General features: G+C 36.3%; 4 protein-coding genes and 1 long non-coding RNA gene across 8 annotated transcripts; all 5 read left to right on the top strand.

The window, feature by feature from the left end:
* Positions 1 to 5643: 5643 nt before the first annotated feature.
* LOC130625030 (serine/threonine-protein phosphatase 4 regulatory subunit 2-like) lies at positions 5644 to 11771 on the top strand. Its single transcript, XM_057440116.1, has 8 exons — positions 5644 to 5765; positions 6205 to 6286; positions 7566 to 7614; positions 8191 to 8315; positions 8671 to 8764; positions 8984 to 9042; positions 9305 to 9666; positions 11601 to 11771. The coding sequence occupies exons 1-8, from the start codon at positions 5717 to 5719 to the stop codon at positions 11657 to 11659; spliced, it is 879 nt and encodes a 292-aa protein (XP_057296099.1). The 5' UTR covers positions 5644 to 5716; the 3' UTR covers positions 11660 to 11771.
* Positions 11772 to 11917: 146 nt separating this feature from the next.
* On the top strand, positions 11918 to 19840 carry LOC130625032 (heme transporter hrg1-A-like). The gene is made up of 2 exons (XM_057440119.1): positions 11918 to 12847; positions 18390 to 19840. Exons 1-2 carry the CDS (start codon positions 12529 to 12531, stop codon positions 18536 to 18538), a joined length of 468 nt encoding a protein of 155 aa, XP_057296102.1. The 5' UTR covers positions 11918 to 12528; the 3' UTR covers positions 18539 to 19840.
* Positions 12854 to 17136, top strand: LOC130625034 (uncharacterized). Its single transcript, XR_008981690.1, has 2 exons — positions 12854 to 14161; positions 15500 to 17136. It is a non-coding gene; the product is annotated as an uncharacterized LOC130625034 (long non-coding RNA).
* Positions 19841 to 19991: 151 nt separating the features above from the next.
* LOC130625027 (uncharacterized) lies at positions 19992 to 34521 on the top strand. 4 transcript variants are annotated; one of them, XM_057440112.1, is made up of 12 exons: positions 19992 to 21260; positions 21575 to 21691; positions 22021 to 22186; positions 22307 to 22699; positions 22886 to 23069; positions 23641 to 23724; positions 25183 to 25275; positions 27542 to 27597; positions 27877 to 27997; positions 28113 to 28147; positions 28523 to 28673; positions 33832 to 34521. In XM_057440112.1, exons 1-12 carry the CDS (start codon positions 21250 to 21252, stop codon positions 34116 to 34118), a joined length of 1698 nt encoding a protein of 565 aa, XP_057296095.1. In that variant the 5' UTR covers positions 19992 to 21249; the 3' UTR covers positions 34119 to 34521. The 4 variants fall into 4 exon arrangements, with proteins under 4 accessions (XP_057296095.1, XP_057296094.1, XP_057296096.1 ...); XM_057440111.1 differs by having other exon boundaries at positions 19992 to 21691; XM_057440113.1 differs by having other exon boundaries at positions 19992 to 21691; positions 29412 to 33886.
* A 21627-nt stretch (positions 34522 to 56148) lies between these two features.
* On the top strand, positions 56149 to 57990 carry LOC130625158 (uncharacterized). The gene is made up of 2 exons (XM_057440227.1): positions 56149 to 56175; positions 56398 to 57990. The coding sequence occupies exons 1-2, from the start codon at positions 56149 to 56151 to the stop codon at positions 57988 to 57990; spliced, it is 1620 nt and encodes a 539-aa protein (XP_057296210.1).
* The last annotated feature ends 4549 nt before the right edge of the window (positions 57991 to 62539 follow it).

Raw genomic sequence — 62539 nt, 5'->3', positions numbered from 1 at the left:
CATGTGGATCTAAACTTGTAATCGGTTGAAAGCAACGCATAATTTTTTTATTGGCGTTTAAAAAGGTTCCTTGCGCCCAGGAGTCGAGTTAAAATTTATCTAAACTACTCAGGAGTGTTTCACGAGGCTCAACTCTCTGGTTTCACGGTAGTTTAACTACATTTTGCCGCTTTTTGCCGATTGTTGCGCGATTCTTTGTTTTCTGCCGTAAAATAGTCGACTTCGGCGGCAGCCGAAGTGTGGACTTTTGACCCTCCTAAACAAACAAATAATTTTGACGCCAAGAAGAATCGCGCCGAAGTGTGGACTTTTGGACTCTTGTAAAACAAAGAATATGTGACGTCAAGAAGAATCCCGCCAAAGTCGTCGAAATTTACAGTAAAGAAAGATTGAAATTAATTTACTCTACCTATTGTTATTGCCTCCCGGTAGCCAGTCGGTTGGATAGGGTAGGATTCAACATGTCTAAAGGCTAAGAAAGTTTTGTATTGACTTGCAGCAAGTAAATGGAAGGCTTGAATATATGATTGCGGAATGAAATTGAGCAATGTTGCTAAAAAGAAGCATGACTGGAAAACATTTATTCTCTGTGTTGCCTGGGATTGCAGAAGAAAGCAGTTTGGCAAAATAAACAGACTTTTTTGAGTTAACAAAATTATAGCATTAACTTTATAATGACAACGTTTTCAGGTACATCTGTTTACTTTTAATTCCATTGATTCTTGAGCTTTCTATTGCTGTGCTAGCAAGTTTGAGAATGAAACTGTTTATAGTTTCACTTTCAACAACTCTAAAAAGGCCTGTCTCAAACTTAAAGTTCTTGTGTTGTCTTGGGGTACCCACAAGTAACAAGACATTTGATAACAATACAATAAATCGAATAGCTGCATAACAACTTGTATGTTTGCTTTGTAGATTCAAAGCTTCTGGCAATAAACACTTTTTAAACGATTTCTAAAAATGCCACAAGGCCACAGACGAGAACACTAGTCGAGACTAGTTTTGGGAGAATGACTTTGACAAGACTTGATGATGATTGGTTTAAAAGCTCTAATCTTATATCAAGATAATTCCTGGGAACAATGTTAATTATAAAAATTAGGAAAAAAGCATGGTTTTAATTAATGGGTGAAATGACGAAAGTTTTTCACATTTCACTAAAGAAGTTATGCTGACAGGCATGGAAAATGTTTGTGGTTCTACCAACATAACGAAATGACTTAGCATATATACATATACAGCGCTATCCTGATTGACACAAAATGTGTAAATGTAGTTAATGATATCTGTTTTTAAATGATTTGTTTTGTTAAAAATTTCAAGTAGTTAGTGTTTATCGCATAACAGCTAGGTATTTCCAAGTTTGATTCAACATTTTAGAGTCTTAGCCAATAAGGGCTACATATTTTTGACTGAATGTTGTGCTAAATCAGTGATCATTCACTTGTTGTGGTAGGTTGTGTTGTTTTTAATTAGCTATTGCTGCGTAAAAACCAAATTTTATATAGCGGCCTTTACTTGTGCAAAATCATGATATAATTTTGCTATTTTTATTTATCTGTTGTTGTTTATGGTGTACTATGATTTAATAATACAAATAAAGCCTATTTACAATGCAGTTTGTGTTGTTGTTGTTGCTTATTTCTCTATCTTTCTCCTTTTCCATGTGATTAAATGTTTCAAATAGATTAAATATCAAAAGTTTTATTAGTAATAGATACCGTTTTGCATGTCTTTTACAGAATATAGTTTCTCCAAATTTATAGCCTTATATTGCCCCCAAAGCAATTATATTCACCAATAACTTACGAAAACAAGCCTGCAAATATTATTCTGGATGTGGAAAAAAGAAGTTTTTCTGGCTAGCTAATTATAGTCTATTATAAGATTAAAAAGGGAAAACACAAGGCCAAATTTTCACGCAGATACAATTTACTATATAGAGGTTGGAGCAGGATCGTATCATGATCGTCTATCGCGGTGAATGAACATGAACAACACTATACATAACATAACGAGTTATCATAATGGCAACCTGGCTACAAGGTTGGCATTACTTGTATAAAAGCCATAATGGCTCTAGGGTGGTTAAAAAGTGACAGTTTCTGGGCTCCTAACATGATATAATATATAAAATGAAACAAACCGACCTGGCTACATGCAATATCTGTCCTGAAGAAATATCTGAAGGTTTCTCCTGATACCAGAGGTACATGATCCAAAATTTGCTAGAGTCATTGGTTGTCATTGGATGCGCTGCCATTATAGTAATTGAAGCCAAAAGATGGAGTTGATGATATTAGTAGGTTGCAGTGATAGATGCTTCCTGAAAACGTGGAGCTAGCTTAAAATTATTTCAGTTAAGCAAGTTATTGCTACTACTGGTGAGAAGCTAAAGCAGAGTAACTCCCTCCTATTTATAGGACCCCTGGATTGTTGATTGGCTAACTTAGAACCTCCTAATATGGACATACTATATCCAAACCTTTAGTCCCCAACTCTAAAGTATCAACAACATGAAAGTTGCTTCAAGTTATGACACATGTAGCTTTGACTTGCTTAATTGGGATAAAGATGCCTTGGGTGAGCAAGACAACCTTGTCTACCCTTAATGATGCATCTGCATAGCAACTATCAAGTATTGGGAACTGCAATTAACATGAGCTAAACTGTGTTTAGCTCCATTTACAAGTTAACTCGCAAAAATTAATATCATCGTTAGGCCAGATTTTACTTAATCAGAAAACTCTATGGCTAATTGATTAGTCATAGAGTTAATTTAAAGATTTTCCTGACTTTAAAAAGTATTCCACGCTAAAATTTGGTTGCTGTTATTATTGATGATGACTTTGTTGTTTATTTATTTACAAAAATAGCATCAGCAAGGCAGTGCTCATCAAGAATGTTGCACCAAACAGATAAAGATATTGCAAATTACATGCTAGAATCTGACGATGACCTGTCAGATTTGGGTGAATCTGATTTTAAAAATGTTATGGGTGCTACAGACGTCTCTTCAGCTGTAAATTCATTGGTTTCCAATGAAACCAATGAATTCACAGCACCTACATCTCAGTTGGATCTCAAAAACGACCACTGGGTAACAAACCAGTCTCAAACAAAAGAAAAAGAACTAAAAGAGTTGATGAAGAGTACCACTGGACTCCAGAGAAACTTCCTCAAGCTTTAAGGAGACATAATTTGACGGTCAACTTGGTACTAACCCTGTTGTTACAAGCATCAAACTAATAGACATTTGTGAACTTTAGTCCCTTATGAAATTGTAAATCATATAGTCCATTACACTAATTTGTATGCTAGACAATCAATTGGAAACAAGGAGATAAAAAACATGAATATATAAGTAGGAAAAAAATACTGCTTTTGAAGTACAGTTATATTTAGCTGTTTTGATTTACTGTGGTTTGTTGTATAAACAGAAAGAACTTGTACAGTACAGTCTGAATGTAATCTACCGCGTACACGCTAATATCACACCTTTGCGTGGAGGATGGCAGTCGTTTGTCTTTTGTTATAATTAAATTCCTTGAGCGTTTTGCGAGTTTATATTTACGTGTTAAAAAACAATGCGCTCGCGAAGAAATATCGGAGCAATTATATTTCTTCTAATAGCGAGATGCATTGTGTAAATGTATTGATAAGCTATTCCCTTAAGTATTAGCGTGAAGTAATTAAATAATAAAAATCTTTCGCGAAGTTTTATAATACATTGCGAGAGAATGTATTGTTGATTTACTTAAAAACATTCCAGCGCGTTTAATCTAAGAAACATACGAGAAGCATTGTTCACAACTGTTAAATGCTGCTTTTCGTTTTTAAACTTTTAAAATGCAATTAAAAAAAACTTTCTATCGCCACTTTTCGATTATAAACTTTTAAAATGCTATCTAAAAAAACATTTTCGTTGCTATTCGTTTTTAAACTTTTAAAATGCGATTAAAAAAACATTTCTATCGCCGCTTTTCGTTTATAAACTTTTAAAATGCGATTTAAAAAAACATTTCTATCGCCGCTTTTCGTTTTTAAACTTCTAAAATGCGATCTAAAAAAACATTTCTATCGCCGCTTTTCGTTTTTAAACTTTTAAAATGCGATTTAGAAAAACATTTCTATCGCCGCTTTTCGTTTTCAAACTTCTAAAATGCGATCTAAAAAAACATTTCTATCACCGCTTTTCGTTTATAAAGTTTTAAAATGCGATCTAAAAAAAACGCCTAATTACTGCAATTAAAATTTTCAAAAGAGTTCGTGCAAAAGAGATTGCTAAAATTGATCTTGCAACCTATTGTGATTAAACAATCGATCGCGTGGGGTCATTGTTTATCAGCGAGGCAATTATTTTCTTAAAAAAAAAGCTATCGCAATGTTATTGTTCTATGTAACCATTCATGCGGTAGATTACATTCACACTGTACTGTACTACAGCAAAAATAAACTTTTCGAGACTCCTGCGTTTAGAGGTATTATATCTTAAAACAAACTCGTTTTTTAGAAAAGTATTTACATTTTTTAGATAATGAACAATTGTGATGTACAACAAATGATAAGTACAACAAGTTAGCTAAAATTCAACCAATTCTAAGTATGCTTGCAGATCAGTTTAAGTTTCTACTTGAGTTAGAACTTGAGTATAAAAGCCTATCAATAAAAAAATAACACTTGAGCAATAAATCGCTCCCCCAAAGTTCAATAATTTGGACTGGCAACAATCTTTATAAATAGAATATATAAGTTTATAAACCATATTTTATTAAAAAATCTTTTTTATCTATTTTATCTTGTCTTTTTCATATATTTTAGTTTTTTTTAATACAAATAATAACATAGCAAGATAACATTGATTTTCATGTCGGATGACTTGATATTGCTCAGCCAGACAAAATATTGTGGAATTGGGGAAGCAAATAATGGCTTAGCTAGTTTCTCATTTCTTAGAATTGGGTGAGTCTTTGCGTGAGCAAGAGCAATCACTCTCCCCTTATTGATAGGCCTGATTATAGCTCTTGCAGTAAGCAACAAACAGAGCAAGCAGTGCAAAAAAAGTTTAAAAGAAAGTATATTTTTGATGCTATATTGCACATTTCCCTATCAAGCTTTACAGTAAATTAATGTTTACTTATATACCACACTAAATATTTATGTACCTTACCCATGTGTAGTTTACACTGTGAAACGGTTTATTTAGCTCAGTTGGTATTGTTTAACTCATGTAATAGATGTAAAGAGTCCAATCCTCATAAAAGGCCATTGTTTGGTTTTGCGGAAATTTCAATTTTTAAACATTCTAGGAATCCTTTGTGGTCCCTCCCAGAAATAAAATAGTCTTGTTAAAATGCTAACCAATACATAAAGCAATACTATAAATAACTATAAATAAGTATTTAAGTTTGAGAGTAGGCAAAAGCTAACATGAACCTTTATGAATACAATTTCCTGATTATTTTACTTAGCTACACAGGTGACGAATATATTGCTCCATAATTGTTGACAAAATGTTCCTGTAGCATGCTAAAAGTTTGTTTACATTCAGTAAAAATCATGAGAAATGAAGAGAAATCTGTGTTTATAAAAAATTGAAATGTATATAGACAACTTAAGGTTAATGTTTTTGGTTAATGTTTACTAAATCCCAGGATTATCGAGTTATTAAGTTTATTATAGTCAATCTTTTACTAGGAAAATAAATAAATGGGAAATGACTAATCTAACTGAGGTAACAGACGAACAACTTAAAGTATTAAAAGGTAAGTTCGTTGAATAATTTTAAACAAAACTCTGACAGATTGTACACCTTGTTTGATGTATTCCTTAATCTCATACAAATATGACAAGCCATGATTGCAATAAGTCATGCAAAAATTACTGGATGTACTTGAGGAGAACCTTATTCTGGCTAACAGATACCTACCTCAGAAACTGGACAATATATTAAAATTTAAAAAGTGTTGGCATAGTGTCAACAGAACAGTGTAGTGCCAGAACAGAGAGGTGATACAAAGCTTCATATTCAACAGTTACATAAAACACAGTGATGTATTCCATCAGTGTATAAAAATCTGTTTACCTATGTGCATTGTCTGGTGACGGATTCCCACTGCCAGCTTAAGCAAAAAAAATTGAACTCTAAATCCTCTTCATTATTTTTGAGGATTGAGAAATTTATTTTGCATTGTTTCTTTTTAGATTTTGCTACTTCCGAAAACAAAGAATTAGTCTCTCAGTTGGAAGATATTTTGGAAGATGTAGCAAAAACAGGTCAATATATGTAAGTATTATGCACGCATATCAATGAGGAATTGCGCGCCTTAAGCTTTAATAATTTGTGTGCATGAGCGATCCTAAAACATAAATTAAAAAAAAAGTAAAAAATTAAAATAACAAAATTTCTCTGCTCTGTACGTTGCACAGAAGTTGCTGTGCTGGGTTGCTGTGCAGAAGAAAAGTAGTACAAGTTTCTTCCAGCTATGCTCTTCATAATTTTTTATTAAAATTAGTTTGATCCAACTATCTTACTTGGGTGTTTCTTAAGGTCTATTATCTTGCAATTTTTTTTATGTGTTTAGTTCGGTTGTGATCTATGTTTTTTTTCATTTTCATGTTTTGCTGCCAAAGTTTGAAAAACCATTTTTGTTCTCAATGGAATTCTTTTGTATTCTGTTATGTATATTATTTGTAAGATGGGGGTTTATAAAATACACATTTTTAGCAAAATGTAAAATAAGCCTCTAAGCTGTTTAAAAAGTAGATAAATTGGTTTCAGGTTCAAAAACCATCTGCAAATCTTTTCTAATGCGATGCACAAGATTCCCATAAATACATTTATGTAAAAAATTTTTTTATAAACATTTCATGCACATACCATGAACAGATCAATATCAATACATAATGAGGCTAGTCTTCCCCGAATATATATTTGCGAAAAAAAGAGTTTTTTTCATCATCACAAGTGAAGTTATTATTATTTATGTTACATATAATTGACCATTTTTTCAGATGTAAAAAAGATGTGAATTAAACCCATTCACTTGTTGAAATATACCTAAACAACCATATCTTTCACTGGCATTCAGATCGTTTTCCTGGAATTTTTTTAGTGGCTCTACAACACAGACTTTCAGTGTATTCAGTTATCAGTTCAAAATATCCTAGAGGGTCATTAATAGTAATTGGTTGTAAGAGGGTCATTAATATACCCCGTCGAACCCATGCTAGCATGGAAACCAGATGTTAAGCCGAGAATGATGGTCTTGTTGTTTTTTGTTGTTTTATCTTTTGATCACTGCAGAGTGTCTGTGAGCTTGTGTTTACACTTTTTAAGTATTTTCGATTCTTTTGTTATATACCACAGTTTTACCTTTTTTCTGTGTCTTCCAAATTTCGAAAATTAAAAAAAAGGAAAAAAACATCTCTGTTAATGAAATTTGCAGACTTTTATTGGGTATAATTGCTATTAAAATGCTAGTTCTTATATCAGTTGAATGAATGTTTGTTACTCATTGAAAGCATTATTTTGTTTACACGTTTTTTGTACTTTGCACATTTAGATTTCCATGGCATTTCATGAAGCCATTGTATGTGTACAAACTTGACAAGGTAAAGTAGTTGATTACACTATACTCTTTTTGTAGAAAATGTTGATGTTGAGAATTGACCTTATTTTTCTGTTGAATTTTATCCTCTAGTTTTCTTCTGTTTTTATCAGAATAGTCTGCTTGTATGTATAACCTTTTCAAATTTGTTGCATTAACATGATCATTATAGAATACTAAAATACTTGATGATTATAAAGATAAGTTGTGATTGTAAAAAGTTCCGTATATGTGTGTGCATCCTGACAGGCAAGAAAAGAAGGACCACATAAACCAGTCATCACTTAAATTTTAATGATGTCAGCAAAGATTAATCAATACACAAATTTATTAACCTGTTCTTTCCATTATATAGATCTTAAAATGACGTGGTAAAAAATTATTGTTTGTTGCAGTCTTGTCATCATTGTTTTAGTTTTGTCTAGGTCACAGCAGCATTTTTAAAGTCTACTCCACCTGTGAAAAGTGATGGAACTGAAGACAAGACAAATTTATTAACCTGTTCTTTCCATTATATAGATCTTGAAATGACGTGGTAAAAAACTGTTTGTTGCAGTCTTGTCATCATTGTTTTGTCTAGGTCACAGCAGCATTTTTAAAGTCCACTCCACCTCTGAAAAGTGATGGAACTGAAGACGAGGCTGAGATAAAAAATTTAGATAACTTTCGCAATGAGCTATTGGAAATCTTTGACAAATTTATATGGTATGTTTGAAGGTGTTATTAATTATAGAAAATTTTCTGTTCTTTATATTATGACTTTCCAAGCTAAATTTCTTTACCACCTGCCCATATAAACCATGTGTGTGTGCCTGGGTGTGTTATGTGTTGCATGTGCAACGTATAACACACCTAGATCTTGAACGAATGATTGTGTTCCTTTTGTATCTTGCTTTTTAGCATGCTGCTTATGTTTAAATAAATAATGTAAGATTCTTTGTTGCTGCAAAAACTTTTTCCATTTTTTTGTATTTATACCAAACTTTTTTATGGTGTAGGGATACAAGTTCTCTTGGAAAGCTTTAAATTTTTATTTCATTTTTTCGTGTTATTTTTCTAGTGCTCCTTTCACCATTCAGAGAGTTTCTGAATTGTTAACAAATCCAAAGAAGCATTATAAATCAACTGCAAAATTCTTCCGTGGACTAGAAAAGGTAAATTGTTTGTTCATCTTCATTTACAGTGTCACTAAACATATACTTGTCTTTGAAATGTCAACTCTTAATTTCAACATGATGGTATTAAATAGTGACTTCAATTCTTAATCTTCAGTCACATTGACACCTTTTTTGTTGTTTTTTTTTTAATTAAACATTAACCACATCTTGAATATTTATTCTCGATTATAAAAAATTGTGTTTTCTTTTGCACAGAACATACTGGTTGTAAGCACAGTAAATCATATTCCACTGGAACAAAGACCAATTTTAAAGTAGGTGTTTTATTTCATATATTCTGGGTCATTCAAAGAGGCATAAAGAAACAAAGTAAATCAATATTGTAGACCTCTAGACTAGCTCCTAGATAATTATGTTATTGTCATGATATTCAAACTTTTAAACTTTAGAGGAATATCAGAAGAATATAAATTACATTTTTATCAGATATAAGATATCATTTTATGGAGGTAAAAGATGAATAAATTTTTGTTGAAATTGGTAAAACAAATTACAACTTTTTCTTACATATCCTAGGCGCTCACATGTTGAAGACATTCCAGAGACTAATCAAAATGGTTATATTGAGACTGAAATAAAACCACCAGTTAAGAAGCCTGTTCCTGATGAAGAAGCAAAGGCCTCTAATACTAGTGTGGAACGAGTTGTAGAAAGCGATACAACAAACAATGAAGCAGCTGTTAAAAATGAAACCAACAAAAATCCTCAGGAATCTTTAGAGAGTATGTTACTATGTAAGGAGAAAGTTAACGATGATGATGCAAAAAGTAATACACAAGTTGGTGAGCTAGCTACACCTTCTAAGGAGAAGAACACAACCGTGAAAGAAGATGAAGTCAATGATAATGATAATGAATTATCAAATAATCTATCAACAGGTATCTCTAAACAGTTTTTTCATGCTTAACACTAATTGGTTAAACCTAGGGCTAAGAAGTTCATAATACTAATTGGTCTAACTTTTTATCTTAATTGTAATACTTGCTGTCTGTGAGCCAATTTTAAAAACAGGTTTGTAATCAAAAAAGCCCTTTCTAACCGCACTTACAGTCATAGTAATAATCCCTTTCCAGGTAAATTTCATTACTTCATGTTAACAGGTAGGCAAGGCTGCACAAAATAGCAATGCTGGAAATATGTATGGCAGTTGATATTCTGTGGAAATTATCATAGGCTAACAACTAGTTAAAAAATAATAATAACCAATATTAAGACCATAGATGCGAACAAAAATAGAAAAAAAAATTTATTTCAAAAACTTAAAAATAATATTTGCAAATACATTTTTTCCATTTGCTTATTAAAGACTAATTGAAAATATTTTGCCAATCATTGAGGTGTTGTTCCTTTGAAACTGGGTAGAGTTTTCCTTGTTATTCAGGGTTCATGAGTCTTTCAAAATCTAATAAAATTCTTTAAAAAAAAGATAATACAGTAATTTAAAAAAATTGTTGAATTTCTGCGCCCGAAGGCGTAGGAAATTCTTTAAAACCGTCGTTTTTTTCTTTCGGAGCATTTTTTGAGAAAAAATCGACCCTGGGATTTCACGTTGTTCCGTCACAGATGTAAACTTCGTACCCAAGCTCCTTAACTACTGGGAAGTCTCGTATTGACGTTTCAGGCCAAAATTGGTATTTTTTTCAACAAAATTCGGCACAGTTAACAAAAAAAGTATGCTGAACATAATGGTGACATAATAATTTTGATTTTTGTCACCTAAATGTCATTTTAGGCCAAAATTGGTCCAAAAATTAGAACTACTTTATTTTCAACAAAATTTGGCACAGTTAACAAATAAAGTATGCTGAACATAATGGTGACATCAAAATTGTGATTTCTTGTTACCTAAATGTCATTTTAGGCCAAAAATGGTCCAAAAATTAAAACTACTTTATTTTTGACAAGTTTTGGCACAATTAACAAAAAAAGTATGCTGAACATAATGGTGACATCAAAATTTTGATTTTTGTCACCTAAATGCCATTTTTGGCCAAAATTGGTCCAAAAATTAAAACCACTTCATTTTCGGCTAAATCTGGCACAGTTAACAAATAAAGTATGCTGAAAATGATGATGGTACAAAAGTTTGATTTTTTGTCACCTAAATGTCATTTCAGGCCAAAATTTATCCAAAAATTAAAACTGCTTTATTTGCGACAAAAATTGACACAGTTAATAAAAAAAGTATGCTGAAAATGATGGCGACATCAAAATTTTGATTTTTTGTCAACTATTGCCATTTAAGACCATAAACAGTTGTATTAACAATTTCTTTTAAAATGTGAGTTTAATGACACGTTTCGTTTTGTTTGCGTTTGTTGTAAGATATAATGTCACTGGTGTGCTTTATCTTCAGAGGTTCATGCACCAAACCCCTTCGAATGTTTGGAACAATAACACAACGAATTAGCAGGTTTTCATCAAATATTTTGGTAGCGCACGGAAATTCTTAGAGCCCCCAGGGCTTCTTGTTAAAGATTCAGATCTTAGTTCTAAACAAAATGTAATAATTGTTTAATGAATAATTTTCAGCTGCAATTGTCTTGGTAGAAACAGATAATGTGGAACAAATTATACGTCAAATTTTACCTAAGGCAGGATAAAATTCCGTTTTTAGACAGACCCATCAAAACGTATATTCTATACCAGTCAACCATAAATATAAACATTATTTTTAATTATAAATAACATTTTTTTCTACTACTTAACCGGTGATTTATTTTCCTGACAAACCATTTTGATTCATATTTTTTACCTTGTGAGATTAATAGCTTCAGTTTGTTGGGAACTAATAATTATTTATGTATTTTAGAGAGCACACCGCCAGATGGAATGGTCGATAAAGAGCAAGTTTCTATGGAGGAGGGATAGACCATACATCTGTTTTATACTAATTAGAAATTTTTAGTGTCTGTGGAATGAATGAAGTGCTTTTTTAGACTACTGTATATTTCTGGTATAATTAAATAAATGTATTGTTGTATATCTTTTGTTGTTTAAATTAGGTAACCAAAGTATCCAGAAGCGTTTGTACTGAAGTTTATTATTAGTATCTTTAGTGTTCTCTATATTAGCATGTAATGTGTTTCACCTTTTTTTTCTTATATTTTGGAAAAAAGCGTAAATTGAAGTGCTGGTTACACATTACAGTGCAATATGACACATTTTAGAGTGCCTTACCTGTAACAAGAAATTATATTGTGACTAAAAATACAGAAAAAAATATTTGACCAAGTCCCAGTTTCATGGAAAGGTTTTTAATATTTTGTACTATAAAAAAGAGAATTTGCACTTAGGATATTAAAAATCACACTTTAAATGGGAAATATGCATTATATTCCTTTTTGTTGTAATGGTATGCAATAAACATTGCTCCAGTCACTTTGTTGCTAATTAGTTGGATAAAAAAGTTAATTTGAAGGTGCTAGCTGTTTACAATCACTTACATCTTAATTAAAAGTTGAGTGGTTAAATGATCCTTATGCAAAGTATGGTACATTTTTTAATTTAAAAGAAATTGCAGATGACATTATAAAGCAAACTTAGCTAATTAAGTGGAGTGTGCTGAGTAATACTTCCAGATAACGTTTTGTTGTGTGTTTTTATGGTCACGTTGTTTTAAGTAAGCATATGTAAACAATAAGATAAAAAGTTTTCAAAGTATAAATAATACTTTTATAATCCTGTAAGGTATAGTATGTTATATTTTCAGTTTGTATGTTTTTAGGAAGAAAAAAAAGATGAGAATGTATCACCACAAAGGCTGGTCATTGTGTCTTCGTTTTGCATTTGCTATAATTGGTATTTTACTTGGATTCTCTGGGAGTTTATGTTTTGCAGTTATATACCAGAATTACCATTGTTCAGCATGGGCATTTGTGTCTGGTGTATTGGCGTTGACAACACTGGTTTTACATTTATCTGTGTGGAAAGACATAACATATTCAATGGATCCAATGACATTTAGACGTCTGATGTATACAGGAATGATTTTCTCTGTATTGGGAACAGGGGCATTCATTGGGTATCTGTGTAAAGGAATTCTCACACATGAGTCAGGTAGGATTTTTCCCCAGTAAAATATTATTTAAATTTTGTGGTTTGTCTTTGTATACATAATTAGAAAAAGGAAACCTGCATACGGAACAATGCCCTTTTAATAGGGATTTTTAAAATTAATTTGAACTTAAAGATTTGGTTCTTTTTTTAATTAAGTGTGCAAAGTTAAAGGTGAAGTTCGGTCAAAAATTATATTTTCATAATCAATAGTCATAAAAGAAAAAAAAAGAATACCATAATTCTTTTTAAATAAAACCCTTATTTTTTATAAATAATTTGTGTTAACCACGTGTAAAAACACCTCTGTATACTGACCCCTTTACGTTTTTACGAAGGCTGGGTCGAGTTTGAATTATGACGTTTTATAGTTCAAAAAGCGAAGTTCGGTGTTAGGGATTAGGTGTAATCACATGAAGAAGCATTTTGTTTACACATATTTATTATTTCAATATGCCAAACTGTGCTGCCATCGGCTGTACAAATCGAAGTAGCAATAATAAAAAGACAGAAAAGGGTAAGGGAAGCGAGGAAAATAAGAACCTAAATAACGAAAAGCTTACGACAAAAGACGAAGATAACAATGAAAGAAAAATCCGGGTAGTATTTTATCAGATTCCTTGTGCGAAAAAAGATAAAGAGCTTTGGAATAAATGGCTACACGATATAAAAAGAAGTGGTAACTTGCCGAAAGACTCTGGGTTTTATATTTGTTCTCAACATTTTGAACCAGAGTGCTTCGAATGAGATTTACAAGTAAGTCTTTTTGTTACCTATGTTTCACCAAACAGCCAAACATTTGTCTTTCTCATATTTAGAAAAATTCAACACAGTTTCATTTATTACAGCCATTTCAAAAACAAAACCATGTCAAAAAAAATCATTATATTTTCTTCATTTTCTTTACCCCAGTGCTGAATATTTTTTTCACATCGAAAAATCCTTCAAGAACAAAAAAAAGAAAGGACAAATGCTGTAATACCGATTTTTCTTTCTCGCCCGATGGATGTCTGTCATAGAAGAATTTTCAGAATACAGCGAAGAAGCAATTAGTAATAAAGAGAAAAATCAAGACGAATCGTTCAATTTGAAAAATCTGCCAGATAGTTAGAATGATAACGAATCCGATGCGGATATCCCCAACCTAAACGGCACGCGTTTTATTGTTTTTGGTCTTGCCTTCTACCTCTGCTACGATTTTGTTTCACCTGTTTTAAACCAGCTGAAGTGAATAAAATTGCAGTTAAAGGGACTCAACTAATCGTACATTTGTTGTGCAGTGATCATCATGCTCACCAATGGTCATCCCAACCACTGGTGAGTAAGCGACCGTGGGGAAATTTATTGCTTTCCTCAGCCATTTTAATTTCCGGTAACACATACCAATGCGTTAAAGGCGCGTAATCACCCTGTAGGCAACTTTTTTTGAGGTGCCTATTTTATTGTAAAAATTGAAAGATATACATGAGAAAACATTACCCAGAAAATTTTATTGAAAACTGACAACCAGAACATGTTCAAATGTTTCATGGAAATAACAAACTCACCCCAATTTCTCTTCGCCTACAGAACCGCCATTGCATTTCATTGCACGAATCATGCGATAATAAACGCACAGCAAAATTGATCACATGGTTACTGGATTCCTGCCATTACAGAAAAAATAATGAAGGAGGGAGATTATCTGTAGCTGTGTTCCCATCGTAATGCTTTTACAAATGTATCAACAAAGTTCCGAACATGATAAATCAATCAAAGTTTCTGTGTTATTCTTTATTATTTAAACGTTTTAACTTACTGAAATCAGACTTCTTTGCAACACTGACCACTTCTTGTTGTTGGTTCTGAAGACAGCTTCGCCTCGCTAGCTGTCTTACTTTTTGATTATTTTCCTTTGTTCAAACAGTTAGTCGTTTCCTTATGGAGAAAGTATCAAATCTACATAATTAGGATACCTAAATTTTTAGAATTTCCCCTTTCATGCTCTAAATTTAATTATCTCCATAGTGCTTCAACTATCTTCAACTATCACAATGAGCATTCTCCCCCACTTTTCGATGCCATGTTTTACAAAGAAAAACAAGCCAAAAAAGAACAGCGTGAACGGAGCCAACCATAATGACGATTTTATCGAACTCCATCTCAGTGCTAATTTAAAGATAAGGTCGTTTGTTTACCTACGGTTTCACACGAACATTTTGCGACGGCCCGCTTATTAGACGAGAATAAGAGATCAACAAGACCGTTAAATATGGGGCTGGAAAAAACCCCAATAAATTCAAGATATTGAAGTACCATTATTTCCATTTCTAGTAGGTTTTATATCCTCAAATTTTCAGGAAAGTCATAACTCCGTCTGAACTTTGAAATAAATATAAAAAATGGATATGTTAATTTTTTTTCGATAAGGGTGATTACGCGCCTTTAAAGAAATAATGCAGATTGCAAAAATACATTTTTTGTCTAAAATCACCTTTTACGAAATACAAAAACGTACATATTCCAAGTGATTCACAAAATATATTCCACTCATCGGGAATTGCGATTTCAGTCTTACCTAGAAAGCAATGAGGCACTAGACTTAGCAGACGATTGGAGATGTGATTCACCAGGTTACAGTGCAAGGATTGATTGTTGTTCTTTATCGTTTTTTAGAAAATCAACTGTCAATTGAAGGCATTGCAACTGACAGGCACGTTCAAATCCGCAAGTACATGGGAGAAGAACGAAAGGATATTAAACATCATTTTGACGACTTATGGCATATGGGGAAAACATTAAAAGAAAGTTGGTCAAATGTGCCAAGAAAACAAATGCTAAAGATTTGTTTCCTTGGGTAAAAGCTGTTGTAAACCATTTCTGCTGGTGTTGCGCCTCTTGTAACTGTAACGTGGTAGAGTTACGAGAGAAATGGCTGAGTTTGTTGTGTCATGTAAAGAACAAACACAAATAGGAAAGCAACAAAATATATTACAAATGTGAACACTCTAAACTCTCTAAATTAGAACAGCGACAACGCCTGCCTACAAAGCCCTTAAATCTGTAGTTCGGGCTAAGTCTTTGTTGCATGATTTAAAGTACTTCGTGGAGTTCAAACACACAGAAAATTTGGAAGTTTACCACTCACTCTACAACAAATATTTCCCAAAGAGGTTACACTTACAGAAATGATTGCTAGGTCACAACTCGCCGTTCTTGACTTTAATCCTGGAGCTGGCTCCTCCCACGCACAAACATCGTCTGGAGAGCATTGCTATAAGCAACAATACTCAAGGATTACAGACTCCTGGGTTGTCAAGAAAGTTTACACGGAAAAGGAATGGTTGTACGTAGAGGATATTGTAAGTGAAGTTAAGTATTTGGTTACAACTAAAGAAGGGTATGCAGCTCCCAAAGTCGACGATGTTCCAAATTATATAGCGCCAAGAGAGAAACCAGATAAAAAAAAGCCATTGAAAATATGAAAACAAGGTTTACATTGTAATAATTTTTTTTTATCATTAGCATTCAATCCCCTCTTTAGCTCTAAGGTTAAAGTAGGTTCTTTTATTCAGAATCGGAATCCGTGTTTTCATACAGTTGTTTGTCGTCGGATTTGCTCTCCGTGAATGGAATATAAATACCATTTTCAGATGGATATTTATTACGAATTGCCCATAAAGCACACAACGGTATAACTTTTCAAGCGCCTTTTCCCAATCTGTTATGTATCCACCACGTGTACTGTTTATAACCGGCAAAACGTAGTGAACTAAAAAGAAATTGTGATATAACACAAGTTTGTTTCCAAGTCCTTTCTTTCCCCTAAAAAAAGATGCAATAAAAACGTACCAATTATCTGTGTGCATTGCATCGCCCCTTAAGTTATATAGGGCAGGCAGTGCAGTGGTTAGTACTGGTTTACACAGACAAATCATCCCAAAAGTTTCGCCTTCAGTTATACATTGTTTTCCTAAAAGGAAAATCTTAAGAAATGACCCCCGTCTCAAGTTTTGATTTTTGAGCGCACATTCTCATTCAATTTGTAAAGCTGAATAAAATAAAACAACCACCGTTTTTTGTGAGATTATTTTGGCAGTAGCGAATGATAACGAATAAAATATATGCGAAGGAGAGTTAAATGTTTTTCAGAAAAAACTCATGTTAGGCAAAATATTTTGAAAGAAGTTTTGCGTCAGTTGTCGTGTTCGTAGGCATATTTTTTTTATCAACGCGATGACCAATATTTAAAATGAATATGTAGAGTTTTGTTATGGTTTTAAACACGAAAAAGAAAATTATGCTTGGCTAAATTTTTTGTTTATTTTATCTTCAAAATGATTGTCAGGAACTTCATTTGTATCCCTGCAACACAAGCTTTCACTGTACGACTCCATCGCTCTACAGTGACCAACGCATTGGCACCAGTTTAATTGCAGATCCTTGAAACTTCATCTCCTTCCTCATCACTCTCGGAACTACATGTTCCTAATTTATTCAGTTCTTCCAAAGAAAGTTCTGGTTCAAAATTAAAAGGTCTGAGAGTGGATAAATCGGGTATGTCATCAATTTCATCTTCGTTAGAACTTGAATCGCTTCGAATTTGATTCATTGCTTACAAAACTAACACTGTATTTTCAAAGAAGTAATTTGTTACAGATTTGAAAAGAAATATAGCTAGAAAAAAGTAGATTCTTCTAGCAAACTGTGTAGCCTGTGTTGTGACTCTTTCAAGCGATGCAATGTTTTGAACTATGAAACGTCATACTTGAGTTAGAACCCAACTTATTTTTTTCTGACGCGCTTTTTAAAAAACGGAGCGTTTTCAAGAAGTTTGTGTCAACATTAGAGACATTTCCAAAACTCCAAGTTTAATGAAGTAAAGTTTTTTTTGTTTTTACAAGTACATGGAATTATAAAGTAAAATAAAATTTTTTTTTTGGCCGAACTTCCCCTTTAACAATTCTTCTTATTTACAAATGTTTTGTGTGCTCGTTTACACCAAATCATCTCTTTATCCTATTGGTACATCATGAAGTGTTCCAATGCCCTAAATTCCAGGGCTTAGGTACAAAATTACGTACACGTTGGTAAATGTTCACCTTCTGTGCAGCTATACTTTGCTCAACGTGCACGAAAAACCGTGTACATAAAAAATGGATGTGGCCATTTTAAGGCCATTTACAAAAAAGAATGGCATCTTACCAAGTTTAATGGTGAAAGCAGATTTCTAAAGATCATGTGTTTTCTTTTATATTTATTAAAATAAATAAAAGTTGACACAGCTGATATTAAGGCCCAATGGGGTACAGGAATAGCGAACATGTCACAAGGTCTTGCTGTGCACAGAAATATGAGGTACATGCTTGTGTACCTAAGCGACATACGAGATACACAAAAAGACATGTGACAAGATTTTGTCAAAGTTTGAGGCATCTATATCTTGTTGTTGCAATAGTGTAGAGTTAACAGCAGGGATTGAAGCCACCACCCTTCATACTGTAAGTGGTGAACTCTCCACATCACTGCAGTACCACTGCGTCTCTTATGTTATGCTTCATTTTAGGTGTACAAATACATGGATGGTTTATTGTGACTGTTTGGGGTTGGATGACATGGAAGTGGGGATTCCTTTTGTTTTGGTATTCGAAAAATTATTATAATGCATTGATTGAAGTAATATCAGATATTCTTGCTATCAATCAAGATGATTAGCTAAATTTAATGTATAATGTAATAAACTAAAATAATTACCGATTGCTTATTTGTACAGTTTATTAAGAGTCTTTTTTTCTTTCTTAAATTAACTTAAGTCATTCTTTAGCACAGCTTGATAATTTGAACATTTACTGTCTCAAACAAACTCAAGGCAACTGGCATTGTTAACATGTTTTTCTTGCCTAACTGAAACATTGGGAAATTTAAATAAAATATTCTGTTCAATGTTAAAAATACAGGGCACAGTTAGCTTCACAGAAATTTTTAACACAAGGTTTAATAGCTGTGTGCGTTTGAAAAATCGCAAGACTTATTTCGAAGTCATTGTAGTTGTGAATTTGTAGAATTTCATACTTGTTTATTTTTGTATATTGGAAGTAATTATTATTTACTTGTTAGATTTAACATTTAAAAAACAATACCTTACATTTTACAACTGAATACAATACAATCCTAGTGATGAGAATATTTTCCTGTATCAGCCGTTTGTGCTTGCTTTTGGTAGCCAGAATTGCCATTCCATAACCAATCAAATTATTCACCAAAGAATGTTAAATATGCAATGTCAGAGTCACCTGTGCTTTTTATTGAGAAAAAGGCAACAGAGCTCTGAGTTTCTTTGGTATTTATGTTCCTGTATGTAAATTGTTGTTTTAGTTGCAAAATCTCGTTCACTTACATTTCTTTTTTACATTTCTTTTTTTGTATATATATTTGTATCCTAAAAACAAGCAGTAAAATTGCTCAATCTTTTTTCTATATATTTTTAAAAGAAAAATGACAATTTAATGTAAATAAATAACTGTAGTCTTGTTTTGAATTTTTAACCTTTTTCAAATCTCTTTTCATAACTTTCCTAAATTTATTTTTGTTTTTTACATTTCTATGCTTTGAGAAAAGTGATTGCATATTTAAGCATAAAAAAATCTATATTATAATGCCCGTATACGTCTTTCCGTCCGTCTGTCTGTCTGTCATGCAAAATGATAGCTTAGCTGCGACGGGCGAACCCGTGGATTTTTCCACGGGCTAACAACTAGTAAATATATAGTTCAATATATCAGCTTGTTTCATTTCTGTGATGGTGTATCATTTGAAAAAGTATTGACTAAAAATATAATTTTTTTTATATTATATATTATGTATTTTATTTTTTACTCTTTTTTGGGTATTAATTCTCTTTTCAACTTCAAATAATACATATACAAGTCTTGTGTAATGTTAGAAACTCATCTAGGTAGAATAACATGTCAAGCAATGACTCTAAAAGCGTACAATAAAATGTTGTCGTACAATGAATAGTTGTTGTGGTTTCTCATTTCTTATTACCAATGCATATTAACACCCTCTTAACCATCCATGCAGAACAAGAAAGCAAGCCTGTGTTTTTTTAAGTTTTTGGAGTAATGAGGTAACATATATCTGTAGAGGACAGTTTGTTTTACCCATCTTCCTGAGTTGTTTACTGCAGTAATTTATTTTTCTATGTTGTGTTTTAGTTTAGTGAAGAAGTTATTATATTTTCTTTTTCAATGTCTTAAAAAAACGGTATTCAGAGAGGAGCCTATGTATACTGTGAGAAACTGGTTTTTTTGAAGTTCTTCTTTTTTGAAAATTTTTGAGTTCCCGCAGCATTTTGTCATTTTGCTTATGTTTCGACAAGCCACTAATTGGAACAATACTGATCTTTTCTGGATGGCCTAAACTATTAAATGTCCTGATTACTACTTTCACAGGGTGACCAGACCAGTTTAAAAATTAAACAAAATCTTGAACTTAATTTTGTAGTTTAAGATTTAGAATTTAAATGATTCTTTTTCATTTTTCATTTTCAGCCTGTCATGAGTCTTCCATGATTTCAAATGTATATATTTTCTTTTCTGAAGAGGTAGTGTACCTAAAGCATGTTTCAATGAACTTTTAATGTAAAACAGACGCACTATGCAAAAACAATCAGTGGGAGTCTGTAAGTAACCCTTATCATGATTATTTTTGTTTTCTTAAAAAAGGAGAGATTATTATTGATTTTCGCCGGCGAAGGCGGAATCTTTAATATCGCCTGGGAAGATATAGAGAGAGATAGATAGATAGAGAGAGCCCAGAGCCTGGACGCCTAAAACTTATCCAGGCTAAAGCTTAAATCCTCGTTTTGACAGATTTTTTTCTGAGAACAAGGCTAAATTGAGTTTTAAGCCAATAAGAATCTTAACAGTTCAAAAAATTGTTTTATTATCCAATGAACATTACTTTATTTTAAAGTTTATAATCGAAAGTTAAAGCTCGTGCAGTGTAGCATAATGAAGATCGCCTTATAATGCGCCATCTTTGATGTTATTAACGTCATTTCGCTCCGTACAATTTTGCAAGCACGTAGACTAAAGCTAATTATTCATGAATTTTAATTTAGAGGAATTGTTGAGGCTGAATATTTTTGGTGAAAGATTTATAGCTATAGAATCGTGACAATGTGTCATAAAAGAAAAAAATAAGAATATGTAGTCTGAAAATAAACTTTCCTAACTGATTATGTAAAAAAAAAAAATGTTGTCACCTTTAAAGATATTTTCCTAGCTGTTTTTCAGAGAAAAAGAGAAAATAGATAAATTTTCAGCCTTGCCGTTGTTCTTATTTTGTTTTTATTGTTCATCAATTTTCAGGATTATTATTTTTCTTTTAAAATTGTTCTTATAGAGAAATGTGATGTTTAAATGAAGTTTATGTAAGTTGTGCTAGCTATGATTTCCAGTTACAATAATAATCAAAAATTGAATTTTAGAATATACAATGATTTTGTTCCCCCAGTCCTCTTCAAAGTTCAGTTCCTTTTTCAGATTATTGCTAATGGCGGAAATCTTTAAGCCACAGGGCTTCTTGTTGTATTTTGTTACAGTCTCACAATTTTGCTTGATCAACTCTTTACTTCTTTATACTTTGTTGTAAGAGACATAAAAGATTTTACTAGATAGCATTGCACCTTATGCAGTATGAAAACTTTCTACATGTTTTTAATGACCATGGCTACGAATGTTTTAGATACCTAAATATGAAATTGAGAATTAAATATAATTCTACTCGCACCACCATTGATGTGCCTGATGAAGGTACACTACAAGATCTTTTGCAACAATGCCAAGCAATATGTCAAGTAAGGTACGTATGAGGTTGGGATTTGTGTGGTTTTTACTCGTAATGGGTTTTAGTTTGAACTAGGGTTTTAAGTGAGTTAGTGTGATCCAAAACTAATAAAACTACAAGGATTCACGTAGCACATTATGGACAAAGGCTTCATACCCTACAACATCACCTATTATGTGCACATAAATTATTTTTGATACTTTTGTGACTATGGCATCGTTAGCGAAAAAGAACATAATTACTGAGGAATAAAAATACAACGGTTAGAAACTCTGGAACTAGTTACATTGCAGAAATGCTGGTTACAAAAAATTAATTGACTTTTCAATAACATCTGCTTATAGTGAGTGGTTTCTCTCACTGAACGGTAAAGACGAAATGACCTCATCTGCTGGAGAAACGTTATCAAGTATGGGTTTAGTATCAGGTGATCTTCTACACATTGTTGATAATAAAATGGACGACAGCTTACAGTTAGTAGCTCAACTATTGCAGATGGGCTTTCAAAAGGTAATCTTGTTTTTCTTTTATCAGGGTTAATTTTCAAGCATATGTGCCTCTTTGAGTAAACAACCTTTTAAAAAACCCTTAAAATTTAAGCTGCTTTAGAGGTTTGTGATATTTTTTTAGAACTCTGCAGAGAAAGCAGTGTTAACGTTTGGTGCTACTAACTTTAATGATGCCATAGAACTTCTGAACATGCTTGGGGAATCGAGTTTAGGTGGTAATCAAGACCAGTCATCGAGTCAATCACATGATGACAAACAAGGCACTAACGAACAAAAGAAAGAAGACATCGTACGCAACTTTGAAACAGCAGAAAATATGAATGCTGAAAAGTTAAAATCAGAAAGTCAACTCACTACTAATAAATCACGCAGTAAAATACCTCCGTTGTTTTTACAAGACGGTATTACATACTCTTTTCGTGAGCTGGTTAATAGAGTCGAGTGTGAAACAGAGGCAGATTATTTATGTTTAGCAGCACATGCGCTAATTTTGGAAACTGGGTTTCAAAACAAGGTTGGTGTTTTCTTCTGTCCTTTTAACTTCTTATCTTCGTGTGACACCCTCCCCCCCCCAGTTACTAATGCTTGTTATATTCTTTTTGTTACATTAAATCATTCCTTTAAACTGATTTTTACTATTCTTTTATAATTACCTGTTCAAAACAACATGCTTTGTCAATTCCAAAGCTTTTTTTCGCAGGTTACACGCACAAACAAGACATATTCTGCTGATGCTGAAAACCGTCGCTCAACCATCGCATTGCCATCAAATTGGAAAAACTCTGAAATGGGCTTATATCGACTAAACTACACGCATAATACGTCACGAGACATGGATTGTTGTGTGACTGCTTCTGTAACTGGCAAGTCAGTCCTTATTACAGGTATGCAGTTTATTTGTGGATGATAACGAGATTATTTTTAGCGAAATGTTATCCTGTTAAATTTTCACGGTTTTGAGAAGACTGATTCTATGTAAATGTAAATTTAAAGAAACTTGCTGAAATTTGCGAATAGTTGAAGTTTTCATAAAATTTGTGTAACTGGCCTAGCTAAATGTTGCCCCTATATTTAAGCGATAATTAAGCCGATATATTTTTAATTGAAAGGAAGAAACCTTTTAGTTGAATGTCAAACATTTAGTCTCGTGTATGTAAATAAACTGAAATAAAATTCTGTATGTTACTACCCTTTTAAATTGTAGTGTTAACATTTATCCGCCCTGTTTTTAAGGAAGCTTTTTGAGGAATGGCATATGATAGCACATGCAATCGCCCACACACACACAACGATTTAGGACATAAGCGCACCAGAAAGCACGCAAAATACTTACATGTGCCAACTTTGTAACCACCTATTGTTGATAGAAATATTGTGATGATATTATAATATCTTGACCATCCAATGGTGTCTTGTATTGTGATTTTTTGGTCTTGTGATTGATATTCTATTCAGGTACATTGGATGAAGAAGACGTTGGTGTCTTTCAAGTCAAACTTAAGATTGCAGAATATATAAACAGTGTAGAGATTTCAGCAGGTATTGAATGATTTTTACATTATTATTGTGATATAATTCAAGATTTTGAACAAAATTCAGGGGGTGACGTTTTAAATTAACCAATCATCGGGAAGTTTCCGGACCTATATGGCAACAACTAGGCTGGTAGCCAAATTTGGGAAAGTTAGTAGGAGATGTTGTCTCTTGTACGGCTACATACAATCAACCTATGAAAAAAAAATGCTGCTTCTATCCTTAGCAATGTCACCACTGCAAAAAATGAAAATAATTCTTAGGATACGCCGGGATAATACGCATAAGTGATATCAGGAACATTCATGTTCAATTTAGTGAGAAAAGAAACATTCTAGTACACCCGGCATCCTGCTTTTGGTGGAACTTGTGTTTGCAAAGATATGGCATGTTATTTTATAATAAATTTGACACTTGAACGGGCGTGTCCGTTCAAGGCTCCTATGGGCGATTCTGCGTTGTCATTAGTTGCTAAAATGTGCATGCAAGGAATGACAGCTTTTTCACTTCAGACAGTACAGTTTGCGCAAATACAGACAACGCCTTATAGTATATATAGATTAAATTTTGGAAAAGTGGTACAAGATTCCGTGTTTATGTATTCGTCACATACTACAGTGTTTTCTCTTTGTTTGTTGTCCTTCCTACTCTGCTTATGGTCTTTTCATTCTAATCAAGCTGTTGAGTTTTCACCCAAGTCTTCATTTCTTAACGTGTCATGTGTTTGAACCTTCTAGTCAAATTTTTGTTTTTCTTTTCGCCTATACATACGGTATCACAGTTTTTAAATAATATTTTTTAGATTGAATCTTCTCTTTATCTTTTTTTCATGCAGCGCAATTACTGTTTGTATTCATTTTTTAAGTCCAATTTTTTGTATCCTTTCTTTTTTGTAACAGATGGCGTTTTTTGCGCGTTCCAATGAAGAGATTATTCTTTCTTTACATCACAGGATGGTCATAAGGTTTTGTTTTTAAAGTTAAAGGAATTTTAAGGATTTTAAAGGACTTTTCCCCATCATTTTAGAGAACGTTTGGTAGGATTTTAAAAATTTTAAGAAAAAAATAGAGATTTAAGTGTATGCAAAAGTAGCTGTAATTTGTTGTAAGTCCTACAACTAAGATATTTGTCTAAAATTCTATAACTTAAAGAAAATATAGGAATTTAAAGAACAAGTGTGTCAAGGAAAGCGATGTTGGTATTTTTTTTAAGTTTAACAGTAAACTTGATATGCGGTTGTGGACTGTTGATGTGTTGATGGAGGCTTTGCCGTTTCATTTGTTTTCCTATCATTCAAGGTTTCTTCCAACCGTTCCAAATTTTGCTGTGTTCTCCAAAAAGTAAATCTTCAATGACACATAGCAGAATGTTAGTTGCATTCAAGTTGTCAATAAATCAAGACAAAGTTATGTTGGTGATTCTTAGTGAACGTTTTAAATTTATGTTGCGTTTTGCATTTTGTAGGACATCCAGAGAAAATATACACCAATCTGAATAAACTGTCGCGAAAAGTAAAAGACTCGATTACTACGAAGATTTTAAACGAGATAAGAACAAGTGAGTAGTTATGTTAGCAGGTACAGTGTGTTGCAAAAACAAAATTAATTTCTCAAAAAATAATGACCTAGTACGAAGCCTGAACCTTTAAAAATGTTAGACCATGTACACTTCTTGGACTTTTACAATTCCTAGATTCTAGATTCTCCTGTATTTGTTTATTTTTCAAATCAACACATTGCAGTAATCCTATTACCCATACTTGGCAGATAATTTAAAAACTATTAAAAAAGCCTGGGAATTCGTTTTTCTTACGCAAAAGAACGTCTTCAGAAGATAGGTAACATGTCATTAAAGCCAATTCACTTCTCTCTGATGTCCACAACATCGCCTCCCTTCCACGCTGAACCACGACATGACAGAATTGCAAAGAGACAAATCAAGATCATATTCGCAATCGAGTAACATATTAAAGAATTCATATTGTCTGGAAAGTCAGCGAGAATTAGAACCTTGAGCAAGTACTATAGGAGCAAAAAATTTGGCAGATGAAAAGTTTTGCGAGGTCAAAAAATTGCGAAACGACAAACTTTCGCAAATTGTAATTTTGGGACAAAATTCGCAGGGAAAAACTTTCGCTAAAATCAAAAATCACTTCATTTGCAAGGGAAAATCTTTCAAAAATGACAACAATTCTCTTTTTTTTTTTCTTTTGTCTTATTTTTAGTAATCAAAAGTCTGCATACTGTTTTACGGAATCGGGATATCTGGGAATGTTCATAGCATCAAAGAAGAGTAAAAACGCAAAATGTTATTGTAGTTGTCGATTATAGAAAAAATAAACTAACTTTGAAATTCTTTTTTTTCTTTTTTTTGTGGTGAAAAAATTTTCGCAACCTAAAAAATATCTATGACTTCGTGTAAAACAACTTTCGCGATTTATATTTTCCAAAGAAATTAACTTCGCGAAAATGAACCAAAAAACTCGAAAAACGCAAAAGTTTTTGCCCGCGAAAGCTTCTGTCCTTAAGAGAAGTCAGGAAAAGTCAGGAAAATGATTCATTCCAGGGATGAAGAAGACATTTCGTTCACAATCTTTTTCAGCCTAGTGGTGAGGGAAAATGATCTCATTTTCGTGCTACTTGGCGAGGTCATGGAATTTTTATTTGGTTAACTGCAACGAACCCTGTATTAATTAATTTTCATGCAGTGTCATCAACCACCACATCTAGAAGATTGATTTTAAATGTCGATAGTGTTTTCATAAGAAAAAGCTCTCGTAAAACGATTTGAATGTTCAAATTATTCGAATTGTACTTTAAAAAAAACAAAGAAATGGTTAACAAAATTCTAAACGATTTCGTTGCATTGCATTTTATTTTGATTGCAATCTCCACGCGCGCTGAAAAAAATCAAACAATTATACCACGGGTGAGAGCTGCTACCAATATTCGATATCGAATATGTAAACTCATTTTGTTCGGTGTTTTATACAAGTACAGTAGACGTCCGTTAATTCGAATGCCGCATAATTAGAACTTTCCGTTATTTCGAACAAATTACCAAGTCCCTTGAGTTTGGTTTAATAAAGTCTTATATTTTGAGCTGCTTAATTCGAACATTTCGCTAATTCGAACATTTTTTTAGTCCCAAAGATCCCGAAATTTTGTGTATGGATAAATAAAATCTTAAGGGAAAATAAAAAAAACGTTTTCATTTTTATTTATTTTTATTGCATCAATGGTGGCAAAATTTCTTTCAATTTATCGATTAAATGAAGTTTTCAAGGAATTTGGAGGCCTTGCCCATCAGCAAGCAAACCACGTTAAAAGGTTTTTATAAAAAGTTGTAGTAAAGTTATAATAAAGTTATATTAGCATAACACCTTTAAACGTTTATTAAAGTTCTTGTTTTTTCTGAACTTCCGATAATCCGAACATTCGTTAATTCAAACAAATAATTTAGTCCCTTGCGTGTTTGAATTAACGGACGTCTACTGTAATTAGTTTTTATTACGATGTTTTATTCTCTCACACGTTAACAATTTTGGCTGCATTTCCGTTATGCTTCCTTAAATTGCAATACTGAAGCGAATGGGGTATTTGTATTGCCCAAACGACTTATATTGACAAAGAGAAAAGCCAGATTTCTTAGTAAAACCACATAATTTACTTTTAAAAAATTGTGTAGGCCCTTATAAGGATGCAAATTACGTACCAAATTTGCACTTTAAAATCTGAAAGAAAGTCGATTCTCAGTGTACTAAATTCTAATGTTTTGACCTTACGCTTACAAAACAGATCAATAAGATATCCCTTTTGTTTAGAACTTGGTGTGAATGGTAATATATTGAGTTTTACTACTCTTCCTCAGGAAGTTCAGGTAATTTGTTTCTAGTTTCCAAGCATTTTTCCAGGCTATCCAGACTAGAAGCTCGTCAGAGAACACCGAAATACTTTGTATTGTCAGTTTATTTCAATTGGTTGTGGGTCTCACACACTAAACTCTTTCCCGCTTATACGAATGAAAGGTGATCCGCGGTAACACATGATATATGCATTAAATTTAGTGCGAGAGCACGATGAATAAAAAACTGTCCAGGTCTTTGCACTACAATACATTTTAAATCTTAACAACTCCTTACATCTATCATTCTCTTAGCTCCGCTTGCTGTGTTTTCTGGATGTAGTCAGTATTTGTCGCATGTCACAGGTGGCACGTGAGCTGCGTGTATTGTGTGGCGATGAGTCGATATGGAGACGAGTACTACAAAGAGAGTTTAGTATGTACTTGATCTTAAAAAAAAAATTCCTAGTGTGTCTGCGTTTAAAAAATTGTCTGACCCTGAGGGAATCCAAATAGTTATTTGATTTTATTTGTCTCCTTTTTTTCTATAGACACTTCTAATCCCGTCGGTACTTCCTATAAGCAGGTAAGGATGGATTGAGTATTTAATGTTAAAGGCGAACACAGTAAAAGTTTCATTCGCATGGTTTGCAATGCAAGTGTAAAGATGACCACCGAGAAAGAAATTCAAGATATGGCTTAGTATGAACCACACTTAATCGCACGGCCACCACCTAATTCTCCCTTAGGTGAAAATCCTCTGCAACAGACCCTTCTATGTTTGATTTGTCCTGAACAGTGTCTCACAGTGTGGTATCTTTATAATGGACACATCTAGAAAACGAACATCTCTATAAAACATTTTGTTTCGCAAGTGTCCACTTTATTGAGGTTTCACTGTGTTTGCTTCTGCAGATATTTGCTGTTTTTAGTTTACTCATAACATCACAATTTTTTACAGACAGTCAAACATATGTACGTAATGAGGCGTGAAGAGCTGTTACGAGAAGAACAACGCTTGAGAGCTCCACGCACACCACTGCGACCAGAATTTGATGTGGGACCAGACTTGATTTACCCAAACCCTTCACCAAGGATACCTGGAATGATCGGTAAGTTTTCTTTGTAACGATTGGTTGCTAGGAGCCTAACCTGTTGCTCCGGTAAAATGCAAACCTTTAGCGCGAACCCTTTTTACGTTGGCTGTAATTAAAACCGCTCTATTTTGATTGAACGGTAATAGTTATTTTTTGATAGGGTTAACGAGTTCCTTTATTTGTTAGTTTGTTTGTTTATTTCTGAATTTTTATTACTCGAATGTTCCGAATATGTGTTCTAATTGCATAGATTAGATACCACATCGGCATTGGCTACCTAATTTCCTCTACATGGCATGGGCTGACTTAAACCTGGAGTAATAGCACGTGATACACATGTCCGAGCTGTTGATTTAATCACCGACCTCGTGATTTCAAAGAAAACTATGTAACCACTACAGGGCCGAATACAGTTATAAACCAAGCAGGCTAAAGCCTACATTAAAAACTACCAAGAAGCATAAAAAGTAGCGCGAATGATGTAGCCTGTGATTTTTTTTGCCTTTGCATTTGCCATTTTTCCCTGATTTTTTTTTAAAATATTGAGACGCATGAACCTGTCACGTGGATACCTCCACCCTCAAAAAATCGTAATTTTCACAAAATATAACTTGTCCTGGAACTCGCAAGTACAACTGTTTTTTAATAACTGATACGCGCTGTGAAATCTTTGAAGACGGAAAACTCGAAACAAACACAATCTATTTTTCAATCGCAAGTAGGCTTGAAAATTCACTGAACAATTCTGTTCAGGTATGGTGATTGCATTGCAATAGCTAAACGGAACAACGACGTTTAAATTATCTGGTAAGTTTTGAAATATACACTAACCCTATGTCTTGCTGTCTATTAGTTCATAAACAAAAAGCTGGTAGTAAGACCAATACTGATTGATGTCAAAACTGTGATCAGAGTTAACAGCCTGCACAGATCTGTAAAAATGTTAATTGCTTAAGAGAATTACTAGTTGAGGTTTCACAATTTTATATACGTTGGCTACAATCTTTGCCAAAAGTAGTCAAAACAAATGCAAAAACTGACCATTATTGGCATAAAAGGCGATAAATACAGAATTACGTTTCTTTTTTTATCTCCTCCCCCTTCACACAATATTGGAAAGTCATAGTAGCAAACTTTTGTGTTCAAAAACTTGAGCGCGATATTGTCCGGGGGGTGCAGGGTGAAAGTGTGTAAGTAATTAGAACTAGCTGTTTCCCGTGGAAGAATCCACTGTATTCTCATTTAATTTATGTAGCAGATATATGTCCATCAAAAAACAAACAATACAGCAGAGCGCATCTTACATCTGTATTATTATATAAATTACCAAAAAACATTAAAGGTGTCCAACAACTGCAGTATATATGTGACATTTAAAATCTAAATCTACTAAAATTACTGCTCTGACCATCTGACAAATGCGAAAATTATTCGGAAAGAAGTTTTCAAAAGCATTTCAACATACATCTCACCCATAAAATTTAAATCACTCAAAACGTCACATACAAAAAAGCTAATCAATGTCAAACACAAATCTCTCTCATTGTATATGGTAAAATCAGTTAGTTTATTGCAAACCCTGTCAAAGGTTGACACAAAATGTGAAAAATAAACAATAAATTGTGCCTAAGTAGAAATTTTTATCTCAGGTGTTCAAAAGGGATTGCAAGGATAAATTATAATGCAATAAAACGTTTTTTGATATATTGCATATGGTCCTTCCTCACCAAACTTTAGACAAAATGTCAACAAAAAACGGTGTTTAAACCTAAAATTAATAAAGTCTTTTTAGCAACTTGCATGCTGTTTTACCATCAATAAAGTAAACAAAATTTCAAATCTCACATAGTATTCTGTCACAAATTTTCATAAAATATTTTTATAAGTCATAATGAGTCATGTTAAACAACAGCAATCAATCTATATATAAGTTCATTTTATGTCAATTTTTGCACCAATTTTGCAAAACAAAATACAAATTCTAAATAATACTAAAATCTCTTATTTTGGTCCTTCGCATACCAACGGTCTCCCAGAAAAATTTAATCAAAATGTAAAAAATGAGAGGTAACGACAAAATCAAAGTTTGCAAAATTTAATTATTTCGGTACATATATCTACTGCATATGCCCTCTAAAACAATATTTTAATCCAAAATGCCAAAGAAAAACAGTTTGCAACAAAAATCAGTTATTTGATGATACTGCATACACTCTTTCCCCACAAAAGCTTCACAAACTGTAAAAAAGAAGAATGGTTGTAGGGAGTGCTTCTGATTAAACAAACATCAGTTTTTTTGACATATTGCATCTAGTCCTTACCCATTAAATCTTACACAAAATTTCAAAAACTATATACGACTTAGAACACATCAAATTTAAATCGAGAAGGATCAGTCATTTCGATATATTGCACAGAGTCCTCCTCGGTAAGAATTTAAAAAAAATATAGAAAAACACAGCTTGCAAGGTGTAAAATCGAATACTTCTTCTGTGCATATATGGTCCTTCCTCGCAAAATTAACATAAAATGTCAAAAAGGTTCAGATTAACATCTATTAACACAACAAAAATCAGTTCTATCAGTATATGTCATGCCATTGTCTTCCATAAAATGTTCCCCTTAAAATTTCACAGACACAGCCTGTAAATTAAAAACAACTAAGATCAGGTATTTTGGTCTATTTCATACCATTCTGTCCCAAATAATTTATATATATATAATGTAAAAATTGAGTGGTAAAACAGAAATTTGCAAAATTCCATTTTTTATATGCATGTATATTATATACCTTCTACAACAATAAGTTAATTCAAAATGTCAAAAAGAAGAAAAAAATAGCTTACAATGAGTATAAAATTGAAATCAACAAAGTAGCTCTTTTAGTGTATTAAATATAAGCCATACGCACAAAAAGTTTACACTCAATGTGAAAAAATGGTTGTGTTTAGTAATTCTAAATTACGAAAAGTCAGTTCTTTTAGCATGCTGATTATGTCTTTGCCCACAAACTTTTACATGAAAATGTCAAAACCACAATTTGAAACAAATTAAATTTACATTTTAAAAATAAGTAATTTCTAAACTTTATTTCAGAATATTTGGAGGAAAAGAACTTCACAAACCAAAAAAAGAACCAGGAAAATGTTTAAAATTTTCAGGGTTAATGTGGGAATTTATATATATAATGTGGGAATTTATATATATAATGTGGGAATATATATATATATATAATGTCAGAGTTGAATTTCTTAGTTTAATATAAAAACATGAAAGGCTTGCAAGGTGTAAAGTCAAATTTACAAAAGTTAGCTCTTTCGGTATATTGCATGATCCTTGTGCCACAAAAGTTAACACAAAATTTCAAAAGAAAAGCAAAACAGTTTGAATATATTATATATACCATGTATACACATGGAAAATCACCCCAGCCTTCCCTGTACATTTTTTACCCTAAATGTAAAAAAACATGTAAATCCTTCCCCCGCCCTCCCCCGCCAAAAAAATAAATAAAATAATCAAAAACCCATGTAAATACGGCAACAAAATCAAAAAATGTGAAAAAGCTACGTAAATTTTCCCATAATGTCAAAAACCTCTATCAAATAAGAATTTAAAAAACAGGTTTTTTCGGTGTTGGCATGTAGTAACTCTCTCGAAAAAGGTTTAAAGTTTTCTTAAAAAACACGAAATGTCATAAACAAAAAAATATATAAATATATAGATATATATCATATATATATTTCCGTGATTTCCGTGTCGTGGACTCACAGTTTTACTCACGCAAGGGAATTAATATATAAGATTTTAAAAAGTGTCTCGACACTTAAAGATTGTAGTTACTTAGGTTACTATAAGCAAGTGGTGTGGCACGTAACTTTTGTCAGTTGTTGTGGGCGAAGTTTTACTTCGAGTTTTTGTTACCACACTTTAAGTTTATAACACAATTGTCATTGTCATGCTGTTACTAACGAAATATTGAACAACAAATGAATGGCTTAGCTGTTATGACTCAAGCTAAAAAAATTTATAGCTAGCTACAGATTATAAATTCAATCCAGCAACTAGTTTGAATTTGAAAAGTATGCCCAGTTGTTATCGAAACAGCCGCCATCAGCATGTCAAGGAGTAATTACTTCAATCATCAATCTTACATAACAAGATTTGTGTCATGAATCTTCCAGCATTTTTCTACATCGATTACAAAGAGATCCAGTGAACCTTATTTTTACCAACATAAATTTAGTTTTTATTATTCTAACGCTACGCTCTAAAAGCATACTATCCATTTTTCTGTCCTGGATAAAGAAGTTGACAACAGACCAAGTACACATACTATATCTAACTTATTCCATCATCAGAATGGCTTTTTAATTTTCTGAACATGTATTTTTATTAAAACTGATATGATCTCAAGAACGGTTTATTATCGTCTTTAAAAATATTTTACCACACCAGTCTAAAAACATATGGCAATTATTTCCATTTAACTGAAGATAGTTTTAACTTTAAACAAAAGGTAAATTTTTTGTGCCCATGGCACCGAAGTAGCCAATGTAACTAATTAATTAAAATTATTTTGTAAATAAAATATATATATTTTGAAAATATAGATATATAGAATTAGGTTAAAGTTTTTATTTTTTTAGGAATACTATGTGTAAAATCTGGATTATTTATTTATTTAGTTGTATGTAATTTGAAAATACACTATAATAATTAAGTTTGAATTTTGAAATATATATATTCATTGATTCCCCCCGTGATAATTGGTTAAGATCTTTAATTTAAAATAATTCAGGTTGTTAAAAACTGTGAGTTGCCCATTTTAATTTTTAATGGTAAAAAACTTCAATTCACAAGGCTTCTTGTTCTGTGTCTTGAATCTTACCTTTTAAAACAGAGGTTGATATACATTTTAAGCCATTCATGATATACAGTGAGTCTGAAAACGTTGACTGCCAAGGTCCTGCTGGGGTGCTCCACAACACAATTGATACTCTTGCTTTTTAAGAACGACTCTACGGGCATTGTACATGTAATTTAAATTTATTAAGCCTATACTTTTTTGTATTCAACCCTATACTAGCTTGCCCACTTGACCGCGCTTTCATGTTGGTTTGGTGAACTTATCTGTTGTCTTAAACTTATAATTTATTTCGATATATTTCAGGAGGCCGTTATGATCTCTACCCTTCCGGCGGATTCCATCCAGGTGGGTTTCCCAATCAACCAGGATTAGACCCATCGTCTCCCTTTCATCCAGATATTTTACGCGATAGACAGCCTAATCCGAGCAACGCTAGGAGGCCACCAGGTGCTCGCTACGATCTGGTAGGACCCATGTCGCCAGATGATGACGATTTTCACCCTGGTCGTAGGCAACATCCAGACACTTTAAGAAGACCAAGGTTTGGTGACGACTTAGGTGCTGGTGGTGGCTTTGGAGGATTTATGTAACTAAATAGATGGGAGAAGGACGAAATTATTCTTTCACTTTTTTATTTCTATGAAGTTTTACCGCTTTTTAACTTTTGTTTGAAACAAGTATTGTAAAACGGTATAAGAGAGAGGGAGAGAGAGTCAGTAAGTTTTATCAAACAGAATCCGCATTCTTTCATATTTCAGCAAAATTCTTGTCCTTTTAAATTACTTAAAAATCTTTTGTGCTCTTGACATTTTTGCAAGTTCGACCAAGTAGCTACATTTTGCAGAAATAGCATTTAACTTTTGTATATAATATTTGTTGCTCTTCGAAATTTTTGTAATTTAAAAAATAAAACTTATGATAGATACGAAATACGATCAATCCCCTACATTCACTCGAGTTTGATCACGCGAGGAACCTTATATATAATAATAATATTCGTATTCTCTAAATTTCGAAACCCTCGTGCGAATAGTATCGTGGCTAATTCTGGGCAACTGCAGGATACCTCGTGCGTAATGCATCTACGAAATTTTGACAGCCCAATTGGTGCTTTGTTAATTCGGAAATTTTGTCAGAAAAAAAGAACAGACAGCACTAAAAATTTTACCTCATGTTTTGTAGAACAAGTAATTGCCGATGCATAATCCAACACGCACGCTATGTTAAGGATACTGTAATGTTTCTGTAAATTTATGGCTGAGTTTATACCTGGAAAGGAATTTAAATTTCATATATTATCTTTCGTTACCTGATGGCTATTTTTAACTGGTTTTATACGGGAAATTCGCATCGGTGATTGGCTATACAGCCTACACAAAGGGCTTTATACAGCGTGGTATAACTTTTACTCCCATAGCAACCATAATGGTCACTATAAATAAAAAGAACAGAGTATTATTAAAACATAACCAGCTACATATAAACAAACTCAAAAATTAAGTTGCTGTAAATCCAAAATTTCGAAACACTTCCCGGAAAACAGCTATTTTAACTCTTAACAACGACGTCTATCCAAATCTTTAAAATCATATCTTACGGCTTCCAGAAAACAAAAATAACATACATGTCGGACCTAATCAGTTCGAACAACCGTGGTAAAAAAAATTCTTTACAACATACCACAAACACTACATTTATTTTATCATCCTGCGTTTATAAACATTCATCAGACTTGTCAACAGTAAGTCGTCATTTCAATCGATTTTTATGAATGAATGATGTTTGCAGTAAAGATTGTCAATAAGGAGAAGCCATCAAATTGTATTGGTATTATTTGCGTGTAAGTGCGTTTATCAAAATGTGAAGCAACTCCACCACGGGAAATGTGAAATACTACAAGATGAAGGCGATTTGGAAATTTGGAAAATTTTTGTCTTTATTTTTTTTCATCGAAAAAGAAAAAAAAAATTTAAGAGAAGGAAACAGATTTTGAGTAGTTAGAGCTATATATGAGCAACGTATGAATCTTGGTGTTTTCAGCACATTGTATCGAGAATGATGGCTAGAATTTATGCAAGAAAATTTCGCTACACGCTTTTTTTAAAGAACATAGCATGCAAGAATATCAGGCTGGGAAGATACATTTCGTACACGCTTTATTACCCGTCCAATAAGTGGACCTCGGGGAAAATTCAAGGATCTCAAAAAGTAAGCCATTGATTCAACATTTCAGCGGAAAATACATACTTCGCATTTTCCAGGAAAACACTGTTATAACCGCAATATTGCGTGCATCTTCTGGTAGGCTCGCAACTATATCAATTTCCTAGTACAAAAACATCAAGTAAATAACCAAAAGCACTGACAGAATTAGTTTTGAAATATATTGTGTGCCGTATGCTCAAAATTTAATGTCCATGTTCTAATTAACGTGCATTCTCAATAAACGCAATAAAAATCTCGAACATTTGAGCATTTCTATATTTTTACATTTCACGTAAAAATTCACACAAGGCCCTCAATCGGGCAAAAAGCCGCAAGTCTGTCGGAATCCCCTTATTTAGTACAGAAGTTTATGTGGTAGCCAACAAAATCAGACAATCTTTTTTTTTTTATTCGAATTTTTTTGTAGCTGGTTTGTGATTTTGGTAGATTTGAGAGTGAAGTCAAATTCACATAGGGCTGCTACACTCTACACGCTGCTGTCCAGCTTTTAACAGCTTGATTGATATATTGATATTTTAGCCGGGTTACTTCAATCAGCACAAGTTATTTTCTACCACAATAAACATAAATTTTGATTACCAACAATCTCAGTTTAAGGTTATGAGTAGTTTAAAATTATACTTATACACTCAGAAAAATGTGCAGTAGAAAACCAACACCTAAAATAAAGGTGATTACAGATTCTTAATTTTATAATTTTAGAGAATTTTAGTAGAATTTAGGGTTTTTAGGTCAAATTTTAGGAAAAGATACTGAAAAAAGTATAAAAATCATCCCATATTTTGGAAGATTTATCATCAAATTTTTCCTTATTTCAATGTCTAAAAGAAGCTCTTCGTTTCGAATTGCATTATGATAATACCTTATTCCATGAAATTAACGAGTCAAGAAATTAACGCGAATTAAATTAACGGTCATGAAATTAACGCGGTTCAATCAAATTATTTTTAAAAAGGCGTTTAATTACGCGGTTCTTAGCAAGGTTCTTTTTTAAAAAGCATTTAATTAACCCGAATTTGAGAAAGAAGAGAAAAATTTTTTTAACGGTAACTTTTTTCGTATAGTATGAACTTGTAATTTTACAAAAATGGGTCCATGTTGATCTGGCTATTTGCTTCTCTGGCGCTTTTTAATGTTTCTGTTATCCCAGCAGCCTCCAACCAGCAGTGATGATGTTACGACCTTTTTCAGTTTGGAAATGCTTTTCATGAGTTTCGCATGTTTTGGTTTTGAAGTTGACAAGCAAAGATCAACTTTAATGGTTGTCACGTCACGATCAGGGTAGCTAGTGTAGGGATGGAATATAACCACATTTTTCAAAAAATCACGGTCAAACTCTCATAAAAAATATCATACACAATTTTGTTTGTGACGTCACAACTTTTCGTCACGCTCCATTGCACAAAAATGCGCTGATCATCAGCAAAAATCCACTGATCATCAACGCATGCGCTGTAACATCATACGCAAGTCGGTGTTGAGTCATGCATATCAAGGTTATCATACAAAAAAAACGTCATCTTACAACATGGTTGTAAGATATAATAAAATGTGCGTCAACTGTCAATTAAAATTCGATATCTTCGGAACTGCAACTTTGACTGCATTTATGACTGGCGTAAGTATCTCCTTACCTCTTATGGGTCTGGCATTAGTACAAGAATCAGAGAAGGAGGGGTCCAATTAACAGAGGATTAAAGACCTGGAGGATCGTCTTGATATCTTAATAAATGAATGAGCATTGTAATGACTGTGAGCGTATATTGGATGCATATGACAGATGCACCTGTGGTCGGAGGTTCCTAGTGAAGGGTAAAATGTTATGCTGGTACTGCTATAATGAGCATATCACGTACAATGGGGGTGGTTGCGTATGTACGATGACATGCAATTCTCTGCAGTCGTTCGAAATATACAATAAACAGGATGCTAAAATTTGAGAATGAGCCCGTCAGCCGAAAACTATTCTACTCATTTGCTGCTACATTCACAGATATCGATGATATCAATGTAGATTACATAACAGCGTCAGATGCCATCCCTGCTAATGGGGGTAAGGATAATCGGTACATAGTAGGGTACCATACACAAGATCTCGTGGTTGCCTTGGGGGCGAAAACACCTAAAATCTGGTCCGCGCATGGGGTCACCCGGTACAACACCAATGCAGTACCAGCAATGAGTCTCGATTTTGAAGAGTATCCCGATTGGGTTGTGAAATATCCACAAATATGGCAAAAAATCGAAGAGTTGATATCCGAGCAATTGACGACAGGCCCTGTGAAAAAGGACCGTTATGTGAATGCTAAACTCAAATACTACAAGGATGCAATTACCACTAAATTTTATGGTATGCCGGTACCCTCTGATGAGCCCTGCCAGGTCAGTGCCATCCTGACTATTTCATCGGTATATGTACAAGGTAAAAACTACTACCCTCAGGTACATATCACAGAATGTCGGTACAAGGACTTTAGAAAAGGAATGGTTGCTAAGCGAGGATTAAGAAACAATATATTTTATAGGTTCAAAAGACCTATAAAATATATATATATATATAAAATTAAGGCCTATATTCGGGCGGAGAGTACCGCTTACATACTGCACAGATGGAAGTTTTTATAAAACGTCTTGCCTACCTTCTTCCCGGCCCTTGGCAACCAGCTGTTGACGCTCTTGTTCATTGATACTGTTCCTATTGAAGCGCTGCCTCATCTGTTCCTTTAACAGCAGATATTTTTCCCTCTCTCAAGAGATTAGGCTATACTCGTAGTTGCTGATAACGCCATTGCTTTTGCTGATAAGGTCAACAATGGAGTTTAATTTCGCCTCCGCGAGTAGCCTGATGCCTTCGTGCTTTTTAGACTTAACACGCAACCGTTTTGAGGCGTTCCGAAGACCGGTTTCCCCTATTCCAGCAGCAATCGCGAGTCCTCCCATTGCACAGGCCAATGGGACCCCCAGGCCTGACACCATAGCCCCAATGCCAAGCCCTGAGTAATAACGCTTACGCCAAGTAGACCATGGTCACAGAGGCGTACCCATCCATTGTGCATCTTCAGTCTCTTGTCAGTCTATTACGCTCCTTTATTTCACCCCGAAGATTTTGTTCAACTTCCTCAATTTTTTCAAGCCTGAAAACCTGTCCCTCATCATGATCAGAGCCTTGCACGGGTGCACTTGGCAAACTTGGGTAAAGTTTGCTAATATCACTCATATTTATTCTATCAGCAAATGCATTGTGATGCTAAAAAATGTAACATGTATTTTTTTCATAGTGATAGACGTCCGTTAGCATGAACTCAAGACGGTCAGTGGACCCCTTCAGTGGAAGGTATACAGGACTGTCAAAGGTCCAGGTTAACATATCCCCCCCAAGCGTTTAACTCCTTGGTAGGAAGTAGGGCCAGAACCTTGGATTTTTTTCCATCCAAAAGGCAGTCGTCTTCATCCAATTGGGGACAAATAAGTCTCAATCTTTGGTATGTATCGGTCCTGTATAAGGCATCATAGTCACCCTTCATATAATACTTTTTTCTGGGTCATAGGGTAGGCCTAGAAGCTTCTGCAATGGTCGATGAATCACCACCAAGTACCCATCGCTGACACGGAGCCTGCATTAGCCGTTTTTCAATACGAAAAGCTTGATCTTGTCCTCTGCCTGGCTGTTGAAAAAAGCGGCGATATCCTCTATCTTATACAAACCCTTCATAATCTTGATACGAGTCACCCTCTGATTAGGTTCCACTTTCCTGATCGTAATGTCACTGTCGCTGTATAGGTTCAACCATCCGGGCCTGATACTTATCGATTTCAAGGCTATACGAGTGTCTTGCCCAAGGTAGTCCTCGAATATAGTAGGTTTATCGGTATCAGTGATGTACAGTTGCTTTATTTGTTTTAAAACAAAAGATGAACATATACCACAACCCCAAGGCAAAGTACAAAAGTAACAGGGGGAATGGCCACTTGGTGTTACAAATTTGGAGCACCAGGACCTATACGTGTCTACAGACTCCCATATCTCTGTAGTATTCCCTGAATTCACCAAGTATGTCATAAAAGTTCCAACAACCTACCTTGATGACCCCGTTAATGTGAATTGGAAAGGTCAAGCGTTGGACTACTGGAATATTCAGGTTAATTTTGCCACCCATTGCGCCACAACAGCCCTAGGCATCTGTGCCAAGCACATGACGGGTTCTGTGCCCCTTATCAACTTCACCTTTAAATTCCACGTATATTGTCATATGCGTCGTATCCTGGCAAAAATGAAGGTACCCATGCCCTATGATGATGGCTTGTCACAGTACAAAAATCCCTACTAAACCTCCGGATACGCGCGGATCTGTCGCGAATACGGTGCAGATGCTAATACCTTGTACAAGTTTAAGGCTGTCATGTTCTTATTGACAAATGGTAGACGGTGGCCCCAGGTTGAAGGCGACTGGGCGAAGTTTATCATGCCCACAAGTCAGGGCTTGACCTCCGAAGGTCTTACTAAACTGAGCGAGAGTATCCGAGTTTATGTGGTGCTGTTACTGGGGTCTCAAGCAGGGCCAAAGCATCCCTTCTAGGGACCGGTGCGGACAAATATACAGCAAGGCAGATTCTGGTACAGAAATTTGAGGCTATGGTAGAACGTCAGGAAAATGTAAGTCATGACATTACGTTTCAAAAAGTACTGCAGTATGCGAGGACACCGGTAAATTTCGTCATGCATGGTGTGTACATGCTGCCATCCGATATGAACCTGCGCATAGCAAAAATCGTAGGGTATAACAACAACATTTTTATTGCACCGGCCAATGCAATGATCGGTATATGGCTTGACCTGAATAACAAGCCTATTGTGCGGCATGCCACACCTATACATACCATACCACCTACACCCCCAAAGCATGCCACCTGGCATTTGGCATCTGTCAAATCACCCCCTAGGCATACAACACCTATTACACCTCCCATACATACCCCAGATACACAGGTTATACAACCTCCCAAACATGTCACGCCCCATATACCTGAACAACCACCACAAAACATGAGGATACCAAGGCCTCATTAATCACCATAGGAGTAGGTATCATCCTGGCCTTTATATGGTTGAAATAAGCCTATTATTTCACGTATAGCACGACAAGCCCGGCAGCTCCCGCGATGGCCATGTACAGATTTTTTGCCGCATATTTCACGATGGTTGACGCTACCCTAAGAAAGAACGAGACTATCGTATCGATGATCCCAGGTAACGCAACACCTGCCTTGCCTACTAGGTATTTGAGAAAATTTCCGAGCCTTTCCAGCTACTTTTGTACGAACCCTTTTTCACCACCCGCTGCGGCACTTCCTCCTACAGCACCCCCGGCGCTTCCCCCTGTAACAGAGAGTACAATGGTGCTTATCAGCAGTCCAATAGCGCAGACTATACTGGCTATGGTTATACCCTGTTCCCGGAAGAGTATACGAAGTTTCTCAAGCAGAGTTGTGTTATCTCCACCGATTTTTAATAGCGTGTCTTTGATATGTCTGAGTTGGGGGTATATGTCAGTGGATAGTACCATGTGCTTCCCCTATGGCCTTCTTTTTATCGTTCAGATCCTTAATCTCTTTCTTCGCCTTTTCTATCTCCTTCTCAAGGTTAGCCGGCCGCCCTTCGTCCGCCCCAACCTTCTGCTTCTCAAGTTCTTTCACCCTGCCCTCTGCCTTATTAATCTCGCTATCATATAGGATCATCTTGTTTTTCAGGCTAATTTTTAAGGAGATAGTGAAGCTTACCCTTCACTATCTCCTTAAAAATTAGTTGATTCCCCTTGTCTTCTCTGAAGGCATCATAATACCTCGCATTAGGCTGTAACCCCCAATTTTTCCGTAAGACGATCGTAATCGTATTTTTCCGTAAGACGGTTTTAGTAACTTTTGCCTCTGCCCCGTCAGCGTATCCTCCTGCTGTTGTTCTGTTGAAGGCCCCGATGTTCCGGGGAGTTTTGGCGTTCCGGGGAGTTTTGACGTAGTATCAGCGGGCTTATCTGGATGGCCTCCATCCTCCTCGTCATCATCGATATCAATGTCTGGTACAAATACTGGATTAGTTGGCATCTTTATTTAAAGATTTCCTATAAAATAAATATGAGTGCATTTGGAACGACGCTAGACCCATATGCAGAGATGAAGCAACTCTTTGGTAACAAGGGCCGAAAACAAAGGGCCCAGATATCCCACATACCCTCAACCATTAATCAGAACGAAGACCTCAATTTCGATAACCCAAACATGCCTCACAATAATGTCATTTTTCCGGGTAGTCTGAAGCTTCTATTTGATCTAACGGACCAATACAAAGCGTATCATAGTCAGCAACATTGGTAAAAGCCTGGTGAAGAACCTACGCATCACTTTGAATGGTGAAGAGGTACAAAATATATCTAATTATAATACCTTGGCAGTATACCGGGACCTCTGGCTGCCAAAGTTTGACAGGGACAACAACCTCATCCTAGACGGCATCAATCCCAACGACGGGACTATCCGGGCCCTGCAAGTCAAGGCCACTGACCATGTCGGGACAGATGAGGAGAAGGAGAGTGTTGCGGTGTATGGTAACACCTTCTGCATACCCTTGGGATAAATGTTTGAGTTAACGAGAGATTTAACCTTTTATGCGGCGGGTTTATACGACAGGTTGCAGTTTGTCCTGCATTTCGCGTCTTACGGTGATGTAATCTAAGATGCGGGGACGGCAGCCTCAGGGTCTACGGCAGCCAAGGCAGCTGATGCAGCCTATAAAATTAATAACATTAGGCTAGAATTTGACAAGATTACCCATGAAGGTCTGGCAAGCGCTATGATGTCAAGGTATGCAAGATTGGCCCTGCCCTATGAGAGAATCCTAAGAAGCAAGGTAGTCACGATGAAAAAGGCCGACACCTCATATAACCACCAACTAAATAACCCGGCCAAGAGTCTCAAAGGTGTCTTGCTACTCTTCATAGACCCTGGAAAAGTGAAGCCCTATGCCGGTGTCAATGAAGTCTTCTACAACCCCAAGATTGAGAAGATAAGCGTGACGGTGGAAGGGGAGCCTAATGAGTTATACTCTCACGCGATGTTACCCAAGGATCACCTCGAACAGATTGTGAACATTTTCGGTAGCCATGACTCCAGCGTGACCATCGGGCAATGTTTCAATGAACAGTACGCGCTCTTCATCGATTTCAGAGCATTCAACGATAATGCGTTGCACTGTAGTGGAAGGTCTCTACAACTTCTAAGTGATGGCATTACCCTACATATCACAAAGAAAGCAGACGGAACCAGAGATTTCATGGCTTACGTCTACCTCTTGCAGGATGCCCAATTAGACATCCTGGACGGTAGGTTCCATTCCGTGGAATATTAAATGACCAAAACTCGTGTTTGTCCCTAAAGGCAAAAACGAGTTAATATGGGGGGAACCAAGAGATTCTCAAAATGTAAGCACTTTTTATCTTTGGACAAGTTTAGGATCAATGTAAACGGTCAACAAACGAGGACATGCATAAAATGCCTCGATAGAAGGAAGGCGCCGGCGGAGCGTAATAGGTGCCCGCATCAAAAGGAAAGGCCTAAATGCAAAGACTGTAAGGGAAGTCAGATTTACAAACATGAAATGGAGAGGGCCTTTTGCGAAGACTGTGGGGGGAGGAATAGATCGCAGTGTAAGGAATGCGAGGGTAATGGTATTTGCCGTCATGAAAGGCGAAGATTAACATGCAAGGAGTGTAAAGGTGGAAGCCTCTGCCATCATGAAAAGCATAGGCGATATTGCCCTATATGCGATCCTGCCGGGCATCTTGCCGGTGGTGTAAGAAGCCGAACATACCAGACCCTGAAGGACAACAAGGAGCTCAGCTCCCGGGAATACCTAGGGTGCGAAAAGTTAAATGAAGGCCAGGCCCAATGGATAAGGGACCGGCAGGCGAAGCTTGATTGGTTCGCGAAGCAAAGGGAAATGCAGCTAAAAGCGGGTAAGAGTCTGAGGGGATTGGACAACGATATGTACCAATACTTCATCGCATCGGAAAAAAATGCTCTTCAGTTGAAGGACTTTTATACCCTCGAAGTAGCAACAGGACGGGGAACTCACATTAGTCCTTGGCTCCCTATCCCTGCTAGGCTTTGTAGCCTACAAATACCTATAGGGACCTTTTTGACATGAATAATAAAGACATGTCAAAAATGCACGTTGTTACCGAAGAGGAGGCGGAGAAATTAGGTCAAATTTACTACACCCCGGAACATCTGTGAATCAGGTGCAATGCCATCAAATTACGGAAGAGAGTGGACTCCCCAAAAAGCTAGTAACTCACTGGCTGAGTAGGCAACTCTTATGGCTACGGCATATTCGGGGTCCAAAACGTATAGACTACCCCCATTTTACCATTACGAGGCCCAATGAAATGCATCAGTTTGATCTGTTGTACATGCCACATGACAACCTATATGGCAATACGTATAAGTACATTCTAACAGGCATTGATGTGGCTTCAGGGTATAAGGTAGCGAAGCCCCTGAGAACCAAAAAATCTAGCGAGGTCGCGGATATGTTGCAGGACATATACAAGGCAGGACCCCTACGGTACACCAAAGCCTTCCAATGCGACAATGGCCCTGAGTTTAAATCGGATGTAGCCAAGCTACTGGAGGGTAAAGGGGTTGAAATTAAGAGGGCCACCACAAAGTACCACCATACATTCACGGCCTTTGTAGAGTCCTACAATAAGGTACTTGCAGAAAGACTATTCAAGCCTCAGGATGCGCAAGAGCTGGTCTCTGGCGAGCCTAGTACCATTTGGGTCAAGCACCTGTATACTATCGTCAAAATTCTAAACAACAGCAAGACTACCATGATTGAAATGAAAGCTAATCAAGCTTGACGATGTCCCACTTGCAAAGACCCCTACCCGAGGATGGGCTGAATTTGTACCTCCTACAACCTGGGGAGGAGCATGGTGACTCTAAAAGACGCGCAACTGACGCCTTTTACAGCAAACATACTTACAGGTTGGATCGTATTGTAGCAGGTAGCCGCGTTTTATACTAACTAAAGGATGGTCCTGATTGCAGCTTTGTTTCGGAAGAGTTGATGCTTATTCCAGAGGATGTTCAGGTGCCTCAGGAACATGTGAAGGATTGGTAAAGAGTATCTTCAGGAGTACGTCTAAGGGTTCATCCTCCAACTCTTTACTAGGATCTCTTATATACAGCAAAGGGAGCTCGGTATAGAATGGGTACCCATAAACTATACCTTTGATGACATCAGGCTCAATATCCAAATCAATATCAACCAATTGTCTATCCGGTATAGGAAAATTGAGTATTTTGCTTATTGTTTCTATATCCGCCAAACTCGATAACCTCAACGCCCTTTCCTTGATAACCTCGTAACAGAGTGCCCCATACTTATTCTCTTTAACCGAGACGATATGGAGCCCTAGGCGTTCAATATCATCCTCAAGATCATCATCGATCCCGCTTCCTGCAAATGTCCTCCATGCTTTTTCGCCTGATGCTACCCTATGTAAAAGATCATCATCCGTGGGGTATTCAAAACCTTCGTTGTATGCCCCGCCTCGATACCTAAAATTTTCTAGGCAGGTAGGACAATAACCAGTTACTGATCCTGCCTTTATGCAGCAATGCAGCACAGGTACCCGAATATCATAATCCCTTACTTGCTTTTTTTTGTACGTAGGCTTCCATCTTTTTTTGATATTTTACTACCTTTTAACATACAGCTGAAAGGGTCAAAAAGGTATTTTCACTACCCGCAATGGTAGTGAAAATTAGCCTAATCCCCTAATGCCGGAACACCCAAATCGTACAGGTCATCCCGGGTAAGATCGACAAGCCTGAAATGGTTTCTATAACGTTCTACATGCTACTCCTCCTCAAACCAATTAAAGGCTTGTATACTTTTGGGGTTGTCTATGACAACAATCTCCTCCGCGCCCGGGTAGTTGTCACTGAACCACAATCTCTTCCTGCTTATATTGCGCCTCTGATCACGCGTGCAGTAATAGGGAAGATGATGGTATTCGTCGTCATCCTGTGCGCTGTGCTTACGGTGGATGATGATGACGTTGTCTATTCCGGGGTCCTGAGCATTGGGTACATGTCTTTCCCTAAGCCATTTTCCCGGGCCTGTGCCTCGAGCTGGTTGTTCCTATCCTCTAGATCATCCTTGAGTATAGCGACGGCAGTATCTCTGTCCTCGATTGCCGCAGCAAGCTTTCGCATTTCCTTGGGTAGCATCTTTTCCACAACCCACTTCAAAAAGGGTTCTGAGTCAGGTTGACCACATCTCGGGAGGAAGGTATATAGGCCAGCGTCGGTAAGCAAAACTATGTTTGGTTGGGTGTACTCAGATCTGAGTACACCCTCAGGGCCGGTTATAGCATCACCTAATTGCATTTTATACCTGGTGGGAACATATCGCTAAAAGGCTGGTACCCCGGCCCTTCGTTTATATCCAACAGCTCTCCAAACATCGAATGCTACAATACATTGACCTTTATCCTGAACATAAAATGATCGGACTTGTTTTCCTTGGGAATAATCAACCGCTGCAAGAGACATTTCTATATACCAATGCCTGGTCAGAGGTTTTCACTCAAGGATTTTAATACCCTTATGAGTATTAAAATTGTGTTTGGTTTGGTGTGCGCTTCCTATTCCGAGACATAACGGTTACCCTTGGCTATATTTTCGCTGGCCCACATGGGTTGCGTATTGGTGTAGTGTAGTCTTTTCGCTACCTCAGCATGCGATGAGAATGCCCCATTTTCCCTATATTTAATTGGTACCTTGTTATCAATGTGCCACTCTCCATAATTATCTCATGTCATTCCCTCAGAAAACCGGTCTTCGAAATGGGCCCGTAGGGTAGCGATATCGCTCCCCAGATACTCCCGGGAGCTGAGCTCCTTGTTTCCCTTCAGGGATGTTGAAACTCGGCTGCCTACAGCACAGGCCATATGTCCGGCAGGATCGCAAATGGCGCAATTCCTCCTTTGTTTTTAATGATGGCATATGCTTCCACCTCCACAGTCCCTGCATATTGATCTTATCCTACCATGCCTGCAAATTCTTCCACCGCAACATTCCTTACAGGTGGATCTCACCCTTTGATGGGGGTATATTTTAACTCCCCCACAGTCCTTGCAGCGGGATCTCTGCTTTGAATGGGGGCAATACTGATTACCCTTACAGTCCCTGCATATTGATCTTATCCTACCATGCTTGCAAATGCTTCCACCGCCACATTCCTAACAAGCGGATTTCACCCTTTGATAGAGGCATATTTCAACTCCCCCACAGTCCTTGCAGCGAGATCTCTGCCTTTGATGGGGGCACCTATTGCATTCATTTGACGCCTTCTTTTTATCGAGGCATTTGATGCATGTTTTTGTAGTTTGACCGTTATGCTTGATCCTTAACCTGTCCAAAGATAAAAAGTGCTTATATTTTTGACAGTACTTGGTTCCCTCCATATTGATTTGTGTTTGTGTTTTTTTCCAGACCCTGGGGTGCTCAAGCCTTACGAATAGGTATGTATACTTAGATTTTTTCAATTCAATTTTAATATGATCCCAGTCCGTAATCATATTCGTTTCCTCGTCTATAATTTTCATATCACTCCTCTCATGTGGATACCAAAAGAATAGGGCTTTCTTTTGCCCCCGGAGGTTCTTCGGAAGAGCACTGTAACTTTGGGTTAAGAGCCACAGGCTATGCTTGCGATGCCTTTCCGAAATAGCCAATTCCATTAGGGGCTGCCTTTTTTATCTAGGCTTTCATCGGATATCATATCATCAATCACAAACAGCGTGCCCACAAGGAAAGTCATGTAGGAGCGTGCTTGGGTAAAGCATGGTTGCATCATACCCTAGAATGGTCTTGCATTTGTTTGGTTCTTTATAGATGTGAGATCTGATACCCGTCATGTCTCGTTCGTGGTATCTAGAGAATACGATCGCGGGACCACCCACCATCCCCGTCTGCAAAAGGTCGTAGGCTTCATTTCTCGTGCATTTTTCACACGTTTTCCGTACCTCCTTGCAGGCCTTACAAGTCTTGCTATAACAAGAGTCCTAACACTTATGTCTGCATGGGTCTCCTGGAGCGTATAGCTCTAACTTTGGGTTCAACCGTAGAAACTTGTTCAATACGTAGCGCATCGACACGCCCGGAATACTGACCGCGTCCTTCAAAATATCTATCTCGTCATCGTAACTGCAGCCTCGTCTTGTCCACGGCTTCAATGAATGGTTCCACATCGGCTAAGTTGTACTCACGCAACCAGTCCATCATGGTGACGCAGCCTCGCCTGTAAAACTCGGCGCAGAATGTCTCGTACTCCTCGCCGGATAGTGTGTTTCTCCCACTTAGACGGCTATAAAAGTCCTCGTAAGCCACAGGCCCAACATGGTTCAGCTTCTTGTGGCTTGTCAACCATTCATATGGAAACATGAGCTTTTCGAGCTTACATTCCAACGACTTGCACCAACCGTTATAGCTTAGGCCGGGGACAAGGAAATTTTTGATATCTAGAAATTTAAATCTCGAGGTAGTGAGGAACATGTAGTCGTTATCTTTTTTCGCCACCTTGTTCTTATCGCCTTGCGCGATCTCTTCAACAAAATACCGCTTGATCAGGTTGATGTCGTACTTGCCGGAATTAAACCCTATTACAGCTACTTGATTTACCCACTCATCCACAGCTCCCGGTTCTTTTTGGAGAGAATGTCAAAGAATGTCGTCGGGTCTCGGGTACATTCTCTCGACCTCTTTCACAATCAGGGTATGCCTCTTTTCCAGCTCTTCCACAAACTGTTTAACCAAGACCTTGGGATTTTCGTGCTCGATGAACGTCGGGTGATTATTCAAGCTATCGGCAATACCAAAACTTACAGGAACATGTCTCGAAAGATATGTTAAATCAGATGTTTGCTGGTAGTTTAAGGGTGCTAGGAGGGCTTCGAAATCAAATACCAGGTAGTGAGGATATGGTCTAAATTCCTTCTGAAAGTACCTCTTGATTTTGGGTGGTTTCCCACATTCCCAAGCCGTGACCAGATCGTAGACCTTTTCCCGTATCATCCTTTCCTTAGACAGGGTTGAAGCGTAATGAGTCTTGTCCGCCTTGGTTCTCTCGGACAGACAGGGACAGCCGTGCCACCTACAACCATTGTACTCGTAAACAGTTTTTGTGGCAGGCTCATAGCCATCAACTTTCCACTCTTTTTTGCCATCACGGATTACACGTTCACCACCATGACCGCATAAGGCATGATGGATATGCCTTCTGGTTTGTTTTGACATGTATTCTATCCATTTTGATGCATCATAGCTATACCCCTCATCATAAAAGACCTTCTCCGCCCTGCTCAGCATACGTTTGACCTTCCCCCCTTTGCAGATAATCGTCGTCCTGACACCCCCGCATTCATTCCTCTTATGCCGCGTGAGATTCCAAACCTCGTTAAAACTTGGCCGCATACCTCGCATTGCCAGTGTTGGGTCAGCACATCTAAATCCTTGATGTAAAAACAGTGCCCGTCCAGCATACCAAGATTGATGGTGCCTAAACCCTTTTTGTACTGCTTTTGACCATAGACGAGTCGCCATGGTGCTTTCTCAGAGTTTGTCCTGGGTTCAAAGACTCTGACGTTGATCTTGAATTGTTTGGCAACGCCCTCCAGATCCACCAGCCTGGTAGGGCGCACATGCTTACGTTTTAGCTTAGGATCCCATAGTACTTTCTTGCTAATGTGAGAGCTGTCTTCGTTAGACGTTCTGTTCCCCGTGCTACGTTGGCCCTCTCCATCACACCTAAGCATCTCCAGAAACATAGGTTGTCTGTTCGTTCTTTTTCCCCGTCCATGGCGTAGATGCACCTTTTTTTTGCAGCCAGCCCGGGCGAGGGCCGCATCCCAAGAGGGGTTCACGTGTGCTTATCACCTTAACCTGTACGTGATCGAAGATAATTTTGCCTTCATACGCTCCCGGGGTCTCGGTGATCCTAGCAGGTCGTAAATAAGCTTTAGTCCAAAACTTGTGATCCTCCAGATCGAGGCGCTTCATTTCGCATTCTTCTACGAACGCTTCGATTTCCGCTATACTTGACAACGACCTGGAGCTTTTAGTTTTGTGGTAATCAGACACATCGCCCCCACCCTTGTAAATATGACAGCCAAAGCTGTACACAACCTTAAAGGCGTGTAATCACCCTTATCGAAAAAAATTAACATATACATTTTTTATACTTATTTCAAAGTTCAGACGGAGTTATGACTTTCCTGAAAATTTGAGGATATAAAACCTACTAGAAATGGAAATAATGGTACTTCAATATCTTGAATTTATTGGGGTTTTTTTCAAGCCGCCATATTTAACGGTCTTGTTGATCTCTTATTCTCGTTTAATAAGCGGGCCGTCGCAAAATGTTCGTGTGAAACCGTAGGTAAGTAAACGGCCTTATCTTTAAATGAGCACTGAGATGGAGTTCGATAAAATCGTCATTATGGTTGGCTCCGTTCACGCTGTTCTTTTTGGCTTTTTTTCTTTGTAAAACATAGCATCAAAAAGTGGAAAGAAATTTTTGTTCTGTTTAAAAAAGAGGCCGAGCGTAAAAACATCCGTATCACTTTCTCCACTTAGATTTAATTCTCTTCTATTGTATTCGCCATTGTTTTTGGAGACCACAGACAAAACAAAACAGAAAGAAGAAATCATAGCATTGCCTCGTGGCTATTAATTATGATAATTAATGCTTAGCACGCTCTTTCTTTTTTTATTAGCTGCCCGGGATTATTGCATATCACAGGCAAAAAACTCAATGGGAGAGAATGCTCATTGTGATAGTTGAAGATAGTTGAAGCACTATGGAGATAATTAAATTTAGAGCATGAAAGGGGAAATTCTGAATATTTAGGTATTCTAATTGTGTAGATTTGACACTGTCTCCATAAGGAAACGACTAACTGTTTGAACAAAGGGAAATAATCAAAAGTAAGACAGCTAGCGAGGCGAAGCTGTCTTCACAGAAACAACAACAAGAAGTGGCCAGTGTTGCAAAGAAGTCTGTTTTCACTAAGTTAAAACGTTTAAATAATAAAGAATAACACAGAAACTTCGATTGATTTATCTGATTTATCGTGTTCGAAACTTTGTTGATACAATTGTAAAAGGGTTACGATGGAAACACAGCTACGGATACTCTCCCTCCTTCATTATTTTTTCTGTAATGGCATGAATCCATCAACCATGTGATCGATTTTGCCGTGCGTTTATTATCGCATGATTTGTGCAACGCTTTTACTAAAAGTAGGAACCAGCAGTAACCAGCAGTATTTTGACGTAACCACCACAAAACCACCAGTATTTCGAAGTAACCACCAGAGAACCACCAGTATTTCGAAGTAACCACCAGAGAACCACCAGTATTTTGAAGTAACCAACGGAGTAGTTTTTTTAAGTAACCACAAGAGAACGACCAGTTAAATAGATAAAATGAAATGTGTATGTCTGGTGTGACTAGGGCTTTATGCAACAGTTAAGACAGAAGACTTTCAAAACCACACGCGATAATTAACAAAAACAAAATTAATATTTTAAATAACAAACTAATATCCGAATTGTAAACCAAATATAACGAAAAACACTGTACGGAGGAGAGTCCAAATCGAGACATTGTTTTCTTGTGGTAGAGGTTAAAGATCGAATGAATTGAATGAATTAATAAACTGCACAGTTTGAAGTCATCAAGAGTGGTGATACCTCTACTGCCATTGTATCCACTGTTGAAGAATCCATATCAAATTTTAGTTTTTTTTTCGCAGCGATTACACACTTCCTTCAACGCTTCCTAAAACATTATTCCGCTTAATCTGATTATGTATTTGACCGAAGGATTTTCATTTTGCAACTCGTGTTTCGTAAACCAAATAAAACGCTATAAGGAGGAGGGTCCAAAACGAGACATTTTTTTCTTTTGGTAGACAAAGTAAAGTTCGAATGAATTAATAAATGTTGTGAGAAAAGAGAAACATCGTGGCATCCGGCAGAAAATATACCTTTGTTTTTCTCACATGGTTTTCTGTTCAAGTAAAAAAATTATGCTTTCGATATGAACGTTTTTTCCTTGAAACGTGTTACATTTTATTTCAAAGAATGAACTTTAATCCTGAAAACACTATTTTTTCTGTTCTTCTTGTTTCCATTATTGCCTTTAGGCGAAATACATAAATAAATACTTAACTCTTGTGGTGCGGATTCCGTATATATACGGGAAAGCCACGGGCGTTTTACAGGCCTGCCAAGCTGCGTCACAAGCAATTTCAACAAACTGGTTTTGCTCAGATCTGGTAGTAAGACCAAAACACTGCACTTTGAAAAGAAAGTCGGAGTCTAAGGGCGCTTTGTTGTGAAATTTCGGCCCTACAAAATCAATAATTTATTCAAAAAATCTCTCCGCAAATTTTGCCAAGTCCGAAATTGTTGGTCATGTTACGGGCCATCAAAGTAGCGAAAATCACCCAAACACAGTTTTGTGTCACAGCACACCTACTTATCATGCGCACACAATGCATCTAGTTCTTTTTTGTTCTTGAGTTATTTTGAGTTAATTGAAGTAGGAATAAAAGTTGTGTCAAAGAGCCCAATTTTGACACAACTTTTATTAAACGGACCGGGCGGGTCCGTTTAATAACAGTTGTGTCGATGGTTAAGTTGGTTAATTGCGAATTTTATTCATATTTCCGAAAATTAATCTTCGCGTAATCCATTTATTGGACCTCGTGAAAAAAACTTAAAAGTAGCTGGTTAGCAAAAGCAAAGTATAAAAAAAGCCCTGGGAACTAGGTGCCCTTTTATTTATATTTGGTAGTTTAAGGTCATGAAGTGTTGTGCATAAAAATCACAACACCTTTATGTCGCTGTTGCCGCCTTATCTGGAGTAAATTAATAATAACTGCTGGTTCTCTTGTGGTTACTTAAAAAGACAGCTGGTTCTCTTGTGGTTACTTCGTAATACTGGTGGTTCTCTGGTGGTCACTTCCAAATACTGCTGGTTACTGTTGGTTACTGTTGGTTCCTACTTTTAGTATCTACGTTCCTGCAATGAAATGCAATGGCGGTTCTGTAGGCGAAGAGAAATTGGGGTGAGTTTGTTATTTCCATGAAACATTTGAACATGTTCTGGTTGTCAGTTTTCAATAAAATTTTCTGGGTAATGTTTTCTCATGTATATCTTTCAATTTTTACAATAAAATAGGCGCCTCAAAAAAAGTTGCCTACAGGGTGATTACGCGCCTTTAACGCGCATGTCCACGTGTGGTGTAATTTTTTGGATAATCGCGTCCTTTAGAGGTTGGTTTAGATGCTTGTTGAAACGCCATGTTTTGATCTTATTTCCATCCTCCAACATCTGGATATCGTCCTCTGGGCCTTGATATTCAATATCCCCCACGTAGTCCCCCCTTTCCTCCTGTTCAATCTCGTCATGAAGCGTTGTCCCTCCTGAAATTTGTTCCCTAGCCTTGTAATAGAATGCAACGGTATCACGCACACTCTGTAGTCAATTGACAAGAGCATCGCTAGTTGCTGCCACCGGTGTTGACACGGTCCTATATAGTTTGCTGATGGCATTCTTAAACCAACTCATCTTTATTATATACACATTTCAACAAAGTCCGAAGATTTCATTCTGCCCAACTAACACATTTATTCCCCTTTTTAAGGAATTTCCTCTACTCATTTTTGTATGATAGCGATTTACCCCTTGATATGCATGACTCAACCCCGACTTGCGTATGATGTTACAGCGCATGCGTTGATGATCAGCGCATTTTTGTGCAATGGAGCGTGACGAAAAGTTGTGACGTCACCAACAAAATTGTGTATAATATTTTTTATGAGAGTTTCACCCAACCTCGATCCCAGGACATGTTGTCTCTTTTTGCATATCAAAGGGCGAGACGAACATGGCCCTGGTGAAGGCTGGTCAAAAATCTTTGGTTTTCGCAGATTTTTAATTAATGCCATTGGGTAAGTCGTCCACGTATTACTTCCTGAATATGAAGGAGATGTAGTATTCAACCTGCGTTAGACCTATGTACGTTCCCAAGCCTTGTGGAGATACTGATGTGCTATTCTCCATAAAGCACATTGTAGTGAGGCTCATCAATGTCTGTTGTCGAGTGTAGCAAGCCCTTTCTTTCCTTGTAGTACAATGTAGCAAAGCGTAATTTTTCGTAGCGATGTGTAGCAGTACGTTATTTTCTGTAGCAGGTCGTAGTAGAACGTATTTCTTTGTAGTAGAGTGTAGTAGCCTGTAGTAGAGTGTAGTAGAGCGTATTTCTCTGTAGTAGAGCGTATTTCTCTGTAGTAGAGCGTATTTCTCTGTAGTAAAGCGTATTTCTCTGTAGTAGAGTGTAGTAGCGTGTAGTAGAGCGTAGTAGAGCGTATTTCTCTGTAGCAGAGTGTAGTAGCCTGTAGTAGCTTGTAGTAGAGTGTAGTAACCTGTAGTAGACCGTAGTAGAATGTAAGCGTATTTCTCTGTGGTAGAGTGTAGTAGCCTGTAGTAGAGCGTAGTAGCTTGTAGTAGAGTGTAGTAGCTTGTAGTAGAGTGTAGTAGAGCGTATTTCTCTGTAGTAGAATGTATTTCTCTGTAGTAAAGCGTATTTCTCTGTAGTAGGGTGTAGTAGCCTGTAGTAGAGCGTAGTAGCTTGTAGTAGAGTGTAGTAGCTTGTAGTAGAGTGTAGTAGAGTGTATTTCTCTGTTGTAGAACGTATTCTCTGTAGTATAGCGTATTTCTCTGTAGCAGAGTGTAGTAGAGTGTAGTAGAGCGTAGTAGCTTGTAGTAGAGTGTAGTAGCTCTACTACACTCTACTACAAGCTACTACACTCTACTACAAGCTACTACGCTCTACTACAGGCTACTACACTCTACTACAGAGAAATACGCTTTACTATAGGGAAATACATTCTACTACAGAGAAATACGCTCTACTACACTCTACTACAAGCTACTACACTCTACTACAAGCTACTACAATCTGCTACAGGCTACTACAGGCTACTACACTCTACTACAGAGAAATACGCTCTACTACGCTCTACTACACGCTACTACACTCTACCACAGAGAAATACGCTTTACTACAGAGAAATACATTCTACTACGCTCTACTACAGGCTACTACACTCTACTACAAGCTACTACAGGCTACTACACTCTGCTACAGAGAAATACGCTCTACTACGCTCTACTACACGCTACTACACTCTACTACAGAGAAATACGCTTTACTACAGAGAAATACGCTCTACTACAGAGAAATACGCTCTACTACAGAGAAATACGCTCTACTACACTCTACTACAGGCTACTACACTCTACTACAAAGAAATACGTTCTACTACGGCCTGCTACAGAAAATAACGTACTGCTACACATCGCTACGAAAAATTACGCTTTACTACATTGTACTACAAGGAAAGAAAGGGCTTGCTACACTCGACAACAGACATTGATGAGCCTCACTACAATGTGCTTTATGGAGAATAGCACATCATTATCTCCACAAGGCTTGGGAACGTACATAGGTCTAACGCATGTTGGGTACTATATCTCCTTCATGTTCAGGAAGTAATCGTGGACGACTTACAAATTGTGTCTCGTTTATCCGGAATTTTTTACTTCCTAGTCTTGGCAAGCGAGATTCTATTTAATTATCATGGTCTGGATTTTATCGTTATCGTTAAAAATGGAACTTTTTAGTGAAGACTGCAGTGTGAAGACTAAGTAGTTGTGGAGGTGGCACTAAAGTACATCTTGTTGTTTTAAAGCAAGTATATGTTTTTGAATATTGCCTGAAAACAACGCAAATCATATATTTTGTCGCTTTGTTAAAGGCAGTTTTGCCTTGGAAAATTAATTATTTTTCATTTACTTGCTGCTCTCTTCCCAGTTAAAAATAAAAAGAATATTGTTTTGGCCATCACCTCTAAGCTTCCTTTGTAAATGATCAGGTAAAATAATTAATGTTAATCTGCTGCTGTATTAAACTTGGAACAGGGGGAGTTTGAAGCAGATGAGAGCTTGTTTGGAAGTGTGATGCAGTGGGAAGGAAAACAACGGAAATGTTCATCCAGAATCCTCTTTATCTATCCCAATTAACTCCGTTAACTGGGATAAATCACGTTAAGTTAAAAACAGAGGTGATGCGTTCTGGAACTTCATAGAGAATTGCAGCTCATCCCTGTGTTCTCCCCGGAGAATGGTAGCTACAAAAATCAAGTCGTTAATAACACTTAGTGGACACATGCTCGACAAAACTTAGACTCTAGATAATGAATTTGATGCATCATACAAAAAAGGTATATACAAATCGTGTTTATATAATGGGAAAACTTCGATCTTATTTCCCCCAGGTTGCAGCTATTCGAAATTTACGTATTTCCTATCCTTCCAATATTGACGTATACAAACACGGCAAAGCTGCATCTCACAAGAACACAGTTTTCCAAAATGAGATCATTGGAACAACGTGTATACAGAGCAGATTATCATACAGATAAAAAAACTCACACTATTTCTAGTTGCCTGAGTTTAAGGATAGTGCTAACCAAAATTTTTTAACGACTTCAAAGATGGCAGCACGGGCAGACGTGCGTTCGATAATGCTACTTGCTGTTTTGTTAATGGTTTCTAATTATGGTATTTCTTGTTATGGTTGTGGTGAAAGTATTAGAAGAAATCAAACCTCTGAGAAATGCTGCTCCTGTGGAAATATTTTCCATCTTAAATGCCTTACAGACAGAATAGATGAAAACATAGAGAAATTTTACTGCAGCGAATGTATCCCACCAGATGAACCGAAAATTCCGTATACCTTTGATCCTGTTATGTCAGACTTCATTGCAAAGAAAGGCATGAAATTTCTACATCAAAACATAAATGGGATCTGCGGAAAGTTGGATATTATAAAATCTTTCTTATCCGACGCGAAAAACTGTTTTCATATTGTTAGTTTCTCTGAGACACACACAAACGACACTGTATTGAATTCGGAGCTATTTGTCCCGGGGTATATACTTGAGAGAAAGGATCGTGATGGTGGTGTTTCTTTTTATATTCGGGAAGATTTACAATATCGCAGAAGGTGTGATTTAGAGATCGATGGAATTGAGTTTTTGTGGATAGAATTATTTATTCCGAAATCAAAATCTTTGTTACTCTGCTCAGCTTATCGACCCCCGGATTCCTCAAAGTTTCTTGATAAAAACTTTATCTCAAAGTTTGATAATATGTTGGATACAATATCAGTCGAAAATAAAGAAACAATTATATGTGGTGATTTCAATTGTGATTACAATCTCCCAAGAGTACACTCTAACATGAAAGATCTGGTTAAACTGTATAACTACAGTCAGGTCATTAAATCGTCTACACGCATTTCAAAAGAAAGTAGAACACTAATTGATTTAATTTTTACAACCGATAAATCAAAAATAAACGACTCTTTAGTGTACACTAACTCTCTCAGCGGTCACTGCCTAATCGGAATCAGCCGAAAAGCAAACTGTAAACGATATCCTCAAAAGAACATCAAAGCACGTGATTACTCAAAATACAACAAAGAAGATCTAAAGAATGAAATTCGCAACGTGCCATGGGAGAATTGTTTAACTGTCACCGACTTAAACCAAGCATGGAACTTATTCAAATACTACTTATCAACCGCAATCAATAAACATGCGCCACTTAAAGAAAAAACTGTACGTGGAAAATCCAACCCCTGGATAACCAGAGAAATCAGAAACTTAATGAATACGCGAGATTATCATCATCGCCGTTTTAAACGATCAAATTCTACCGGAGATTGGGAAAGTTATAAATCTTACCGAAACTCTGTAACCAATCGCATTCGTGTTGCAAAGGCAAACCACGTTCGTGCTGTTCTGAAAGAATCTTCAGCAAATCCAAGAGATTTTTGGAAACAAATTAAGTCGTGCTACCCTACTAAAGATTCGTCAAGTCCGAGCAAAATATTCGTAATCAATGGAACAGTAACATCCAATGTTCGATCAATTGCGAACAATTTTTGCTCTTTTTTCACCAAAGTTGGTTCAAGTCTCATGAAATCATCAATAACCAACTTTACTTGGAAAATGTTCAACATACGTAATTAAATGAGCACGATTAATAAAAGGAATGTATCATTTAAATTCCAACCAGTGACAATTAATCAGGTGAATAGAGTACTAAAATCGGTTAAAACGGCTAAAGCTGCTGGTATTGACACTATCCCCGGTAGGATAGTTAAAGACATCTCAAACGAACTAGCTGCACCTGTCATGTTCTTGATAAACAAGAGTTTGGAAACTGGTACATTTCCAACCTGTGAAAAATCTGCAAAAATAACACCATTGCATAAATCTGGCGATCGCTGTACTAAATGTGTTGTCTAAAGTCATCGAACGAATCATCTACGACCAGCTAGCTGATTTTTTAGAAAATCAAGATCTATTGAGTGAGCACCAATATGGTTTTCGACGAAAAAGATCTACACGTGAAGCGGTTAAATCACTTGTTGACGATATAAGATACAATTTGGATAAAAGTAAGACAACCGGAGCTCTATTCATGGATTTGAGAAAGGCCTTTGATACCGTAAACCATGGCTGCCTTCTCCAGAAACTGCCTTATTATGGTATTACTAGCACTGAAATTGATTGGTTAAGCAGTTATCTTTTTAATCGAAGTCAAACTGTTTTCATTAATGGAGCATACTCAGATCCTGAAAATATGACGCATAGTGTACCCCAAGGTTACATTCTGGGTCCATTGCTATTTATTCTTCTTATCAATGACTTACCGTGCCAATTGAAACACTGTCGAAATTTGGATGCAAATATCATTCACGATTGGATGAAGGAAAATTGCCTAATTCTTAATCCAAAAAAGGGCAAAACAGAATTTGTCGTCTTTGCGTCCCGAAAACCACAAGCCTCTGTCAATATTGTGATCGATCAAAATGATATAAACCAACCAGATTATTACGAATACCTTGGGATTCAACTGGATACTCACCTTAACATGAACCATCACCTTAAAAAAACATACAAGCGTATAACCTCACGCATCAAACTTTTATATAAAATACGTTACAAAATTTCTCCAAATGTTGCTGAAACCATCTTTAACTCAATGATCCATCCACTGTTCTTTTACTGCTACAACATATTTGATGGAATGAATAAAACATGGATTGGAAAATTTGAGTCCTTGCTGAAAAGAGTTAAGCACATCATCAAAACCCGCAAGAATTGGTCAACATTCGTCACTCAAAGAAAACGGAAAGTAGCAATTGATGTGTTCGAAGCCGTTAACGATATTACTGTTGACAGCAATTACAAATTGGTTAGCCATTCGATTAACACCAGAGGAAATAGATCTAAATTAGTCTTACCTATCATCAAGACGGAAGCTGGTCGGAAGCTTACGTATTATCAAGGAGCTTTAGTTTTTAATAGTCTCCCCTCTAATATCAGGGAAGAAAAGAGTATGATAAATTTTAAAAAGTTTTTGAAACAAAGTGAGTTCTAGGTCTATTACCTTAGCTTGATTAATTTTTTGCTGAGATACCCTGTAGCTACAAGGCTTTGTGGATTTTAGAATCCTATTTTCAAATTCGATTTTGGCAACTTACCTTAGCTTGATCCTATACGTTACAGGGTGTCTCGGAGATACGCTATTGTTTCTCTGATTTCTAATGTTGTGAAGTTTGAATCCTAAACTCAAATTTTTTCTAATTCCCATTTTTGCTAATTTTTCTGTTCATAGTCTGCTATTTGATTCTTATTTTCTTTTCTTTCTTTTTTTCTAACATTCTCATAATATTATATATATTATTTAAAAACAAAAAACAATTTTTGGCTTTTTGTTTACTTTGTTTATTTTTGTTTTAACAGGTCACTCGTTGATAACAGTGCAGATATATTATATCATACTGAAGATGTAAACCTGTATAAATATGATTAATAATAATAATAATAATAATAATAATAATAATAATAATAATAATAATAATAATAATAATAATAATAATAATAATAATAATAATAATAATAATAATAATAATAATAATAATAATAATAATAATAATAATAATAATAATAATAATAATAATAATAATAATAATAATAATAATAATAATAATAATAATAATAATAATAATAATAATAATAATAATAATAATAATGTTATCGAACATGAAGTAGCCCCATCGGAATAGACAAGGAGATTCGGGAGTTTCAACAGGATGATAACTACATGCTTTTGTATACCCTGCTCACATACAACATTATACCCTGGTACGCTGAACTCATCGAAGCACCACCCGAGTCTGCCGGCCTGGAGAAGGTGAAGCTTGTTGAGAGGTACCGCAAAGTACTGCAATGTCTACAAGGAAAAATAACATATCCTCCTCTACGTCTCGAATATCATACACGAAACACTAAGCTCTGCCCTGCCTGCCGAGGGTCTTTGCTGAACAATAACGGTGGCGTGCTGATCTGTTCAGGCTGTGCCTCGATATACCGAAGATCAATAATAAGAAATGGTTCTATCTATAAATGCCATTGGACGTCGTGAAAGAACCGCATACGGCAATTTTCACAGGGCCCAAATCGTGCGGGAAAACGCAGCGTGTCCTGGACCTGATTGAGCAGGAGTATAAAAAGCACTATCACAATATTGTGATACTATGCACTACCATACGATGGAATACAACCTATTTAGATAGATTCCATTATGGCGCGACGAATATGTGTTCCTTATAGACCCCGGGAATGAGCTGTTTGAATGGATACAGAAATTGTCCTCATTGTTGGCGGGCGAGGAGAGTCTTTTCGTTGTGGACGACGTCATAGCCGATGAAAGCCTCGACAAGCGTCGACAATCCCTGCTTGAAGTGGCTATTTCGGGTAGGCACAGAAGGCACAGTTTGTGGCTACTCACGCAGTCATATACTGCTTTGCCCAAGAATCTGAGGAGGCAGAAAAAAGCCTTGTTTGCATGGTACCCTCATGAGAGGAGTGACATGAGGCTAATAGATGAAGAGACTAATTTGATACCCGACTGGGATGATATCAAGGCTGAATTAAAAAAGTACAAGCACGCATGCTTGTACGTGAGATTAGAACATCTTAGGACTTGGGGAATTCTCGAATGACCATGGTGAAATCCTCTGGCTTACGTTGATATAGTAGAAAGATGTCTTCGCAGGTTAAGTTCAACGCAGAGACCATCGAAACACTTTCTAGCAATCAAAATCAACCTATGTTCAAACGTGCCGATATTGGTAGATTTTTGAGTATTGCTGGCATAGCGCGCAATTTACAATATTTGGCCGAGGGAACTATAACAAGGCAAGAAATTGTTGTGTTGAAGGGCCAGGGTGCCACCCTACCCCTTTGAAGAGGGAAAAATCCGCATGATGTATTTGTCACGTTGTAAGGCCTTTATTAGGCCGTAAAAGGTCATATAATAGGATATAAAGTATGTAAATGTAGTTGACGGTGTTATAAGTCAATGGCCCAATACAAATCAACTTGGAACGTCGTAGTCCATTGAGAGTGAAAGGACTAGAACGTTGTGAACCTACACAGGGACGTAGAACCACGCAGTTTACGTGTGAGGCCTTTACTAGGACGTGAAAGGCCATATATGAGTCTTTAATGGCCTGTAAACGCAGTTGAAGGTGCTATAAGACAATGGCGCACTGCAAAACGACTGCAGAGGCCAGTGGAACCACGTGATTTACGTTTAAGGCCTTTATTAGGCGGCAGAAGGCCACATCAGAGCTTTTATACGCCTGTAAACGTAGTTCATAGTGTTATAAGACAATGGCGCACTGGCAAACAACTTAGGACGACGTACACCATTGAGAGTGGAGGGACTACTCCGTTGGGAACTTGTGTAGGCACGTGGAACCACGAGATTAACGTGTAAGGCCTTTATTATGCGGCAAAAGGCCACATAAGAGCCTTTAAAGGCCTGTAAACGTAGTTCACAGTGTTATAAGACAATGGCGCACAGGCAAACGACTTAGGACGGCGTACACCATTGAGAGTGGAAGGACTGGTCCGTTGTGAGCTTGTGCAGGCTCATGGAACCACGTGATTTACGCGAAAGACCTTATTTGGGCCACAAAGGCCGTATTGCGGCCTTTATAGGCCTCTACGCGTACTTGAGGGTGTTATTAGGCCATAGCGCACTGAAAAACGACTTCGGACGTCGTAGTCCATTGAGAGTGGAAGGACTAGACCGTTAGGAACCTGCGAAGGCGCGTGGAATCAAGTAGTTTACGTGGAAGGCCTTCATGAGGACGTAAAAGGGCATATAATGGCATTTGAAGGTCTGTAAACGTAGTTCACCGTGTTTTAAGGCAATGTATAGGACAATGGAGCACTTGAAAACGACTTAGGCGACGTAGTCCATTGAAAGTGGAAGGACTAGATCGTTGGTAATATGCGCAGGCACGTGGAACCACCTGATTTATGTGTAAGGCCTTTATTAGGCGGCAAAAGGCTATGTCCCAGCCTTTAATTGCCTGTAAACGTAGTTGTTGGTGTTATAAGACAATCGCGCACTCGAAAACGACTTGGGACGACGTATTCCATTGAGACTGGAAGGAGTAGACCGTCGGGGACCTGCACAGACGCTTGGAGCTCGTAG

The sequence above is a fragment of the Hydractinia symbiolongicarpus genome, chromosome 14 (assembly GCF_029227915.1).
Source record: "Hydractinia symbiolongicarpus strain clone_291-10 chromosome 14, HSymV2.1, whole genome shotgun sequence".
In the NCBI taxonomy this organism is placed as follows: domain Eukaryota; kingdom Metazoa; phylum Cnidaria; class Hydrozoa; order Anthoathecata; family Hydractiniidae; genus Hydractinia; species Hydractinia symbiolongicarpus.
This window is presented reverse-complemented; position numbering and strand designations above follow the sequence as displayed.

What these genes read in the sequence shown, in the direction of transcription:
- LOC130625030 (XM_057440116.1), top strand. Translation starts at nt 5,717, where the DNA reads ATGACTAATCTAACTGAGGTAACAGACGAACAACTTAAAGTATTAAAA. An exon ending in ACAACTTAAAGTATTAAAAG is followed by an intron (nt 5,766 to 6,204) that starts GTAAGTTCGTTG and finishes GTTTCTTTTTAG; the next exon opens with ATTTTGCTACTTCCGAAAAC. An exon ending in GCAAAAACAGGTCAATATAT is followed by an intron (nt 6,287 to 7,565) that starts GTAAGTATTATG and finishes TTGCACATTTAG; the next exon opens with ATTTCCATGGCATTTCATGA.
- LOC130625032 (XM_057440119.1), top strand. Translation starts at nt 12,529, where the DNA reads ATGAGAATGTATCACCACAAAGGCTGGTCATTGTGTCTTCGTTTTGCA. An exon ending in AATTCTCACACATGAGTCAG is followed by an intron (nt 12,848 to 18,389) that starts GTAGGATTTTTC and finishes GCTTCATTTTAG; the next exon opens with GTGTACAAATACATGGATGG.
- LOC130625027 (XM_057440111.1), top strand. Translation starts at nt 21,519, where the DNA reads ATGCAGTATGAAAACTTTCTACATGTTTTTAATGACCATGGCTACGAA. An exon ending in CAAGCAATATGTCAAGTAAG is followed by an intron (nt 21,692 to 22,020) that starts GTACGTATGAGG and finishes ATCTGCTTATAG; the next exon opens with TGAGTGGTTTCTCTCACTGA. An exon ending in AAACTGGGTTTCAAAACAAG is followed by an intron (nt 22,700 to 22,885) that starts GTTGGTGTTTTC and finishes TTTTTTTCGCAG; the next exon opens with GTTACACGCACAAACAAGAC.
- LOC130625158 (XM_057440227.1), top strand. Translation starts at nt 56,149, where the DNA reads ATGAATTTGATGCATCATACAAAAAAG. An exon ending in TGATGCATCATACAAAAAAG is followed by an intron (nt 56,176 to 56,397) that starts GTATATACAAAT and finishes CACTATTTCTAG; the next exon opens with TTGCCTGAGTTTAAGGATAG.